The sequence below is a fragment of the Oryza glaberrima genome, chromosome 4 (assembly GCF_000147395.1).
Source record: "Oryza glaberrima chromosome 4, OglaRS2, whole genome shotgun sequence".
NCBI lineage: Eukaryota > Viridiplantae > Streptophyta > Magnoliopsida > Poales > Poaceae > Oryza > Oryza glaberrima.
The window spans coordinates 1,269,372-1,341,460 of NC_068329.1; the positions used below are offsets into that span (position 1 = coordinate 1,269,372).

At 40.0% G+C, this 72,089-nt stretch overlaps 4 protein-coding genes and 1 pseudogene across 4 annotated transcripts in view; all 5 read left to right on the forward strand.

Annotated features, from left to right (window-relative positions):
• LOC127770341 (subtilisin-like protease SBT3.9) overlaps positions 1-957 on the forward strand; it is a 9,525-nt gene extending 8,568 nt beyond the window's left edge. Inside the window, exon 10 of the mRNA XM_052296007.1 lies at positions 102-957. Within this exon, the coding sequence (XP_052151967.1) occupies positions 102-652 (551 nt within the window). The 3' untranslated portion in view covers positions 653-957. The remainder of the gene's footprint in view (positions 1-101) is intronic.
• Positions 958-6,843: 5,886 nt separating this feature from the next.
• Positions 6,844-8,644, forward strand: LOC127770346 (subtilisin-like protease SBT3.5). The gene is made up of 3 exons (XM_052296011.1): positions 6,844-6,957; positions 7,733-7,824; positions 8,539-8,644. The coding sequence occupies exons 1-3, from the start codon at positions 6,844-6,846 to the stop codon at positions 8,642-8,644; spliced, it is 312 nt and encodes a 103-aa protein (XP_052151971.1).
• A 289-nt stretch (positions 8,645-8,933) lies between these two features.
• LOC127770345 (subtilisin-like protease SBT3.9) lies at positions 8,934-16,906 on the forward strand (annotated as a pseudogene).
• A 13,279-nt stretch (positions 16,907-30,185) lies between these two features.
• LOC127770344 (subtilisin-like protease SBT3.9) lies at positions 30,186-39,498 on the forward strand. The gene is made up of 10 exons (XM_052296009.1): positions 30,186-30,398; positions 30,925-31,016; positions 31,898-31,995; positions 32,101-32,256; positions 35,456-36,069; positions 36,219-36,289; positions 36,383-36,625; positions 37,414-37,540; positions 38,140-38,332; positions 38,804-39,498. The coding sequence occupies exons 1-10, from the start codon at positions 30,291-30,293 to the stop codon at positions 39,355-39,357; spliced, it is 2,256 nt and encodes a 751-aa protein (XP_052151969.1). The 5' UTR covers positions 30,186-30,290; the 3' UTR covers positions 39,358-39,498.
• A 5,299-nt stretch (positions 39,499-44,797) lies between these two features.
• LOC127770343 (subtilisin-like protease SBT3.9) lies at positions 44,798-51,095 on the forward strand. The gene is made up of 10 exons (XM_052296008.1): positions 44,798-44,917; positions 45,180-45,271; positions 45,921-46,018; positions 46,117-46,272; positions 47,150-47,772; positions 47,897-47,964; positions 48,711-48,953; positions 49,247-49,382; positions 49,942-50,134; positions 50,270-51,095. The coding sequence occupies exons 1-10, from the start codon at positions 44,816-44,818 to the stop codon at positions 50,821-50,823; spliced, it is 2,265 nt and encodes a 754-aa protein (XP_052151968.1). The 5' UTR covers positions 44,798-44,815; the 3' UTR covers positions 50,824-51,095.
• Positions 51,096-72,089: the final 20,994 nt, after the last annotated feature.

A 72,089-nucleotide genomic window follows, 5' to 3' on the forward strand; every position in this document is an offset into this window, starting at 1 on the left:
TCCCCTGGTGGCCACTCGCCAAGAAAATATGTTCATTTGATGATGTATATATTGAGCTAATAACATTCTGAATTCTGATATTTATATTTCAAAACATGCAGCACTTACATATGACAACAACGGGATGCCAATACAAGCTAATGGAAGAGTTCAAAAGATTGCTGATCCTTTTGATTATGGAGCAGGGTTTGTTAATCCGGTCATGGCAGCTGATCCAGGCCTTATCTACGACATCACCGCATCTGATTACCTCAAATTCTTCAACTGCATGGGAGGATTAGGCTCAGGGGACAATTGCACCACAGCGAAAGGATCACTTACTGACCTGAACCTCCCATCCATTGCCATCCCTAACCTCAGGACATTCCAAGCTATGACACGCACTGTCACCAATGTTGGCCAAGTTAATGCCGTGTATAAGGCATTCTTCCAAGCTCCAGCTGGTGTCGAGATGGCCGTCGAGCCACCAGTGCTGGTGTTCAACAAGGACAGAAGAGTGCAGAGCTTCAGGGTGACCTTCAAGGCTACACGAAAGGTGCAGGGTGACTACAGGTTTGGAAGCTTGGCGTGGCATGATGGAGGCAGCCACTGGGTTCGGATCCCCATCGCCGTTCGCATCGTGATTGAGGAGATCTACTCCAAGATCTCCTAATTAATTGGATATTGGATATATATGCTAGCTACTAATGATGCTAGTTGATCAATGGTCGAATGGAATAAATGAAGGCGAATTCATATGCTCCAATATATAGCATGTTATATGTGTTTCTGGAATCTTGCTGCATCTTATTCCAAATCCAAGTGGCGTATATCTGTTAAAATTTATGGTTGAATAATATATCTAATCTTGTGTTAGATGTTTGTGCTACCATGTGATCAAAGGAATCATTAAAACTTGATTATTAATATGTACGGAAATAATCCCTGCAAAAAAAATATGTATGAAAATAAATAAAAAAGGGCATATATGTTTCGATACATTGTGTTTTCTCATTCTGAATTTTAGACTTTGATTCGAGGATTAGTTTTAAGGATTTTCTTAGCCACTTTCGTGATGGCTCTTTTTTTATGACCATTAATAAGTAAACAATCTATGTATAAATTAAATTTATTATTTATTAAAAGTCAAACTTTGAGAATTCAGAGTTGCTTTGGATTATAATAATCCAATACTGTGCCAGGGTTATAATAGCCCATGTAGGTAACCCACAGTCCAACCAATGGGACATCTCCTATTTGCCATGGCTCAATTTGGAGGACACCACAATCAATTGATCGAAGGGTCCTTAATCCCTTATTTGTTATGTCATCAAGATTGACAGTCTACCCTAAAGAGGCAGAAATCTGCATGTGAATTAGTACTACCACAGGCTGGGAGTACTGTTATTTTTGCCCATTTTGTTGGAAGCGAATGTATGTCCTACAATTACAGGCTTATCATGTGTGATGCCTGCCATGTGCAGGCTTATCATGTGCGATGGTTGCCATGCTTGGATAGATTGTACCTCTCTTTGGCATATATGGGTGGACCTGATTTAATTATGGACGTAACTACACAGCTAGTGGTAGCTGTTTTGTCTAAACCAGCTATCACTCCATCTATAAGAGGCACCATCCACCTATACTTCAAATACAATTTTCTCTTAAACTACTCATCCGATCTACGATCCGATTGCACCGTTGTGTTCGTAACAATTAAATCTTTAGAACAAGATCTCACATGATTATATTTTGATGAAAAATCACAAATTACTTTTATGATATGTCTAAATTACTTTTAGTTTTCACTAAGTTACTTCTTAGATATATAAAAGTAAATTTAGTAAAACCTAAAAGTAATTTACATATATTATAGAAGTAACTTAGAACAAAACCAAGGTAACTTTGGCATGTCATTTGAAGTAAATCCATTGTAGAGATAAAAACATGACTCTATCTATAAATTAAATTAATCAGTATAAATTATGGAATTAACTAAAATAATAATAAAAGTAATCACCTTAGAGCATTATGAATGTTCAATGAAAAAAATGCATTAATTAAAGTTACTTTCTTTTTTTTTTGTTATAAGTTACTTCTATTTTATATGTAAATTACTTTTAGGCTTTACTGAATTTACTTTTATATGTCTAAGAAGTAACTTAGTGAAATCTAAAAGTAATTTAGACATATCATAAAAGTAATATGTGATTTTTCATCAAAATATAATCATGTGAGATCTTGTTGTAAAGATTTAATTATTATGAACACAACGGTGTAATCGGATTGTAAATCGGATGAGTAATTTAAGAGAAATTTTTTTTTGAAGCATAGATGATAGAATATTTCCCCTACTTGCTCAATGGAGTAAGTACTAGCATGTGGGTGTCTCTGGTTAAGACTAATTGGAGAGGCCTCTCCAATTAGATTTACCGTTTAATTATGTTACCTTCCAACTTTACTTTTTTTTTTCTCTCCACGTTGTTGCCTTCCATCGAAGGTCCTTACCTACGCAAGGAGAGGTCTCTGCAAGTTTGGATTATTAAAATACTCATGTGCCTCCTTTTCTTGGAGATTTAATTATGGATATTTTTTTTAATAATGGAATTTATTTCGGCTTTTGTTTCAAAGAAGCTATAACCAATTATTACAGAGATTGCAAGTGAGATGATTGTGAAGTACATAACAAGAAAACTTCTTAAACTACCAGCCTAAAGACATTCATCCATAGTTGGCAAGAATATACATAACCGTTAGTTTATCTCAGCGACTTGCAAATTTTATGTAGTAATTGTCTTTCTCAAATCAGGAAACAAAATCTCCGAAATAACAGCCGATCATTAGTTATGCTGATTAAATTTCTCTCACATCACCGCTGATGAGAACCACAACAAAAGAAATATCAGAGAGTAAATTAGTCATTCTCCCAAATCTTGCCACTGCCATAACAATTGAAACCGATCCAGCAGGACAACGGCACCAAGAATGCCGCGCCAATGGGGGACCTCTAATACAATGCCTCCAAGGTCAATAACATCTAGGAGTCCCCATAGTTATTCCAAACATCGGGAATTAGGTCTTTTCTTTTCCACATAAAGGGTGAGGCCCATGCTGCTGCCTCTTAATTTGTCCATCTGTCCTAAAATATAACAATTATCAATCAAGATTCATCCCAAAATATATCACCTTCTTCATCAACATTCTCTTCCCAACCAATCACAATTCTTCACCATTCAATTTTTCCACCTACCTCTACTTCTAAACTAATCACAACCTTCCCCATTTAATTCTACCTACTTCATTATTATTCATGTCCAATCTTAAAGATGCTTATATTCTAGGACGGAGGTAGTACCTGATATGGAGGGCTAGTACTAGGTAGCATATCTATGGGCCAATAATTAATATCTTAGTCTGGAATTAGGAGTTATACTCCTACTTTGCGTATGACATTTTAGATATAAATAGAAAGGGAGGTTATGCCTTGAGGGTAAGGCAACACTACTGAAGAAGTGATCTTTGATGGGTCGGGCGATTTCCACAATAGTCCCGTTTCCAAAAGAACCGGGACTCTCTTTAGTCCCAGTTTATTACTCCAACAGGACTAAGGGATCTTTAGTCCAAGTTTGTAACACGAACCGGGAATAAAGATCATCTTTAGTCCCGGTTCGCCCCCTAACAGGGCATGTCAGACCCCTGTCGGGGGGCTAGGGAACTTTAGTCCCAGTTGGTAACAACAACCGGGACTAAAGATCTACAATGTCTTTAGTCCCGGTTGTTGGTAACTTACCAACCGAGACTAAAGTTTGGCAACTTTATATACCCCTTCTTCCTCCTCTAGCCCGAGCCATTGCTACAAAATGAAGCTTTGAGGGAGGGAGGTGCTGCCAAAATTTTTAGCGATTTTTTTTGTGTTAATATACAAATTTGAGGTCTCTAAAAGGTTACCAACCGGGACTAAAGATGTAGCTTTACTCCTGGGTATTTGAACCAGGACTAAAGACCGCCATCTTTAGTCCCGGATTCTCCCTCCCGGTTCGCTACCCAGGAGTAAAGGGGGTTGCGAACTGGGAGAGATGAGCAGTTCTCCAGTAGTGCAAGTTATAGCTATTTGTATTAGAGTTTCGTGAGAAACTTGTGAGAGGAGTGCTATTGCTGTACTTTGTAAATATAAATAGAAGCAATAAAGTTCAACATACTTTCAAGGGTACTTCGATTTGTGTTTAGTCAGGACCGGCGGTCATACCGGCGGCACCACTATGCTTAGACCGGCGACACAAAAAGCGGATAGACCAGCGCAAGACCTACAGTCAAACTAATCTCCATCGAATTCGAGGGTAACTTTTAATTCTGCTAAAAAGTTTTGGTTTTTGGTGTTCCAACCATTCACCCCTCTAGTCAGCTTAGTTCTTACTGTTCGATCCTACACTTGGGAGTGCTAGGACTCCTCTCACCTCAGGCTTGAGGTAGGGTTTGGCGCCGGGGTGCATGAGGGCTCATAGTCCTTATGCAAGGGTAACCGAAAAATCAGACTGTGACAAGTCTTATGTGTTGGGTGCGGCACATAGTGCGGGCTTCAAATGAATCTATTCGAACAGCCGTGCTCGTGGTTAATTGAGCGCCTGGACTTGTACTATTATTGATTTGCCTCATAAGTTCTAATCTTGCTTACAATAGGATTGGGAGGAAATGTGTGACCTTGCCCAACGTGCGGGAAGGTCGGAATGGTGGGAAATGCTTAAAACCGAATGATAGGGTAAACCGGACCAAGCGAGACTTGGGGAAGATGGATGAAATCTCTTTGATTAACAACAACTTCAACTTAACGTTGTTTTTAGTTAAAACTGCTAAGTCATAAGTTCATGAACTGAATTATGAAATCTAGATTTTATGCAAATAAGCCGAGCCATCCTTGAACCCATGTGTGCACTAAATGCATCCTGGAGTAGTGACTTACTAAGTACGGTTGGTACCTACCCTTGCTTAATTAACTCTTTTAGTAAAAGATATTGGAGTCGATTCGCACGTTTGCTATGTTGATGAGGAGGTGCCAAAGACGGTTAAGTAGGGACCTAGGTTCTCCAGTCGTTGCATGTGGAATAAGATGGACTGCCGTTGCTTCGCTTCCGCTACTTCTTTTGGTATTTGGTAATGTAATTGACCATACTTGGTCTATTTGGGTCCCACTCGGGCAACCCTTGTATTATTGATGTATTGTAAAACCTTTATAACGATGTCAGCTATGTGATATGTAACTTTGCCATGTGCATACCATCAACCGATTTAGGGAATGGTACTGTAAACACACGAGGTTTTCGGTGTACAAAACTGGGGCCGACACGCTGTCGCTCCACCTCATCGACGAGACGCTGCCGCTGCCCACTCCTCCTCGGAGCCACCACCGACATCCCTCCTCGTCGCTGAGACACCGCTCCCACCCCTGTTCCTTGGAGTTGCTGCTCCTCTGCTTGGAGCCGCCAACGCGTGAGAGAGAGAGAGGAGGAGGGGGAGGGGGAGGGAAATGGTGGTGGAGGAGAGGATAAGGATGGGACTTAGATGTTTCGTTTAGGCTGATCCACAGGCATGATTTCATAGGCAGCTTTGCAGGCGGACCACTTAAATCCTCCGCCTATGATAATTTATATATTTTCGTAGACGGATGTCTTAAGCAGTCCGTCTGTGAAGATTTATTTTGGCAGACAGATGATCATCCCATCCCTCACTTAGGACAATGGATGCTGTCATTTGGGGGTAAAATTTCGGTCTTCCTGTAAAATGACATGGGTCTCGTCAGCGAAAATCATTTTTCTAGTAGTGGTGATTGGTCACTTGCATGAGTTCCTGGTTTGCATGGTCGAAAACTTTTATCTTATGCTATTGTAGCCTACCACCAGTTACCATATAAATTTCTGCATTCAGTTCTGCCGGGTGCCAACCCTAGTAATCTATATCTAGTCCATTATTGCTTTGCTTCTTCCTTTTTTATCTTGATTTGGTGGTCCAGAAATCTGGATTATGTAGATGGAGGGCTGCTATAATTCTTGCAACCCGTGACAAATCATTCAACAGGTATGTGCGCGTCAACGTTCACAGCATTAACAAACTAGCGATTTACTGAGATGTCTAAACTAGAAACAAACGTATGACAATTCAACACGATGTAGCTAATCTTTCCCCAGAAAGCTAGTAAAAGCATTGTTTTTCATAGCCTGGAGAACATTGAAATTGATCGACCTTGTGCTGTGACGACGTCAATTTGAAAGATTATACGACGACGTCAAATCTCCGACCGAAAACAGGAGGAGAGGGGTAAATGGATGATCGACCTGCCCGTCAAAAAGTTAATAGTTTTCTGGGTCCTGTCATATATATTGCTGAATGACACACACACATATAAACAAAACCTACATCAGCAATTGAGGTTGAGGTAGATTCATGAATTAATTACTACTACTACTACCTAATACTTAAAAAATTCACTTGCCTTTGATCACGTTGCTGTATTATAATCAGGTAGATTCAACGGAGAGTGACAGGATTTCTTCAAGTTTTGCGAAGACAACCAAAAAGTTCAATTGAACACTGTACGACAGATGTGATACATATGATCGATCGACGAATGAGGCGATACGATGGAAGAAAATTGTAGTATTCAATTAAACTCTGTCGACGATTGACAAGTTGAGCTGTTAGTAGCTAGTAAATAACCCGCGGCAGATAACACCGAAAACGTGCATGGTTTTTCCTGGATCTCTTCTATCGATGGATGTATAAATAGCTCCTACCTTGGCAAGCTCTAACTATCATATCGCAGTTCATTTCACAACCGGTATATGAAACCATAGTTCATTTCAATCCTTCCATATGGCTCAAGCTGGTGTACATAGAGGAGGCTGTTGCCGACTCCTCTTCCTCCTTGTTACTGCTCTTTTGTTGCGAAGATCCTGTGTTGTTGGACAGCAAAGCCAATCCAAGAAGGTATACTGGTTTTATTATAAGTGAAATGTGCTTTTCTGTAATTTTGACCCCATATATATTTTTTAAAAAATGCCGTAACATCTTGAAAAAAAGGTAATTTCATTGAATCAATGTTTTCCACTGGAGTTTTCTTTATTGCCCATTAAGAAGTTATCGGAGGCACTATTAGAACTAGGATGGTAAAAAGGTCAATTTCATATTATAAGTCGCTTTGGATTTCTTATGTCAAATTTTTTGACCAAATATAGTAACATTTATAGCATTAAATTAGTTTTTATTAAATCTAACATTGGATGGTTTTTTTTGTTTTATGTTGAAAATATTGTTATACTTTTTTGTTTATAATTTTGGTCAAAACTAAATAAGTTTGACTTCGAAAAAGTTAATAATATGAAATGGAGGTAGTAGTCTATGTGCCTCCCGGTATCTAACTATAAAAATGCTCCCATATATACCATTGAGTCAATATATAGCTAGGACGTGTGCTGGTGGTAACTACTACTCTCTCCATTTTTAATGTACGACGATGCAAATTTGTTGAGATATGTTTGATCATTCGTCGTATTTAAAAAATATTTAATTATTATTTATTTTATTGTGATTTGGTTTATAAATGTTATTTAAGCATGATTTAAATATTTTTATATTTGCACAAAAAATTTAAATAAGACAAATGATCAAACGTTGATAAAAAATAAACATCGTTATACATTAATAAAATGGAGTTAGTATATGTGTATGCATGGCTGATTGACAAACTATACAATATTTGAAGATTTACATTGTCTACCTTGGGGAGAGACGACACGATGATGCTGATGTCGTCACTGGTTCCCACCATGACATGCTCGCCTCTGTTTTGGGAAGGTAAGAATGCACATCGTTACTCTGTCCATTTACAAATACTTGTCGTTTTTAAATATTAGTCGTACTACCTAACAACACATCGAGAGTTGGATCACTATCTGCTCACTGAAAGTGTGATGGATCTAAGTACAAATTTTATGTATTGCAAAATGTGATATGGAATGATATTTTTTAGAAAAATATATATAGTAGTCAAAATTGACAATGTTTGTTTACGATTAAAAATGGAGAACCTTATAGGCAACCGAGCAAACGAACGTTATGAAAGATACAAATATGTCCGTATATTATTAAGAAAATACAAAATCAAAATGATGCCCTTGATAATATAAAACCTTAAAATGAAAGGGTACACAAATACAACAACTGGTAGGCAAAGAAAGGAAAACAATGTTGCTTTAATGGAAACATGCATGGACTCTGATGTAGCGGGAATAAAATTAGATTGAAAAGGGCAAATGAGTGCATAATTAGTAAATTTGTGTATATGCGTGTGCGTTTTCCTGTGAGGAAGACAAATAGCCACACAAAACTTTTTAGCAAGTAATATGTGCAGAAGAACTGCATGCTAATGCGTCTATATGTTGATTGAAAAACAAACTGTAGAGTAAGATTTGAGATATCGTCACTAACAATGTTACTACGTGCATATCTACGGTGAACTAAAAATTATTTCGAGTATTATTAAAATAAAATATGGTTGCATCTTTGAAGCAAGGAGGTGGCTCTTGAGTCCATCGTGTACAGCTACAGACATAGTTTTTCTGGCTTTGCTGCAAGGCTCACAGAAGCACAAGCGAGCACGATACGAGGTAATTAATTAATCATTTTCTTTAGCGATAAAAAATTAAGAGGACACATATATATTCTAAAATTAATTGGGGCACCATGAATCATACTCCCTCCGTCCCCTAATATAAGGGATTTTAACATTTTGCTTGCACTGTTTGACCATTTATCTTATTCAAAAAATTTTGAAATTATTATTTATTTTATTTGAGACTTACTTTATTATCCAAAGTAATTTAAGTACACATTTTTGTTTTTTATATTTAAATAATTTTTTTAATAAGACGAGTGATTATGGGACGGAGGTAGTGTGTGTATGTATGTATGTGTATATTCTGACAATTTTAATTATATTTAATATTCTAGGGTTGCCAGATGTGATCAGCGTGAGAGAGAACCAAATCCACCGGTTGCATACGAGTCGAAGCTGGGATTTCCTTGGAATGGACTACAGACAGCCAAATGGCCTGCTAGCCAAAGCTAAATATGGGGAAGATATTATTATTGGGGTTATCGACACAGGTAAGTAAAACACTACATGCATATATAACCTGTTCAAATATTGTACCACGTGCAACGTACCAGATCTATACTACCTGCAACCAGATATTCCCTATGATAAAGCTACTCATAATATAGGACAATATATATTTTGGTCAAATTTTTATAACTTTAATGATTAATAATTCTCAAGTGTTTAGTTTAAAAGTAAGAAAGATATTATGCATAGATTTGCATTGAATAGAACTGGGGCGGAACTTCAAAATTTACAATAATAACAGACTAATTTTAAAAGCAGCCCTACACTAATTAATACTTTAAGTTTCTTATTCCAGCTCTGTCATTCATTATATAGTAGTTCTACTACATTAACATCGTAAATTATGATAAGTTTAGTTATGAGTGAATAGCTAATTTAGTCCATTAAGTTTTACCAAAGGCTCAATTTGGTCTTTCACGTTTCATTTTGTCCACATAGCTCCTCCAAATATTTGTTTTGGTTTAAAATCATCCTTGGACCCACTTAATATGCCATATGGCTATTTCTAGTCAGTATTTCTATTAAAAAAAGTCTTTTTTGCCCTTAATTTGTATACAACTATATACATATACTAGAAAAGAGTAAGTCAACATGAATAAAAAACGTTACAGATGTACTTCCCATTATTTCAAGATGTGTACATGAAACTTAAGCAATTGCTATCGTATACACTTGCTAGTATATAATTTATTTTCATTTTACATAATATACTATGTATTATCTATAAAAAATTCAAGCATGCAATTTTTCTCTTATATATGCGAATGATGAGGGGTATAAGTGTCATTTATGAAGAGTGTTGTTGGTTCAAGGATAAGTTTGAACTAAAATAAAAACTTGAAGGACTAATATGGATAGATTAAAACATTAAGGACTAAACTGAGCCTTAGATGAAACTTGAAGGACCACTTTGGCTATTCACCCTTAGAATACATTGATGATAATGTTTGAGCATCTTTTAGATTAGGGACAATTTCTTATTTGACTCCGTTTTGAATCCTAACTACTAATTTGACCCTACTTTTTAGAGTTTGCTTATTTGACTCTCCTTTTCAAAAAGAAGCTTCCGTATGACCCTGTTCTGTTAAGGGCATTTAACGGTGTTAACTGAAGCACAAAATGTTTCTTCTGTTCTTACTCATTTGACCCTATTACATGTGGGACCCACCCATCAGTTCTCTCTTCTTCTCTCCTCTCTTTTCTTCTCCTCTCCTCTCTTTCACGGATCGGCGGCGAATTGGCACCGATAGGGCAGCGACTTGCCGCGGCGGCGGCGCAATGAGGGGGCGGAGGGAGGGAGTGGCGGCGGCGGCGGCTGACGGAGGGGGCGAGTTGCGGCGGCGGCGCCCGGAGGGGGCGAGCGGCCGCGCCGACTCGTGGAGAGAGGGAGGAGCGGCCGCGGCGCAGGCGAGTGGAAGGAGGGAGGAGGCGGCGGGGCCGGCGCCGGCGCAAGCGCGTGGAAGGAGGAAGGAGGCGGTGGCGGCGGCGGCGCAAGATCCGCTGACGCCAGCTCGAGCCCCACCGCCCGGACTCACCGCCGCCACTCCTCGTCGCCGTCATCGTCACCAGGGCTGGCTCCGCCTCGATGTCTCGCTGCCTCTCCTGTGGTGGATCTGTGGAGGAGAGGAGAAGAACTCGCCGCCGCCACTTCTCGTCGTCGTCGTCGTCACCAGGGCCGGCGCCGGCTCGCCGTCTCGCCGCCTCTCCTGTGGTGGATCCGTGGAGGAGTGAAGAACTTGTCGTCGCCACTCCTCGTCTTCGTCGTCGTTACCAGGGCCGGCACCGGCTCACCGTCTCCGCCGCCCCATCAGCGCAGCCGCCGCAAGTCGCCGCGGTCGCCACAAGGAGAGAGAGAGAGAAATGTGGATATGGTTGGGTGGATGGATAGGGTTTCCTAAGGGTATTATGGGTATTATGAATATTAGTTGTATTTCTTTTTTATTTTAGATCAAAACTTAACGGACTAGTGGAAACAGGGTCGGATGGGAGCTTCGTTTTTGAAAAGGAGGGGTCAAATAAGCAAACTCTAAAAAGTAGGGTCAAATTGGTAGTTAGGGCTTAAAATTGGGTCAAATAAGTAATTGCCCATTTAGATTAAATGCATATTTATGACTGAAGGGAGTAATATTTATCTTGTGGCTACGTACACTTTTAGTAGCCACGTTACGCAAACACACATAGGCCCTAGTATAAAGTTACAGAGGATATAAAATTTATTCTCAATCCATATGTACTAGTTTATATCGTGAGTCTCTGTCTATTACTTTCTAGGTGAACTGGACAGGCAACCAAATGTATTGCTCGCCAAAGCTTAATATGGGGATGATATTATTATAAGGCAATTACGACCACTAGAACGGTCATTTAAGTGATATTCTTGTAAAATTGAAAAAACCAGTGACAAATTCGTAAGTGCCCATATTGTTATTGGTGTTATTGACAGAGGTAATAAGTAGTTAAGGTCTAAAACAGTACCACGTGCAACCAGAGACTCCCTACCGTAAAATATAGGACAACATATATTTTAGTCAAAATTTTATAATTCTAACCATTAATAATTCTTAAATGCTTATTTTAAAAATAAAAAGAAATAATATGCATAGATTTGCCTCGTATACTACTGGGCTGAAATTCTTGGAGAGTTGGAGGGTTAGCCCTCTTGAGGTTTTCAAAATTTTTGTGCAATAACAAAGTAATAATCTTAAAACAACCATACACTAATTAATACTCCTAGTTTTTCTTCGAGCTCCATCATTGAATTGTACCATAACATGATAAACTTGGTCCATAAGCTGTGTGTACGTATATTTAGTACCACCTTACTAGTTCAACATATAGGATCACACAAGATAAAACAAACCTATGAATGGTAGGAAAAACAAAAAACCCAAAAATCTTTTGTGGAATTAAAGATTAACCTTGAACAGAGTAGATGATGAAGCCCTGTCACCGCCGGTCGAACCGCCCGAACACCTATGGTCAGACCGCTGCTATCCCACCGGTCAGACCGCGCGCACACCTGCGGTTAGACCGTCGGGACCCAAAAACACCGGTAGATGGCAATCTCGAATATGTAGATTAGAACTTTTGACTTTATTACATCAACTAGTGTTTACAAAGTTCACCAACAACACTCCTCACCAAAATCTCGAACTAAACTCGAAACCCTAACTTTCTCTCAACTCAAGTCTCTCTAAAATCGATATCGGGAGGCCTCACCCTCCCTCTCGTTTTATACATGAGGTAGGCTGTGCAAAGCCCACGAATCTAACACAACTTAGGACTCCTAACCATGTAGGAAACTCTCTCTTCCAAGTATCCAACTCATCTCTTTCCTTATCTCAGTCAATCTTCCCGAATCCGGACTCCCTTCCAAATTCAACTCCTCTTTTCATACGTACACAATCCCTCTTGTATACCATATGAATTTCTTCATCACCACGTGCATTGTGATGAAAATATGAACAAATGGTTTGTGGTTCATAAGAGTTGTTCATACGAATTTCTTCGTCACCACCTTCACAAATCCCTCATTTGTGTAATTTATAAGAGTTGTTCGCACATGTTTAGTGCCACGTTACTAGTTTAATTAGCAAGAGTGAAACCAATTTATAAGATCTTGTCCCTCCAACTATATCACTCCCGAGTTAACCATTTTACAGAAAGCAAGGAAAAAAGTGTAAGTGATGTGGTATGTATAAATAGATCCGCCCGTTGGATGGACTGGGGCATGGCACAGGTAGACTCGGTGTGAGGCACATGGCACGGATGATTTGTCCTGTATGGCACATTAGAGTTGTGTGCACATGTTTAGTACCACATTGCTAGTTTAGTAAGGGTGGAACCAATTTATAAGATCTTGTCCTTCTAACTATACCACTTCCGGGTTAACCATTTTGCATGAAGCGACTCCCTGGTTCACCATCTTATACGGAGCGTGGACTTAAATGTAAGTGAAGTGGTATGTATAAGTGGGTCCTCCCGTAGGATGGATTGAGCTATGTGGTTCTGGAGTGCAAGCTATTACAACTGATTATCTAGTTTTAGCAAGTTTTATCTTAAATAATATTTATGTCTGAAGGGAGTAATTATATATATGTTGGATCTTGGATGGTTGAGTTGTCAGTTCTGACTCCATTCATTGTGTGGCTACAATTTTCGTACTCACTTTATGCAAACACAAATGGGTCCTAGTATAAAGTTAGAAGGTTAATAGATTTATCCACAAACCATATGTATTAGGGTATTATATCGATAGTCTATATCATTTTTATTACAGAGGACTCAATAGAAAAAACAGTAGTGGTGAAGTATAAGTAATTCCCAGCTCTACATCATCACCTTAATATTGCTTTTTGGTGAATTGGTTAGCATAAATAATTTAATAATTGTTTGTTATAAAATATCATTTAGATTTTCAATTATTTGCCATTATCATGTAGGTATCACACCTGAGTCACCAAGCTTCGCTGATGATGGATATGGACCCGCTCCATCCAAATGGAAAGGAGTTTGCCAAGTCGGCCCTTCGTTCAAAGCAAAAAGCTGCAACCGAAAACTTATCGGTGCACGGTGGTACATCGATGATGATACTTTAAGAAGCATGAGCAAGGATGAAATCCTATCTCCCAGGGATGTGGTTGGCCATGGAACACACACGGCTTCGACGGCCGGTGGTAACATCATCCACAATGCTAGCATTTTTGGGCTAGCAGCTGGGACAGTTCGGGGTGGCGCCCCTCGTGCACGAGTAGCCATGTACAAGACATGTTGGAATGGTGTTGGCTGCTCCGCCGCCGGTCAGTTGAAGGCCATAGATGACGCTATCCACGATGGCGTTGATATATTATCACTTTCTCTTGGTGGCCCTTTTGAAGATCCGGGCACCTTGCACGTTGTTGCTAAGGGTATCCCTGTTGTATACTCTGCTGGGAATGATGGACCCATTGCTCAGACAGTGGAGAACTCATCACCGTGGCTGCTTACAGTTGCTGCGGCCACTATGGATCGGTCATTCCCTGTTGTTATCACATTGGGAAATAATGACAAGTTTGTGGTATCTATATTTATTTACTGTGAAGTTTTCTATTTATGACACAATCTATTATGTGTTTAGTTTATTCGTTCCGACTTAAATTGATCGTTACCCGTGTGGTTATGCTTGCAGGCACAGTCCTTTGCCATCTCAGGGAAAACTTCAAGTCAGTTCGGTGAGATACAATTTTACGAGCGTGAGGAGTAAGTGTGGGAAATCAAATATCTAAAACTGATGGTAATTAATTCATGTTTTGCTTGATAGCTAGCAAGGTAATTAACATAATTAATTCCTGCAGCTGCAGTGCTGAGAATATCCACAACACAGTGAAGGGGAAGATCGTCTTCTGCTTCTTTGGAACGAAGTTCGATTCGGAGCCAGATTACTATAACATCACCAAGGCAACGAGTGAGAAAGGAGGAATAGGGGTGATCTTGCCTAAGTACAACACCGACACACTACTGGGGGACACCCTCCTCACTTTGCCTATTCCCTTGGTCGCAGTTGATTATGAGATCACCTACAGGATATACCAATATATCAAGTAGGTAACTTATTTATGAGCAGTTTATTGTACATACACATATATTATATCACTGTGAATGTCCATTTGAAAAGAGGTACTAATACCCATTTCTTTCCTTTAATCCGATGAACTGTATCTAGTTATAATATCAGCTCAACTACTATTAGTAATTTATTTTTTCTACTGATAGCTAGTGTGATTATGCTAAATTAGCGGTTGAGATTACCTTTGTATGATAATACTAGTAGTAGAATACTACAGTAGACAACACCAGAAAGATCCTCTTCCAAAATTAGAGAAAGAAACTTCTGATATTATTTTGCTCATTAAATTGATTATATCACCTTCTTCCAACTATATATTAGTTTAGTTTGTCACCTCAACAATTAATTTCCTTTACTTCCATCCATGCTCTAATTAACAGAGAAAACGATGGCACCCCAAAAGTGAAGATATCATTAACCCAAACAACTATTGGAAAAGTTTCTGCTCCCAAAGTAGCAGCTTTCTCGTCGAGGGGGCCCAGTTATATTTATCCTGGGGTTCTCAAGGTAAAGATTTTACCTTGACCGACAACAAGAGGTTCTACGTTCAAATTAAGACACATAAATGCACACTTGTTTTTCATGAATATCAAAATTGTCTGAATCATATACATTATGTTCATTTATAGCTAGCAATATTTAAGTTAGGAGAGAAGGCAAAATAATACAAAGGTGTAACATAGGCACCACATATCTTTGCTTATCAAAATAACTTTCTAAATTCTAACAACATTATATTATCTTGAAAAGTCTGGCTGCAGCAAGATCACTATTTGTAGTTCAGCTCAATTAATTAAAATATAAATAATGTAAAATAAGCTACAATTTTATTGCTCTTAGCAGCTATAATATATTTGCTAGGAATTGAATAAATAACGTAGTGTAGGTATCATAATCAGAACTATTATTTGTTATTTTGACCAAGTTGATTCTATCAATGTTTTATATGTTTTCCCACTAGTCAACTTAGCATTCCGTTATCATAACATGTCGTGATGTTCTCTCATATTGCAGCCCGACATTGCTGCACCAGGTGTTACGGTTTTGGCAGCTGCACCAAAGGCTTTTATGGATGCAGGAATCCTGTACCGTTTCGACTCTGGAACATCTATGTCTTGCCCCCATGTGAGTGGGATCATTGCGGTACTCAAGTCTTTGCATCCTCAATGGTCACCAGCTGCCCTCAAGTCTGCAATCATGACTACAGGTAACTATTTTTCTTTTCAGAGAAAGTAGGTTAAAACAAGTTTTACGCTTATACTTTGTTTCATATGAACCTTATTAATTATGGGCGTTATTTATTTTTGATGGGGTGGGGAACTTAATTTCATTGATATCAATACTAGAAAAAAAAAGCACATTTAGACTGCATTAACTTCATTACTGGTGAACTTTCCTAACCAAGCCTGAAGATGCTATCCAAGAGAGACCAACACATGCTAACGAGTTCACCACTAAGTTTTGCTCTCTAATTCTTTTTGCATTCGAACAGGCCACCCGTCAAGCAAATATCTGTATTTGATGTATAGATTGAGTTAGTAACGTTCTGATCTATATTACATTTCTTCACAAGCAGCACTTACCTATGACAATAACGGGATGCCGATACAAGCTAATGGAAAAGTTCCAAAGATTGCCGATCCTTTCGATTATGGAGCAGGGGTTGTTAATCCAAACATGGCAGCTGATCCAGGCCTCATATACGACATCGAACCATCAGATTACTTCAAGTTCTTCAACTGCATGGGAGGATTAGGCTCAGCAGACAATTGCACCACAGTGAAAGGATCACTTGCTGATTTGAACCTCCCGTCCATCGCCATCCCCAACCTCAGGACATTCCAGGCCACAACGCGCACCGTCACCAATGTTGGCCAGGCCAATGCCAGGTACAAGGCGTTCCTATACCCCCCTGCTGGTGTCGAGATGACCGTCGATCCGCCAGTGCTAGTGTTCAGCAAAGAGAAGAAGGTGCAGAGTTTCAAGGTGACCATCAAGGCGACAGGGAGGCCAATTCAGGGGGACTATAGCTTTGGAAGCTTGGTGTGGCACGATGGCGGCATACATTGGGTTCGGATCCCAATTGCAGTTCGCATCGTGATTGAAGAGATCTACTCCAAGATCTCCTAACTTGATTGAGATATGCTACTGCTACATATGACAATGCTAGTTGATTAATGATCGACTTGTACTGTATACATGAAGGGTGAACCCATATGCTATGGATGTACTACCATGTTATATGTATATGGAATGTAGCCCCAGGAAGTATTTCTTATGTAAAATTATGTTAGATGTTTGTTATGAATAACAGGGTTTCGACTTGTGACTAAAGACATGGCGACAACTTATTATTTAAATGTATGAGAAATATTAATAAAATATAAAAAAAATCATAAATGGCAATCCGCCCTATTGTTCTGTGCTGAATTTGGATATTTTTTATAATATAACTATTACTTTCGCTGCCTACACCATGTAGGATGTTTTTTTTAAATAATTTGAGTTGTTTTATTTCTACGTATGGGTATATATGAATCAAATTGTTACACCTAGGTATATAACTAGAGGTTGAAAATTTTCAAAAATTTGAGTGTGATTAGTTATTATCAAACCATGAAGTCTAGTCTCCATGAAGGGCCACGTGGCTGTTTTATATATAAATAATAAATATAGCAATAATAGTAATTGTTCTTGTAACGTATGGCCAGAGGCGGAGAAGGAAGAAAATATTTTTGTTCAAGGTTAAGGCAAGAACATGAGAGACCATAGGAGAAAGATTGAATCCAAGAGCAAACACTTGCAACTTCGTTCGGGGCAAGGAGAGCAATGGATAGGGGGGGGGGGGATAATATCAAAAAAATAGTGAAGGGGAAGATTGTCTTCTGCTTTGTTGGAAAGGATTTCAATCACTTTCGATGTTAGAAATGGCTTTAACGAAAGTCATCTTGCCATAGGTCAACACTGATCGATTGCTCCAAGATGACCCCATCATAACTGCTCTAGATATTTTCATTGTCCCTATTAACTATGAGATCGCCCAAAAGATTGTCAAATACACCAATTATTATTATTATTGTTGTTGTCGTCGTCGTCGTCGGTCATCATCATCAAGTTTTATGCAAGTATCCACACATCAAGTTTTTATGTCCACCGCCACCACCAAACTACCATGAGAGACATGTATCGTCTACACCAAATGTGGGTGTGTCTTATCACACATCTACACCAGAGATTAAGGCTCCTGTAGCGTGGCAACACACTTTGACCACTCCATGTGTTGAGGACTTGATACTGGATTGGCATGTTCTGTTGTAACGACCACAACTAATATGTATATTATATTTAGTTCACCAACTATACATATATGTTGGAGTCTTGGCCTTACACACACACACGCACACTATTCTAGCTATTCAGTTTTCACACTCCAAAAGTTGCCTTTCGTTACTTGCAACCCACATCTTACCAACCCTTTTTTCCAACACAACAACAGTGAAAGTGGTAGTTACGTCCCAAAAGCGAAGATATCCTTAACCCAATCTACAATTGAAGGTGAAATTTCTGCTCCAAAAGTCACAGCTTTCTCATTGTGGGGGTGTAGTTCTATTTATCCTGGTGTTGTCAAGGTAAGCTCAATTTTGCTATGATATGTACTATTTTTTTTCATATGGAAATTTTAAGCCATTATGGTATGAGAGCTTTTAGAGCAACCTACATTTAGTATAAAGAAAGAAAAAAAGACAGATTTTGAACAATCTTCAACTAGTTGATTTCAATCATTTATTGTTTGTTTTCCTTGGCCAACATTCAGATACCATAATATTAATCTTCCAAATTGGTAGACGGACATTGATGCACCACGGGTTTCAGTTATAGCCACTGCTCAGACTTCTTATGACAATGGTACCCCCTACCACATCAGTCCTGGAACATCCATGTCTTTCTCTCATGTATAAGTGGGATCATTGCTGTGCTCAAATCCCTGCATCCTCAATGGTCACCTGCCGCCCTCAAATCCACTATGATGATAACAGGTAACTTATTATTTTTGTAACATAAAACATGTGTCTGGAACATTGAGATTTTAGTGATGTTCATGCATTTATTGTTAGGCCTCCATCTTTTAAACTTGTACTATAAGAGGATGTAGATACAAATGTGTACGGTGAACGTGTGTCGATCTTTCATGTAATAAAAAAATTGGGGCCTTACTTGATCGATATCATTGGATGCATAGGATCGATAACAATCTTTTTCCTTATATTTCTCTGCATATAGCAACTACCTATGACAACAACAGGATGCCAGTACGAAACATCCCAAAGGTTGCCGACCCTTTCGATTATGGAGCAGGTTTTATTAATCCAAACATGGCAGCTGATCTAGGACTCATCTATGACATCGCTGCATCTAACTATCTCAAGTTCTTCAACTGCATCAGAGGATTAGCCACAGGGGACAACTGCACAACGGCGAAAAGATCACTTGCTGACCTAAACCTCCCGTCCATTGCCATCCCCAACCTCAAGACGTTCTAGACTGCAACCTGCATTCTCACCAATGTTGGCTAGGTGAAAATTGTGTACAAGGCATCGCTGCATCCGACTAATCTTACCTATAGTGTTTAAAGGTGTGGATTCTATATTTTTCCATCGCAAGGGAGGTGGGAAAAGCTCCATAGGTGCCGGTTTTAAATGAACTGGCACCTATATGCCGTTCCTATGAGGGTTTTTGTAGTAGTGCTAGCTACATATATAATGCCTTAATGTAGTTGTAACTTATCTCAACTCAAAGAAATAGTGTGTAATCCTCTGTTAGATGTTTGCTATGCATAATGGAGTTGCTTGTGGTAAAGATATCAGAAAATTTAATAATTTATATGTATGAAACTAATAATAAAAAAAAGTGGACGTGTCAATCCACTATGTTTTCCTACTATGAAATTTTAGACTTCGGTTTTTGGTGAGGGTGGACCTGCAGTGGGGCATGGGGGTACATTTGCAAACCCCAACCCCCCTACTCCTAATTTTATTTGTCAAGCAACATGTGGTCCAGTGGGTATAATATAATTATATACCATGTTGGGTGAAAACAAGCATTATCAAAGCCCAAAATCATCTTTCCTAATAGTACTATATTTTTTTCATATATTTTTTTATAATTTTCTGCTCAAATGACCTTTATTTGCAGTAGTAACAAAAAATAACATTTATTTTCACTCTTGGGATGCCTGGGGTAAAGTTTATCGCCTCTTGAAGGTAGCATTGACCTCAGCTACTCAGCCAGACAGTGCGGCAAGCTGCTAGCCTTAGAGCATACACTCTGCAAGTTTGGAGTGTCGGTGTTTGTCAGGGTTATGGATACCACATACCTAATAGTAGTTGATTAAATCTCGGCAAGACCCACTACATACCATGTCCTATACGGAAATAACCTGTGGATATAGGAGGAGTTCCGGATAAGGAAAGATAACCAGAGTTCTACATGAAAACGACAAGGACTACTCGGATTGTATCCATATTGGTTTCCCTAGTTCTACTTGGACAAGGGGACACCTATGGGTATAAATACAAGGCCCCCTAGGAGGAGAGGGGACACAATACACACCCACAATCAACATACACGGAACAACAGAAGCCAACATACGCCAAGACAAGACGCCGGATATCGACTTCAGAGATAGGCACGGCTAGTCCCCTACGGTGTCTCCGGATATTGTCAGGAGAGACGAAAGCGCTATCTCTGATCTCGCCGGGCACGAACTCGAGGAGGAAGACTACTCTGTTGTCGACTACAAGTCAGACCTTCAGACCGCCATGTCGACAACAGTTAGATAGGCTACCCCAAATATTGTACTGGTGTGATTATGGTGAATAAGAGCAATACCGGCTTCGGCCAACAGGATGTAGGGTTATTACTTGACAATTTAAGGGCCCGAACCTGTATAAAAATCCCTGTCTCCGTCTCTTTTACATCAGTCTCGCGTATACCCTAGTACTAACGATCCCCATACTATGCAAATACCAGAATCGCGACATCAAACGTCGACAGTGTTGTTAATTTGAAGGTAATCTCAATTTATTTGAAACAAATCACTTTTATATTCGGTGTAACCACTATTTCCTCCCGATCCAGGGATTCAATTTAATATTTTTTTCCCTAAAATTAAATACCAGGTTATGAGTTATAGTATTTGTTTACAATCTGATGACTCAATATAGAGCAATCGACAAACAAGGTGACAGATTTGAGAGGAAAACCTACAGTGTCAAGTAAGCAGTATACAATCCTTTCAATTCGAATAATTGGACTACGGTTTAATGTTCTCATTGTTCTGTAATGGAGTGTTCAAATAATTTGGAAAATTTGCAAGGGAATTTATAGAGATGTTTCTTAAAAGCAAAAGACCCACCCGGAGATAATGAGCCCCTGACGCTGATGCTCTATCTCAAGGTCATGAGACCCTCGATGGGAGCTGTCCTATTGGGGATGCAAATTTATGATGGCAAGCTGAAAATTAAGGGCATTTTTATCAAAGGTTATGGGACAATTTCAGAAGTTTGCTTGCCATCGACTTGCAGACAAGTCAAATTTCGACAACATGGTTTTTTAGAAATCCACTAAGCTGCACCATTGGCTTGGTCAACCATTCATCAAGAAACCCAAGTAAACTCATACAAAGCAGCAGCAGCAGCATCAACAATAATAGGAACAGGCATCGATCTGATGAGAATTGGCCACATTAGCAGCGTCCTCGGTTCCGAACTTGGAACATTGGAGATCTCCTTCCATATATAGCTCTCCTTTTTCTAGACCAAAGATCGATCCATGAATCCATTCAGCTTTATAAAAAAGCCCCAAAAACCAGGTCTTTAGAACAGATTACAGACTATAAACAGGAAAAATGACACTTCAGTACTAAGAGAAAGCAACAGATTAATGGGTACTACTGGGCTGATTGGGCTTGACCAGATTTACATTTTATATTGCGGCATGCGAGACAAACCTTTTCTTCACACCACTTAGAACCCTAGTGGAAGAACACCAGTTGGTCGCAGGCTCCTAATCTTCAGGATTAGCTACTCGATCAGGCCGTCCAAGTACCTCCATCCTTCCTCGTTCTGGAGTTTCTTCCACTACTGTTTCAAACCGATTATTTTGAAAAACAGTTGTGTTAGAGATTTCACCAAAATATTCTCAAAGACAAAATCAGTTCTTGTTGTCCACAAGGCCCAGCAGATAGCCGCCAGGATCACCACACTTAGGTTCAGTTTTTTTTATCCTTTTCTCTCTTCTGCACCAACTATAGCCCGTAAATCATCAAAGACTCCTGGTATTGTCTCCCAACCACAAACAACCCTAACAACCAACCAAGAGAACACTAGAACAGGGCAATTAAAATGATATGACCAGTGGTTTCCACACCCTTGCATTATTTACAGAATTTTGATCCCCCCATTTTCTTTTCCTCAACTGGACAGCACTTTGAATCCTGTCCCTAAAGGCCATATACAGAAAATGTTTTATTTTTAGAAGAAAATTTCTTTTCCGCATAATTATTGTTTTTATATATGTACATTGATATAACTGTGTACTCTACTCCCCCCTTTTTTTCCTTTATGCCGTATCATTTCATCTTTATATATTTTGTTAGTTCAGTCCTCCCAATCCTCCCTAAGAGCCTCTCTAGCTGCCCCCTATTTCTATCATCCAAGTGTCTCCTAAAATTTAGTTCCCACTTCCCCTGTATCCCCATCTCATTCACCAACTTAGCTCGTTGGGTACTAATGGAAAAAAAATAGGAAAGCTTTCAAAAAAGTGTGAACAACCCACACATCTTCCTGGAAAAGAGTACTCCCCCATTATTTAATTTCCTTGCACAAAACACACTAGTACAAATTTCATTTTTCCATGTGGCCAAAATCGATTTTCGCATGTAGACAGACGGCCGTATGTGTCCAAAGGTATGCGAAAATCGGATTTTTGGATGCGGCCAGTGCAACCGAATTCCCATGCGGGCGCTTAAGCCGTCCGCACCTGAAAAGGAAAATATGTAAAAATGAAAATCCCAAAATCCCAAAACCCTAACCCTAACCCTAGAAGTTGTCTGCCGCTGTCGCCGTCGCCATCATTGCTCGAAAGCCATTGTCGCCGGTGGATCAGCCACGGCCGGATCCGTGGCCGATGGATCCACCCCTCTGTGACTTCCCGCCACCACTCGAACTCGCTGCAGTCGTTGTCGTCACCTGCCGCTAGTGGATCCACCATGGCCGGATCAACAGCCAACGGATCCGCTGCTCTGTGACCTCTGGTTGCCAGGATCGAAGAGGATGATGGAGAGAGAGGAGAGACGGTGGGATCCGAGTGGTCGGAGGCCGAGCCCGCCGCCGCCCAAGCTCGCTGCAGCTACCGCTGTCTCCGTTGTTGGATCTGGACCTCCGGTCGTCGAGCCCGCCGCCACTCTCAAGCCTGCTGCAGTCGCTTGTGGCCGCTACCGCCCACAAGTGCTGCTCCCAAGCCAGCCGCCGCCGGCCCGAGCTCGTCGCCGTCTCTCTCGCCCGCCGGTGTTGCTCCTCGATCCAGCTGATGCCGGTCCCGACCGCTCCCAAGCCCACCGCCGCTCAGCTGTATGGATGAGGAAGAGATGAGGGAGTTGTCGAGAGGATAAGGAGAGAATGAGGGAGGAGTGGATAAGAATAAAGTAGAGTTAGACTTTTCGCAGGAGGGCCTCTTAACAAGCTCAAATGCGAAAATAGGTTATTTTCATATGTGGGCATGTTAAGATGCTCGTCTGCGAAAATATATTTTCGCTTACAACTCTTTTAAGGAGATGTATGCAAAAATAAAGGCCAATTTTTACAGGCGCGACTAGTTACAGTCCGCCTATACCTAGAGAAGCTCCCGTCAAGAAAAATCGTTTATGTAGTAGTGACATATTCACTCATTTTTTTAACTTCATGCACTCTGGCTACTGCTTTGGAAAAACCCATTCTCTCCTATGTACTTGTTTTTTCAGGACCTCTAAGCACACACTTGCTGCCTCACTTTCTAATTTCTAAATCCATTTAGTCAACAGGAAGCTATTAATAACTCTTGTGTTAATAAGCCCCATTCATCCATATTCCTTGGACTATTTGTAGGATTGCAAAGGGCCTTGTACATTAGGTCCCTTACCCTTCCACAACCAATGTGGGACTATTCAACAATCTCCCCCACAATCTCCCCTTCATATATTGGTGTCCCTCAGTCGTTCACCGCCCCTTCACCGTTTCCCCACGGTCCCTCATGTATACAGGCCCCGCAAGCACCCACGGTCCATCAGGCCTTCACACACTATGTCTCTCTGGCCTGGGATGTTGAACTAGCTAGGCTCTGATACTAATTGTAGGATCGTAAAGGGTTTTTCCCACCCCAAAAGCTAGCCATTGAGGTGAGGGGCTCTCCCACTTATATATTAGGTCCCTTGCCCTTCCACAACCAATGTGGGACTATTCAACCCTCCCAGGCTCATCCTGTGGTACGTCTTTTTTTTATTCTAATCCCTGCCAATAAAATCTCCCCCTTAGACTATCCATTTTATAAAAGCCCGTTGCATACATTGGCACACTTGACGGGCAAGAGTTAATCAATATCTCCCTTTCCCCATAAGTTAGATGTCCACTCTTGCAAGTGCCTAACCTTTTCTCCCCTTTTCTAGGCCACCTGCTGAAGATTTTTCCTCCCAATTTTATGTCAGGAGTTGTAGGTAAGCGGTATGTACTTGAAAAACTTATTTTCTTACAAGTTAGCATCCCATAAACATTATTCTCTTCTTGTTTGTTCAATCCCATTGTAAAAATCTAATTCTTCTGATACTTTTATTTTCATTGATGACATTTCAACAAAGTAGAACAGTAGAAATTTCAGGCTCAACACATTTTTTTAGAATACTTGATGAATAGGATGATACCATCAGCATATTGTAGGTGAGACAACCCCTTTCTAATAATTCTAGGAATCAACCCCGCCAAGACCCTTTTTTCCTGTGTTGTACTTAGGATTTTGGACAATGAATCCCTAACCAAATTAAAGAGGGTCTCCCTGCCTATAGGTTCTAGAAAAATGCCCTTCCTCCCCATTCACCTTAATGCTTACTTTTGCCATTTCCACAGCCTCTCTGATGCACCTTGTAAATTTGGGACTAAAATTGTCCCTCTCTAGCACCTCTATTAGAAAGGGCCATTGTGCCCTGTCATACATTTTCTCACCATCTATCTTGAAGATGATTCCCTTCTCTTTCTAAAGTTTCAGCTCATGCAACACCTCATGTAACACTACACACCCATCCAAGATGTTTCTCCCTGGTATAAAGGCATTTTGGAACTTGCTTATCACTTTCTTGGCCACTTTTGTCAGTCTTAGGGTAATTACTTTTGTGATAATCTTGTACACCACATTCAGCAAACATATTGGTCTATACTGTTCGATGACATTAGCTTCCTTGTACTTGGGTACTAAAGTCATTACTCCATATATTAACCAGTCCAAAGATAACCCCCTGAAAAAAAAATCATCCAACATCTCTTTGATCAATCCTTTAATCCGCAGCCACAGATTTTTATAGAAACCCGCTGGGAATCCATCTGGCGCTGGTGTTGTGTTAGTCTTGCTTTCTTTCAAAGCTTTCTCCAATTCCTCCATTGTGAAAGGTCTTACCAATCTTCCATTCTCTTTTTCATTCAAACCCCCTTCCCAAATAGCTCCTTATAGTATTCATATAAGTGTTCCTGGAAATCTTTAAAATCTGTCAAACTTTCCTCCCCCTTTTGCAGAGAAAAAAAATAATGCTCTTCCTCTGTCTCCCATTTGCTCTTCCATGGAAAAGGAAGTATTCGAATCCCCCTCTAGCAACCATTGTTCTCTACATTTCCTTTGCCACCTCATCTCTTCCTGTTCATAAATTATCTCACTTTGTTTCTCCAAGACATATTTCTCCCTCCATTCATGCTCAAACAAGTCCCTCTCTGCTGCCCTATTATCTATCTCTTCTACCTTTTTCTCACATCCTCTTCTTTTTTCCTGTTCGCTCTCCTCGTTTGCACACCACCCTCTTTTCTATCTCCTCAAGCCAAGCATCATGAAGTGCCAGTAATCCAAATTCTTATGCCGATATCTTCTTGGTATTTTTGCTTGTAGTAACTATTTAAATCCCTCTTTCTAAAACCATCTCATGTCTAATTTAAAACCCTTTGCCTTGATTTTATCCTCCTCCCTGGTGTCTACCAAGATAGGTGTATAGTCAAATCCCACCCTTAGCAGGAAGTTGACACAACACATGACATGGGCTATTTCCTCTCCCAGCTAGCTGACACTAATTATGTCCAGCACTCCTCTCACAGGGTTCAACTCCAGCTCCTCCAGCCTCCTTCCTTTAGTTTCTAGAGTTATATCTCCCTCTAGAGGTGTGAGTGGTACTGAATCTGTTATTGAATTGGGAGAAGAGTGTAGTCATTAACTTTGTTGATCTTGGCTTGAAGAATTCACAGTACTACAACCTTTGTTTCAAAAAAAAAAAGTGGAATCAGGGAGTGTTTCCTTGATTTTTGTTAGTTTAATGTTAATTCAATTTGTTCAAGCATATCACTCTGCTCAAAGTTACGTCTTCTTCAAACTGCAAATTAATGGAACAAGAATTACGTGAAACCTCGGGCTCATTGAGTTTACTGTTGGTACCAGCAGGAAATTTGATCAACTGATCAATGGCCTCATTGAATCTATATAAGGTTGGACTATTTTGTTGAGCAGATTAATCTAAGAGAGCTTTTTTATCATCCATCGTAACCGTTGCTACCTCCCGGTACCTATAACCGGAGCGATTCATTAAGCTAAATCCAACATGTGAGAATCCTCAGTACTGTTAGCAGGTACGAGAATCCTTTCGGTGGTACCTCCCCATTTGCCCACATGCACTCGACAAGTGGAAGGGCAAAGCTGGCACAGGAGACTGCAGCTCATGTGAGAGCTGCAACATTGTGGCATCGGTGTGTGGGACGAGGAGATTGTGGCATCAATACAAAGCAATTGTGTTGCACGTGTGTCAGACGCCTTCTCCGCCGTGGTTCAGTTCATTTCCAATCATGTGTCCCTGTTGATTCAATGGCTATATTTCATTTGCTATGGTTCTAGTACCTAGAGTTACCATACCATCTGACGGTATATAACAAACCTCTTAATCTTTTCATGCATATGTAGGAAATTATATATCCAAAACTACTTCTATGTAGTACTAATACATACACTATGTAGGAATACAAATAAATTATTAAAAAAGGGAATACCAATAAGGGCTTAAGTAACAAGTTTAAGAAAAATGGACTATTAAACATGTACAATCAAAATGGTAAATTGTTCATGTCATAACCTAAGCCTAACATGAACTATATGTTGTAGAGGACAAAATTAATTAGTGGGGTGGTATAAAGGCTACTCACTGCACAAAGGACTCTGCAAAGACTCAAAGAGCATATTTTGCTAGAATCTAGGGCAATCTCGATGAAGATTTGCTGCAGTGCAGCAGTGAGTACCTATATCTGAGTGTGAACATAAAGCAGCTACTACCTATTCGCAAGCAGGTATAATGATGAACAGTGACACCAAAAGAATAGTTTTTTTTGGCACAGAAATTCAAGGATTAAATTCCCTTGTATATTTTCTTTATATTGATGTTTTACCTTCCTGCACTTATTTTTCTAGAGAACAGGCCGCAAGAGCCCGGCTTTTACTGAAAGCCTCAAGGTTCGCCGTGTTTTCCTCACAATTTATCTCTTTACAAATCTAATTAACTACAATGAAGAAAACCTGTCCATACATCTAGATGTATCGAAGGGCGCCCTTATATATCCAGAGCTGGAATTTAATCATTATATGTAAAGCATGTGCCTTATGACAGAAGGCATAGACGTAAATCGCTTTCATTATCTTAAAAACTGCCCTTATATGGTGCAGGGTTTGAAATTTCAGTTCGAAATTTTGGACCCCACCGGCAAGCACAAATATCCCTGAAAATTTTCAGATTTTGTCAAATATTTATGAATTTGGTCAAAATTTATTCAAATTCAGTCAAAATATGTTAACATTTCAAATAATTGTGGTCAAGAACACTGAAATTCATGAAAATTTCCAAATTTCGGTGGTCACTGAAATTGCAAACCCTGATATGGCGTCAACATGCACAGTTGGCAACTGATAATGAATAATTACTCCACTAGTGATGATAGTATAGGTACATACATTCAGTGGAAAAGGTGCCTAAATAGCCAAGAGATAGAAATCTAACCCAACAAGGATATAACCATCCTAGAGTGACATCTAAGTATTAATATTACAGCACATTTTCATAGGAATGGATCACCACCCTACTATCACATTTTATCCACACAGGGAGCAATAGGCCTATAGCTAGAGAATATGCCAGTGTGAGGATCATGATCATGCTGGCCATGTTGTGCTGGCTTGTATATATATACCTCTCCTTGGACCTGATTTATGTCAACTTCAACCTTTAGCTTTTCCTCCATGTTTTTGCCGCCTTTCATTAAAGGGAAGAGGTGGATGGCTAGCCACTTACCTACTACATGAGGAGAGGTCATTGCAAGCCAACAACAAAAATAAGCTGGATATTATGGTGACATATATCTGTGGACCAGTATGTTAATTAGTGCTACACAGTCTATTTTGTGATGCTTTTCTCAAAAAATGAAAACCTGAGTGATTACGGCCGCATCTCCAAAATAAAAGAAAATGTTGAATATGGACTAAATCAGCTTTTAGTTAGATTTGAGAAGAGGATCAATTGTTTATTCAATCATGGATGCAGAATCTCTAATACTCCCTCCATTTTATTTTTAGATGTTGTTTCCCCACCTATAAATATTCTCTTATGTATTTTTTCTCTTTATAATATAAATTTTAACAGTAGGGGCCGACCCTAATAGCTTACGGAAAAAATGTGAAAAATGTTTAAGAAGATAAACATAGTAGAGAAATTAAGATGTATTTTTTATGTTAAATGTATGCATGAGTGCCACCATAGATCCTCCCTTGTAATACATTGACTACCAAACTAGATACAGCATTCTTAAATCGATTTTATTTTATTTTACATAATGTCTATGTATATATTAATAAACTGCTTTCTATTGATTTATAATATATATTTGTTTTCTGATGGAGAACTTGCTTTGTGTCTCTTTAACTAATTTGATGTAGATGACGATTGATCAATACATCATGCTGCGAGATGTGCAAGGTGCACTATCGACAAAAACTAGTGATACACAAAACTGGCTCCACATGAAACATTGCATCCTTAAAATGCTATATTCGTTCAGGGCATCAAATTGATAGATGAACAATGATATTGCATATATTCTTTGGAATAATGAGTGTTTGCTCCATAATTCCACATTCTATCCGTGCGTGAGTCTGTGAGAGGGAGAAGATTTCATTCTAATAATTGAGAGGAAGAGGGCCATTGCAATTATGGGTCAACAATAGCATAATATTCTTATATAAGTCGACGAGTTATTTAAATGCTCATGACATAATAGTGGCAGGCGCAGGATTTCCAGAATGGGGATGGTCAAACCATTGTCCTCTACGGAAACTGACAATCTGAAATATTGATATCTCATCCTACTCCACATGGTGCATTTTTTTTGGAAATTACGAATAATTAAAAAAAATCTTTTCTCCCCTTTGGAAACATATATTATGCGCTAGTCAGGACTATCTGTTTCCATTTTGTTCTATCCCACAGGAACTTGAACACTACCGCCTTCCGCATTTTTTTTAATTGCATTGATCCACGCCTTAAATTGAGTCACAAGCCCCTTAGGCATTGCTGCAAGATTAATGGAAATGGCTAGAGTCATTAAATTTAATATATATTTAAATTTAATGAATGGAGTTGGGAAGGGTTGAATATCTATTTTGAGCATAGATCAGTCATTTTCGCCAACAAATTAATGATAGGTGTGTCTATTATACATTGTATATACTGAAATTTTGGCATACTAGTGCTTTTGACTGTGCACATATCAATTATTGGACCTGTTCTACATCCACTCATTATGTTGCTATAAACAACAAGTGGTACAAATTTTGTATGAAGTCTAAACTTAATATGGCTATATGCATCCTTATTTGGTGCAGAGGCCAGTAATTATAGATTTCTTGTAAAAAAAATACCATATATATATAGAACAAAAGAAACTAGTCCCAATTTACTAACACACCTAAGAAAATGGAAACGAATGGTCTTTTTTTTTCATAAGTCTAAGCACTGACTTTTGGTTATTCATTTTCACATATGGTCCACTAGACCACTACGGCTCCATTAACACAACACCACACGCATATATATGCGCAATTCATCAATGTTTGTATTGAGATGGACATGCTGGTCCATTTAGTATAAATTAAAGGGAAGGCAGGCAGTTTGCATATATATCATCCATGTGTGCACAACTCAAAGATCAGTAGAGAGATATGTCGAGGCTCTCAAGGCAGTCTCTTTTTCTCTCCTTTCTTCTCCAGTTCTTGCTGCAACTGCCATGGTCATCGCATGCTCTTAAGCAGAGCGAACCACCCACGAAGGTATATATAGCAAGTCGCCATCTCCTTTTTCATGCGATCACCATGCATATCATGTTTCTATTTGGAGTTTTTTTATTGGTCGTTAAGAAGTTACCGGAGGCTACACTAGAATTAGAATAGTACTAAAAAGTTAGTACTAAAAAGCATGCATCTTGGTATCTCCTCAAACACTGTTAAAAATACTCTCATACATCATTGAGTTAATATATACTCCCTCCGTCCCACATTATAAGGGATTTTGAGTTTTTGATTACAACGTTTGACCACTCGTCTTATTCAATTTTTTTTTGCAAATATAAAAACGAAAAGTTGTGCTTAAAATACTGTAGATAATAAAGTAAGTCACAAATAAAATAAATAATAATTTTAAAAAATTTTGAATAAGACGAGTGGTTAAACGTTACAAGCAAAAACTCAAAATCCCTTATATTATGGGATGGAGGGAGTAGCTATGACTACGTTCTGGTAATTACTATTTATAGAGAGATGCTTGCATGATTAATGATGAATTATATTATATTTGAAGCTATACATTGTCTACCTTGGGGAGAGAAGACACGATGATGCTGATCTCGTCACTGATTCCCACCATGACATTCTTGCCTCTGTTTTGGGAAGGTAAGAATGCACATTCTCTGCCTGTCCTTTTGCAAATTCTTTTCATTTTTAACTGATGATACTACCTACTAGCAAGCAAGTTAATATTATCCATGTCCAAGTAACAGATCAACAGTTGGATCACTATCTGCTCCCTGCAAGCGGGATGCATGGATCTAATTACAAATTTGTGTATTGCAAAATGTGATAGTGGAATGATTTTTTCAATGATAATATATATAGTTGTCAAAAGTGACAACGTTTGTTTATGATTAAATGGATTGCCTGTTATATGCAAAAAGAGACAAATATGTACTATGTATATCATTAAGAAAAGATGCAAAAATAATGTCTTTGATGATAATATAAAACCTTAAATTGAAAACGTACACAAATGTAGCAACTAATAGACAAATAAGGGAAAACAACATTGCTTTAATGGAAACTTGGAGTGTGAAGTAGTAGTAAATTAGACTGAAAAGGGCAATTGAGTGCATAATTTCTCTGATAGTTGGTTGCATATACACATCAGTAAATTAGCGACCGTCTGGGGTATTCCAGTTTCTGGTAGTGTATGTGCGTGTGCCTCTTCATGTGATGAAAAAAATCACCACACAAAATGTTTAGCAGGTAATATGTGCAGGAGAACTACATGCTAATGTGTATATATGCGTTGATTGACAAAAGTATAGAGAGGAGGATTTGAGCTATCACTAAATACATTACTACGTACATATATCTAGGGATAAAAATGGTCGGAAAAAAGCCTGTGTAAAATTAGTAAAAATCAGGAACATAGTTGGTGGATCGATAATTACCACACAAACACCATTTTCACCCCTACTACTGTGAATTAATTAATTGGAGTAATAATAAAATAATACATGGTTACTTATTTGAAGCAAGGAGGCGGCTCTTGAGTCCATCGTATACAGCTATAGGTACAGTTTCTCTGGCTTTGCTGCAAGGCTCACAAAAGCACAAGCGAGCATCATACAAGGTAATTAATTAATTAATCTTTTCCTTTTAGAGATAAAAAAAGTAAGGACATGTGTGTGTATGTCTATATATACTCTGACAATTCTAATTGCAATTAATATTCTAGGGTTGCCTGATGTGGTCAGCGTGAGAGAGAACCATATCCATCAATTGCATACCAGTCGAAGCTGGGATTTCCTTGGAATGGACTACAGGCAACCAAATGGCCTGCTTGCCAAAGCTAAATACGGGGAAGATATTATTATTGGTGTTTTAGACACAGGTAATTAAAACATTACTACTTGCACGCCTAAATAACATGTTCCAGTTTGAACTCCAAGTTCAATATTATACCATGCAACCAGAGATACTCCCTACGGTGAATGTCACCCCCTGAAAATTTCCTAATTATAAATTGTTAAGGAAAAGAAATTTTTAGAAAGTATTTAATAATTAAAGAAAGTTCTTGAATAAAACCAATGAAAATTTGATAATTCTAAACTGCTTAGTTTAAAATAAAAAGAAATAATATTCATAGATTTGTCTTAATAATACTGGGGTCTGGGGTCGAAATTCTTGGAGACTAACACTGGTTAGCCCTCTGTAGCTTTTCGAAAATTATAATAATAGAATAATTTTAAAACAGCCCTACACTTATTAATGTTCCAAGTTTTTCTGCAAGCTCCGTCGTTGAACAGTACTACCATAAAATCATAAATACTCCCTCCGTATTTTAATGTATAACGCCATTGACTTTTTAAACAACATTTGACCATTCGTCTTATTCAAATTTTTTATGCAAATACAAAAATACTTATGTCACGCTTAAAGAACATTTGATGATAAATCAAGTCACAATACAATAAATAATAATTACATAAATTTTTTGAATAAGACGAAAGGTCAAACGTTTGTTAAAAAGTCAACGGGGTCATACATTAAAATACGGAGGGATTACTAGATTTGATAAGCTTAATAATTCTAATATGAGCAACTTTTATGTTAAACTAGAAAGCTATCCCATGCATTCACGCGAACATGTGCCGCACACTAAGTTTCAGACACTTACATCAACAAAATATTAATCGGAGAACATCTGGCACGATTTCTCCATAAATTGTTTTAGTTGGCATTAATTGCTTTTATAATTTTCTAATCTATAAGCTTTATAGTATATCATATTTAACTAATATCTATTAGTTATATTCTTCTTTATCATTTGAAACAAAGGTAGACTTATTTTCTTTAGAAAGCATGTCAACGAAAGTAAAAGTAAGGTGTTTTTCTTTTTTAATTGCATATATATTATCATAGTTTATTAAAGGATGAATTGGGTGGGACATGAAGCTCAATGTATGGGTTTATATAGACTAATATGATTGATGTAGTTTGGGAGACGATCCATCTATGAACATTTCATGTAGAGTAGGGGAGAGGCTCCACGAAGCGTAACATGAATACGATAACAATGAAATATAATTGTGCAGTAATATTTTTGAAATATGTTGTACCATGAGTACACGCTTATTTTTTTATATAAGTTACGAATAATGGTTCCACTGGTTTAAAAGGCATTAGAGTATTATAGAAATGTAGCTCAAAAACTATAGTTGTTTCAATATAAAAAATTATTGCGATGTGAGCGTACCTTAAATAGTTAGATTTCTCGTGGGGGAATCAGCCCACAGGTTCAAGTCCGAGACTTGACACGGGTGCTCGCATTTACAGCTAATTATTCTTTCAGTGATAGGCGACGTGTTTGTCGACAGCGAAACACCTGTGCTAACTTCGTTAATCTAAAAATATGTCAGTCTAGTCTTTCGGAGGAGCCCATAAGGGTGAGTGTGCGCGTGTTGTGAGCGCCTTTGTTTGCACTATGCTTCTAAAAAAATATCCAACATTATTGATTGTTTCTTTTTTAATTGAATAGCTAAAAAATAGGCAGGGGCCTGGCAGTGTTGTGTGCATGTGAGCGCGAGGAGGAGATTTTATTTTTTATTTTTTTCTAAATGATTTAAGTGAAAGCCGATGTTGAGGTGTTTCATTTCTCTAAGTATTTCTAAGAATCTTTCTTTTTTTTGGACGTGACAGATGGCGACTTAAGATTTTTCAAAAAATAGATTTAATAGTTAAAAATAATGGATATGCCAATTCAATTGATTTTATTTAGAATTTGAGGACATGATACACAGTGGCTTATGAGCACTCTAGAAGGTGTTTGGTTGATTTTTGTTATGCACAATTTTTTGGTATAACATAATACATATTTTCAATTAATTTTTCATTGTTATTTAGTTACCATGCAAACTATATGGTCTACGTTCAAATGATGTTTTCAAATTTTGTATAGTAAAATATAGCTAATGTGATCTTGATTTATTTATTTTAATATAAATAAAACAATAGCCATGACTGTTATTATATTATGTAACATAAAAAAGATAGAAGTGGAGATAATTGAATGGGAGAGGAGAGGATGGGAGAGTCAGAGAGGGAGGGTCAGAGGTATACATAAGGGCATCCACAATGTATGCCATAAGGAAGGTCTTAAGCCTCTAGGGTGTCTATTATACACTATGGGAGTAGTCCTTATATGAATACTTTGCTTAAGGTAGCCTTATGCATAAGGACCGGCCATAAGCACACCACAAGCAATAAAAAATCACACGCTCTCTCTCACTGCTACTTTCTCTCCGAATCTGTTTCATACCACCATGAGAGAGAAGGGAAGAAGAATGGAAGCCTTGACACAGAAAGGGGAAGAAAGCAGGGATCACATGCATGGAGTTGCGGTCGCCGCCACCACTGCCAGATCAACTGGGGACAACCGCCGCCCTCACCGGTTCTGCCCGCCAGGGCCACCGTGAGTGTTGTCGCCAAATCGGCCCCCGCCGATGAGCGCCACTGTCGGCGCTGAATCCACCTGCGACCGCCATCGTAACCGTCATCGCCAAAGCCGTGTCCGCTGGCGACCGCCTCCACCGCCGTTGCCTGCTCCTTTTGTGCGGAAGAGAATCGGAGGGGGATTTGAGGAGACGAGGAAAAAATTCACTGGAAGGGAAGGGAAGGGGGTAGTTGAGGAGTGGTACAAATGTTTTATTTAGGTGGGACCCACTCTAATGCCTTCTTTGTCACACATACACTACAGTAGATGCTATTATATCAAGGCTAGTCCCACATGGGCCAACCATATGATATAAGTGGGTCTTAAACATTGCTCATGCCCTAAGACTAGAGAATGGGTGGATGTTATTGTTTTTAAGATAGATCGAATGAGTCCTAGTTTTGAGTTATCTATTTTTATAAATACCTTTAATCTTAGATCTAATAGAAAATACTTTGGGTGTTGTATTAGTAATTCCCCACTCTACATCATCACTTTAACCTTACTTTTTCGGGTTAACTGGTTAGCAGAGGTAAATTAATAATATGCCTTGTAAAATAACATTTAGAATTTCAATCAATATGCTCTTATCCCGTAGGTATCACGCCTGAGTCACCAAGCTTCACTGATGATGGATATGGTCCCCCTCCATCCAAATGGAAAGGAATTTGCCAAGTCGGCCCCTCATTCGAGGCCAAAAGTTGCAACCGAAAACTTATCGGTGCACGGTGGTATATCGATGACGATACTCTAAGCAGCATGAGCAAGAATGAAATTCTATCTCCTAGGGACGTGGAAGGCCACGGCACGCACACGGCCTCGACAGCCGGTGGTAACATCGTCCACAATGCTAGCATTCTTGGTCTAGCTACTGGGACAGTTCGGGGTGGCGCGCCCCGTGCACGAGTAGCCATGTACAAGATTTGTTGGTCCGGCAGCGGTTGCTCCGCTGCCGTCCAGTTGAAAGCCTTGGACGATGCTGTCTACGACGGCGTCGATGTGTTATCACTTTCTCTTGGTAGTCCATTGGAAGATCTAGGCACCTTGCACGTCGTTGCCAAAGGAATCCCAGTTGTATACTCTGCTGGGAACGATGGACCCATTGCTCAGACAGTGGAGAACTCATCGCCATGGCTGTTAACGGTTGCTGCTGCCACCATGGATCGGTCCTTCCCTGTGGTTATCACCTTGGGCGATAATCATAAGTTTGTGGTATATATATATATATATATATATATATATATATATATATATATATATTATGTGCAGTTCATTCGTTCTGACTTAAATTGGATATATATCCGAGATGTGTGAACTCAATGATCTAATCTATTTTCACTAATTTGTGGTGATTCTTGCAGGCACAATCCTTTGTCCTTTCACGGCAAACGACAAGTCAGTTCAGTGAGATACAAGTTTTCGAGGGTGACGAGTAAGTGTAGTAAATCAAATAACTAAAATATAAAAAGCTAGTAAGGTAATTACTGATCAGTATAATTAGTGGTCATCTGCTGCTGGCCTGCAGCTGCAATGCCGACAATATCAACAGCACAGTGAAAGGGAAGACGGTCTTCTGCTTCGGGACAAAGTTGGATCCGGAGCCAGACATCAACAGCATCATCAAGGTGACGGGTGATAAAGGAGGAACAGGGGTGATCATGCCAAAGTACAACACCGACACGCTACTGCAGGACGGCCCCCTCACTTTGCCTATTCCCTTTGTCGTAGTTGACTACGAGATCGCCTACAGGATATACCAGTACACCAAGTAGGTGGTAACTTAATTAGAGAAAGAATTAAACTACATATATACTGAATATATTTTTGGATCATTAGATTGATTATACCACATTCTTCTTGAGAAAATATACTCCATGCCATCAAGTTTGCGCTAGTTCAATAATTTACCTTTGACTTTCTCTTTTTTATAATGTACCATTCAACTTATCAATTCCTTCTACAATATGCCATTAGACCATTTACTTTTTCAAAAATTACCCCAAATGCCCTTATGTATAAGGAACAATTGATTGACTGGATAGAAGTTTTAAAAAGATATGAAATTCTTTGTGTAGTCTCCTTACACGATATATAAGCAGATGTTTTACATTAAAAACACCAAACAAAAAATATTCTATGTAGCATGTAGCATATAAGTTATATTTTATAAAAACTGTAGTGCAAGAATCTTGGAATTTATGTACAAATTTTTATGTTGTGTAAGGAGGTTAAAAAAATTTTGAAATTTTCTAAATCTTCTAATGTGATAAATCAATTGCAATCTTATATATTTGTATTGGCATTTTTGAAAAATTAAGACTTGGCCCAATGGTATATTGTAGAATTATGGCTAAACTCAATGGTATATAATAGAAAGGTACAATATTAATGACATATCATTGAACCGATGCAAGCTTAATGGCATAAAGTTGACTTTCCTTCTTATAACTATTTAGTTTAGGTTGTGCACTTCAATAATTAATTGCCTTTACTTCTAGCCATGCTCTGATTAGCAATCATTCTTCTTTTTTTGCAACAAATACAATACAATAACAGTGAAAATGATGGCACCGCAAAAGTGAAGATATCATTAACCCAAACAACGATTGGAAAAGTAACTGCCCCTAAAGTAGCAGCTTTCTCATCGAGGGGGCCCAGTTCTATATATCCAGGGGTTATCAAGGTAAAATTAGCTACAGTGTGTACTGATAATTAATGAAGGTTCATATACAGAATTGCCTGTACTCAAGGCAATCGACAAATATTTTATCACAACATCTACGTTCATATTAAGACTCAAAAATGCATATTTGTTTTTCTTGAATCTGAAAATTAATTAATATTTGTCGGAATCATATATATTACGTTCATTTATAGCTCAGTATATATGGCTAAAGGCTTCGACGGACGTGTTAAAGAGAGCAGTCAAAACAATACAAATGTGTGCAAAATTAAGTTGCTGACAACATAGGCACATAACTTTGCTGATCAACATAGTTTTCTAAATTCTAACATCATTATCTTGGAAAGGCTGGCTGCTGCAAGATCACTATTTTTAGTTCAGCTCAATTAATTAAGACAGAAATAATGTAAAAGTAAGCCAGTTTTATTTCTCTTACCAGCTAATATTCACTAGGAATAAATAGCTGTAGGTATATATCCAAATCAGAACTATTATAATTGTTATTAAGAACAAGTTGATTATGTTATTGTTTGAACTGTTTTCCCATTGGTCACAATATTCTGTAATCATAACATGGATGACGTTCTCTCAAATTGCAGCCTGATATTGCTGCCGTAGGTGTTACGATTTTAGCGGCTGCACCAAAGGATTTTATTGATTTAGGTATCCCATACCATTTCGAGTCTGGAACATCGATGGCTTGCCCCCATGTGAGTGGTATCGTTGCTGTACTCAAATCACTGCATCCTGAATGGTCACCTGCTGCCCTCAAATCCGCAATCATGACTACAGGTAACTATTTTTCTTTTCATAAACAACAGATTTAGTTTGGAGAACACAACTTAATTTTGCGCTAATACTTCATCATTTCAAATGGACCTTATTTATTTTTGGCGGGGAGGAGAACTTTGATTGGTCAATACCCAAAAGAATAGTACATTCAAACTGCATTAATTGTTGAATAGTCCCACATTAGTTATGGAAGAACAAGGGACCTAATATATAAGTAGGGGAGCCCCTCAGCTCATTTGCTAGTTTTTGGTGAAAAGGTCTCTCTGCGATCCTACATTAACTTCATTACAAATGAACTTAAATGACCAAACCAGAAGCAATATGTTGCTTCCCAGAGCAACCAGCACATGCTAACGGGGTCAATACTACATTTTGTTTACTGAACCGTTAACCTTCTTGCAAGCAAATATATGCATTTGATGTACATATTGAGTCCGTAACGTTCTGGTCATTATATTTCTTCACATCCAGCACTTACCTATGACAACGATGGGATGCCGATACAAGCTAATGGAAGAGTTCAAAAGATTGCGGATCCTTTTGATTATGGAGCAGGGTTTATTAATCCGAACATGGCAGCTGATCCAGGGCTAATCTACGACATCTCTGCATCCGATTATCTCAAGTTCTTCAATTGCATGGGAGGACTGGGCTCAGGGGACAACTGCACCACAGTAAAAGGATCACTTGCTGACCTGAACCTCCCGTCCATTGCCATCCCCAACCTCAAGACATTCCAAGTCACGACACGCACCGTCACTAACGTTGGCCAGGCCAATGCCGTGTACAAGGCATTCCTCCAACCCCCCGTCGGCATCGAGATGGCTGTTGAACCGCCAGTGTTGGTGTTCTCTAAGGATAGAAAGGTGCAGAGCTTCAAGGTGACCTTTAAGGTGACGAGGAGGCCAATTCAAGGAGACTATAGGTTTGGAAGCTTGGCTTGGCACGATGGTGGTAACCATTGGGTTCGGATCCCCATTGCAGTTCGCATTGTGATTGAAGAGATCTACTCAAAGATCTCCTAATTAATGTGATCGAGATATGCTAGTAGCTACATATAATAATGCTAGTTGATCAATGTCGACTGATATGGTATAAATGAAGGACCAATCCATATGCTTCAGATGCAGATGTTATATATGTTTCTGCAATGTAGCTTCAAGAAGTATTTTACGCAATCTTATGTTATATGTTTGTTCTGATTAATAACAGAGTTTGTATTTTCTAGCTAAAGCCATAGTGAAAACTTATTTTTTATATGTTTGAAAATAATAAAAAATATAAAAATGACGTACATGCATGTCAACCCACTGTGTTTTTATATGCATGACTTTGGATTTGTTCTAATAATGGAACTATTGCTTTCATCCTCTGCACTGACCAGGGTGTACAAAACCATATTTGAGCATTTTTGAAGCCTGATGGGTAGACTTATGCACTGAAGAATCCACCACCACCATTAGTGCTCCCCCGATAATTTTTTTTGGATTGGTGTTTGGGATTAACTTCATCACTTTTGTTGCATAGATTTCTTTCCATAATTGTCAAGAGTGCAGTTGAAAAGCTATCTAAAATTAAGCTATATATGGATTACGAGCCAAAATAAATAAATTAAGTAACAAAAAAAAAGAAAAACTACCTAAATTGATATTAGGACAAGACATTTGTATTTCTACTCTTTTTGATCGAAAAATTAAGGTCTGGAAAATAGAAAGCAATGAAAGAACCTCTAAATAATTACTACAAAATTTAAATTTAAAATTCAAATTTGACCGTGTCTTGTATAGTTCTTAAAGCTTGTATAGCTGTTTGGTGATCTCTTCCCGCTCAAGAGCCGAAACACATTTGGACATATTGCTTAAAACTCAATTAATGAGGGAGTGTTTCCATGAATCTGGTGCACCACAAATTGAACATGTGCTGTGTTGCTATGTTCCTGTGATGGAGGACATCTTCAGTTGGAAGTTGGAAGAGAGTGTTGATGGAATTTAACATGCCATAATGCAGCCCAGTTGTCTTTCTCCTCAGCTTTCATATCCGATTTGCTAGTTCTCTCTCTCTTCAAGCCATGCTGTTTTTCACGTCCCGTTAATATACTACTCCCTCTGTTTTCAAGTTATAAAATGTTTTAACTTTAATAAAAGTCAAACTGCTTCAAGTTTTACTTAGTTTATAGACAAATCTAGTAATATTTATATTACCAAATTAGTTTTATTAAATTAATAATTAAACATATTTTTATAATAAATTTATCTTTGGTCGAAAATATTACTATTTTTTCTATAAACTTAATCAAGCTTGAAAAAATTTGACTTTGACCAAAGTCAAAACATATTATAACCTAAAACGGAGGGAGTAGCATTCGCCATCTAGTACGCCAAACGGACTGAGATGATCCCCTTTGTATCATAGTGCTAGGCCTAAAAAAGTCATCCTGTCTACGAGTACAGAGAGGTATATTGCAAATGACCAGAGTGAACAGCCCAGGAAGGAATAACAAGTTACCGTATCCTCTTTTTTTTCAAATAATGTTTCTAACAAGTTAGCAGGGGCGGTACACTAGAATTAGGAAAGTTAGTACTAAAAAGCATGGTTAATCGTATATATCTATACAATTCATCCCCAGTAACTACAATTAAAACTATTTTTCTTGCTTCTCAGTGAGCCACGTCACATCTATCAGTTTCAGCCCTTCGATTCAGCACACATCGATCTCAGACATTGATCTCATACTCTCATAATTACAGAGCTCAACAGCCACGTTGGCTTCCTTGCTTCAGTATGGTTCTATAGGTTCCTGCTATCATGTAACCGCTGGTGTGTATTAATCGCCAGTAGGCTGTAACAGCAAAGGTAGTGCACATTGTGAGTAGTTTTAATCATTCATCTTCCATACACATCACCTACTTGACGTCTTCCTTTGTGAGTATATCAGTATATGCATATGCTTGCCTTTCTCCCGCGGAAGCATAACACGTCGCCGGCAACCCGCATCATCCACCAAGGGCGGCCTGATGTGTCCAACGCCATAATACATACACATACGTGAGTTGTCATCCCGTCAAAAACTCTAATCCTCCGATAATCATACGTTGCAGTACTCATCTCATCCCGCTTACCTATGCTTCCTCCCGTTGAATAGTCTATGGATTTTATTTGGTCTGCCAACCAGCCACAGCTGAACGGCGATGATGGCACCTTTAATTTACATTGTTCATTTCTTTGTTTTCATTTTCCACTTCTACATGTTATTTAAATTTGAGATGATCAATTTCTGTCCATCTGCTCACCTGTCAATGTAATTGGGGATTGTTTGAAGAGGACAATATCAATGTCTTCTGTTTTTATTTTTCTTTTATTGTGATTGTGTTCTACTGTTCTCCCTAGCTTCATGCAGACTTGGCAAAAATTGGTGAGTCAGTGATCAGAAATAAAACTACTGATTTGGAAACAACTGTATAGGTCTGAATTTTTTTGTTTCACTTGCAGGTATCTGGGTTAAGCAATTGCAGGAGTTTAACGAGCAAGTTCACTTTGGTTCGTAGTTCGTGGAGTATTTATGTTCCTACGGAATCACACAATTTCTGCTGCGCAGTGAAGCTATTCGATGAGTTTCAGCCTATTGGTCTGCATCAAGACATTCAGGTAAGGCTGTATGTTAACGTAGTAACTTCGTTCAGCCTGAAAAAGTGCTAACTACATATTGGTGTCATGGTGTGCAAGATAACTGATTTAAAATTTGGTATGATCATAAAGTTTTGAATTTTAAAGGATCACTTTGAGAACATGATTTGCTACTCAACTAAGGCAAGAGAGTTAATTACTTCACTATTGCATTCTCAACACTAACAGAACTAGATTGAGCTGTAATTTTTTAAATTGTTCCACTGTAACGATAAAGAATCAAGGTAGGAGATGTGATGAGTTTGTTACTTTTGAGAATAAACTAATTTTGTTAGTTTTATTTCAGCATCTGTTTATTTAAAGCGAAGCATGTAATTTTGACAATATTGCCGACTGGTAATAACAATAATAAACCTTTTCATTATATAGCCTTCCCTTTCTTTCATTTGAAATTTGGACAATAAGCAATTTCATCCAAAAAGATGCATATTCAATTATATGTTTTTTAGCAATGCTAGCTACCAGATTATGTGAACACATTAGATAAGTGCATTGCATTATATGAGGGTAAAATACCTTTTTTATTTTCCGCATTGCACTTACAATAATCATTGAGTCCCGCAGCAGCGCGCGGGGTATTATCTAGTTATCATTATTTGGAGGTATATTCTCTGGGTGATTTGTGGGCTGCTGATGGTGACAGCTCAGTACGGGCGTCTCCCCCGCAGTTTATATCCTACATACAATTTCCTGGGGTTGGATACTCCTTCGTATCCCGCTTTGGTTGGATGGCTATGGCAGGTTGTCGTAAGGAACTCGGCAACCCGGGGTAGTCTTGCGATACATTGGAAAGGCATAGCTATGCTGCATTGTTAAAGGGGTTATACTACATAGTGTGTATTAGTTAGAATATATTAAGATGTTGTACACTAGAAGTACATGAATAAAACATATGTAAACTACTACCACTTAGCCATAATTAGGAGATGTAGGAGTTAGTTAAATTCTTAGTTGTGTGTCACTTTACCCTTAAGCTGAACTTACTCCTGCATAGACCTTGATGCATACAAGTAATATATAAACTATTTGCATAGTACTCTCTTATCATATCTTCCCTTAGAATAAAATAAATACGATACCTTGGAATACTTCCGGGTGAAATGTTACAATGGTATATCCATGCGCTTGCGGATCACATCTGTAACCATAATATACCAGGATTATTTCTAGTGCTATTGCTGGGAATTATATTTCCAGTAGTATCGCTAAGAAATACCAACACCCTCCCTCCGCGCACTCCGGCCGCTGCCCTTCGCGACCTGCCACGCGCCGGCTTACTCCACCACCGCCGCTGGCCGCCTCCCCTTCTGGATCCGGCGGAGGGGAGGCCACCGTCGCCGCCAGGCCGCCTCGCGCCGCCGCATGCGAGCCACGGCCCACCGGAAGGGAGGGGAAGAGGGGGAGGAGAGGGGAGGGGGAGAGAATGAGGGGGATCTGGAGGAGAGGGGTGAGATCTGTGTGGAGAGGAGGAGGAGAAGAGGATTTGTGGATGAGGGGAGAGGAGGGGAAGAGAAAGGAGATAAGGTTGGGGCGGAGGACGAGGCACGCATGTCAGATTTTTTTTCGCATTATTTTTCGCCGATTTATTTTCCTGGTTGTTTAAGAACCGAGATTAAAAATAGATCTTTAGTCCCGGTTGGTAATACTAAAGATAAAAGAGGGGTCTGACACAATCTGCTTTCTTTTAAACTGGTACTAAAAATGATTTTTAGTCCCGGTTGGTAACACCAACCAGGACTAAAGATCAAAAAGTGACGTCAGTTTTTTAAATCAGGACTAAAATATTCTTAAGTCCCGTTCCTATTTAAACCAAGACAATTGTGGATTTTGAGCAACCGACCAAAATTGGTTTCTCAGTAGTGTTATGACTTGTTTGAATTAGTGAAAATATTGGCTATTGCTCTTGAAGCAAAGGCTGGGATTTTATTCCATTATCTAAGAAAACTGATGTTAGCAAGAAAAGTCAGACATCGGATTCCAAGACATGCACGGATGCGCCCAAACAGAAAATTAAAATTGGATTTGAATTAGGTAAGTTGGTTCGAATAAAAATTGTACTAGCTAGGAATGGATGTGGAATTCAAGTGAATTAATTAAGTTCATGCTACTGGATGTACAGAAATGCTGATGGGAGGAATTTGAACGAAATGCTACTGTATGTCAGAATTAAGATGGTAGGTATATATATGAAAACGTCAAAGAGAACTGTTTGTCAAGACCAACAACTATCAGCACATGCGTTTAGATCTGAAAGTTGCAAGGTCAGTTTGACTACTTCATAAATTATTACTACATATTTCCTACTTTCTGTCAAAAAGTTTTATCAACTAATTTTAAATCAGTAATAAGAGTTTAGCTCTACTCATTTAGCATATTTAGTGACATCATATTGTGTACATGTAGCAGTTACCGACGAAAATAAAACTTCTATATATGCTAATTGTTTGCACGACTCCATGACTTCTATGCGTATTGTTAATTTGAATCAGAGTCTCCATTTACCTAATTAGATTATCATACCTCTAGTGCATATATATCATCTTGGAGCAAGAATAATTCAACCTAATTAATTAATGCAATCAGTACTTAACAGTCCTTAATATCCTTTTCACTGACGCAAGGTGCATGAAAATAGACAGGAAAAATTATCAGGTTGAACAAGTAATCTTGACCGCTTCACGAGTAATATCTGCACCATGCATATATTGAACTTTTTATCCAGTAACATGTATATATAGGCCAACATATGAGTGCTCTGCACTGTGAAACTAACTAAAAGATTTTGAGTGGCTAGCTGATATGGCAAGGTTCTCAAAGCTACAAGCTCTGTTTCTAGTATTGCTCTTTCAACTTAACTTGCAATCGCAATGGTCATATGGCCTTCAGAGAGATCAAAGCCGAGTAAGCCATTTCATGTCTAACATGTGCATATTTGTCTGTGTCTATATATGCCATTTCAAGGAATGAACTATTAAAAGGGGTTTATACGGATAGCGAGACTGCACTTACTTTCCTAAGAAATGTTTCTCAACAAAGTTCATCCTTAGGCTATGCTGATTAGCGCCCAAAACTGTTATATTTAGAATGTCTTTGAATTGTTTGTACTGCAATATTGTATATACATCAAGTTCTTAACTTATCCATGACTATGTTTTCTGATCAGCTATACATCGTTTACCTCGGTGAGAGGCAGCACGAAGATGCTGATCTTGTCACTGCATCACACCATGATATTCTCACCTCAATTCTTGGGAGGTAATTGCCAAAATCCATAATAGGATATTCGTCCCTTTTCAGTAGTAATAAAACATTTTGTTCAAGTACTCAAGAGTCAAGAGAGATATTTTTTTAAGGAAAACACACGTTACTTATTTTTTATATTACTAGAAAAAATACCCGTGCGTTGCAATGGGTGAATGCTATTTTAATCTTATTATATTTATATGGTTTAGCTAGAATAAAATTCATTATGAGAATTCGCTTGGGTATTTTTTAGAAAACCATGAGTTGTAGTTAGGAGTACGATTTTCATCTCAACTTAGCATGCGAATTCGGTTAAAGAAACTTTTTATACGACTCCTTTTGTATTTTCAAAAGTAAACGAAGTTAAAATCCAACTCAAACACGGATATGTATTTTCAAAAGCGAATGAACTTAAAAACCAACTCAAATACGGTTGACGTACCAAAATACCGGTAAAAACATTTTCAATTTTTATAATAATAGAGAAGCTTGGAAGGTTTCCAACCAGCTTACATGTAGAACTTTATGTACAGAAACAAGATATATATATATATATATATATATATATATATATATATATATATATATATTTGAGTTTTCCAATGATTTATATTGTCAATATATCAGAGACGTCTAATTAATTGATAACAATTTTCTGAAGCAAGGAGGAGACTCTTAGGTCGATTGTCTACAGCTACAGGCATGGTTTTTCTGGCTTTTCTGCTATGCTCACAAAAGCACAAGCCAGAAAGATAGCGGGTACTTAATCAATTAATAGTTTCTCTGGACATCGTATATTTGTTGTTTTGGAATGATACAAGCAAATACATGGATTGAATTTTGTTCCTTTCTGACAGGCCTGCCTGGGGTCCTCAGTGTAACTGAAAACCAAATATACAAAGCACATACAACTCGAAGCTGGGATTTTCTTGGACTTGACTACAAGCAAACAAATGGGCTGCTCGCAAAAGCTAGATATGGAGAAGACGTGATTATTGGTGTTGTTGACTCAGGTTAAATAATTTACAAAAAAGTTAACTTTTTTTAAAATCTAAAAATCAATGCTTCATGTCAAACCAAACATGCTATTACAAGTAGGCAAGAAAACGGAGCGGATACATATAGAGAACGCTAGCTTATACCATATTTGTTTTCATACTTTTAGCTGGATACAAAAATGAATATGAATAGCTAGGATTCAGAAAACAACTACGAATAATCTAGAATACAAATAAGTATTGAGTATGATTGGATACGAATACATAAATAAATAATTCTTAGAACACAAAATCCACCTGAACATCTAATTGAAACAAATACGATCACTCATAATTAACTCATTTTATATAAAAAGTTATATCATAGGCTAAACAATAGTACTAACTTCAACACATATAACATTACTAGAGTATAAATGCATTTATGACTAATATTATAACTTATAGCATAATTTGTAAAAAATAATTAAAATTTTAACTAATATTAATAGTGTGGGCTGGTATTGTGAGATGAGCTAGTATTAAAATCTAAAGAAGTCGGTTCAAGGTAGAGTTAGAAAGATATGAGGTATATTCCATGCAATTAGCGGACATCCGAATAACACTGTTCACCGGATATCCGTATCCATTGGAAGCTCTTATACTATATATATTTGTATTTGTATCCGAGAAAAAACATCTGTATTTGTATCCCTATGTAGATCATCGACTCCAAACTTTATCCATATTTGTTTTTCTTTGGAGCGAAGAAAACTATTTGTTCTGTTTTCATCTGTAATTATAAGTGAATTTCCTATTTCTCCGGGCTTAAATTTCTAGGTGAACCATATAGTGCAGCCAAGTCACTAAGAGGTTAGTTTAAATGCGAAGTAATTTGGTTTTTTTTTCTTAGGAATCACACCCGAGTCACCAAGCTTTGATGATGACGGATATGGCCCCCCTCCATCCAAGTGGAAGGGAATATGCCAAGTAGGTCCATCATTCGGTGCTAACAGTTGCAACCGGAAGATCATCGGTGCACGGTGGTATGCTTATGATGTCCCAAATGGCACGCTCAACACAGAGGTCCTATCTCCAAGGGATGTCCATGGGCATGGCACCCACACGGCCTCAACAGCTGGTGGCAATATCGTCCATAATGTTAGCCGTCTTGGGTTGGCGACTGGGACAGTACACGGTGGCGCGCCCCGAGCACGGTTAGCCATATATAAGGCTTGTTGGTCCACGCCTGACGGTACCGCTGGCTGTTCCGGTGCCGGGGTGTTGAAAGCCTTCGATGATGCCGTCCATGATGGCGTTGATATATTATCACTTTCTATTGGTGGTCTGCTGGAATATATTGGCACACTTTATGTTGTTGCTAATGGCATCTCAGTTATCTACTCTGCTGGGAATGATGGGCCCATTGCTCAGACGGTGGAGAACTCATCGCCGTGGTTACTCACTGTGGCTGCAGCCACCATGGATCGGTCTTTCCCTGTAGTTATCACCTTGGGAAATAACGATAAGTTCATGGTTTGTATATATTGTTATACTAATCCTTGTTTACTATTATTTTTTTGTTAAATACATGCAATTTATTTATCGCTCGTCTATTAATTGTCTAATTACCTCTATTGGTGACACTGCACTCTTGTAGGCACAATCATTCGTCACAACAAAAATTGCAAGTCAGTTCAGTGAGATACAATTATTGTTGGATGACAAGTAAGAGTACAAAAACAATTATTGTTGGATGACAAGTAAGAGTACAAAAACAATTAACTAACTCCTCCATCCGTCCCAAATTATAAGGACTTGTAGTGGTTTAAATTGGTCCCAAAAAATAAATACTATTATAGACTTGCTTGACCAACCATCTCTCATTTAATTTTTCCTCATTTACCATTAAAGGCTAGCTCAAACACACTTCCACTCCCAAATTACCTATCATCTAAGGAGAGGCATCACAGTCTTTAATTTTTCCTTCATCCATAATCTCTGCAGCAAAAAGCTAAAAGTACTTATAATTTGAGATGGATGGAGTAGATTATTCAATTTTACTTACGGTACCTCAATCCTCAATACATGCGAGACCAAAAAAAAAAACCATTTCATGTATCTTTTAGTGGCTTCAGAACATATTAAAATTCATAATAGGATATTCGTCCCTTTTCAGTAGTAATAAAACATTTTGTTCAAGTACTCAAGAGTCAAGAGAGATATTTTTTTAAGGAAAACACACGTTACTTATTTTTTATATTACTAGAAAAAATACCCGTGCGTTGCAATGGGTGAATGCTATTTTAATCTTATTATATTTATATGGTTTAGCTAGAATAAAATTCATTATAAGAATTCGCTTGGGTATTTTTTAGTGGCTCCAAAAATAATTTGCTCAGACGACATATATATCTGTTTCAAAAATATAAGTGCTCCAACCAGAGATGATCCATGATCCCCTCTTGCTGCAGCTGCGATGCTGACAAGATCGATAGCTCTGTGAAGGGGAAGATCGCTTTCTGCTTCATCAAGGCGTTCAACGTGGTACCAAGCTATGGTAGAATCATCAACGCAGTGTCCTCCAAAGGAGGTCGAGGAGTTATCTGGGCGCTGTATACAACTGACTTATTCCTCACGGAGGACTTGCTCACTTTGGATATTCCATTTGTCCCCGTGGACTATGAGATTTCTTACAGGATTTTCCAGTACATCAGGTAGGTCAACATCCCAAAAATATATAATCGTCAGTGTACTCCCCTCGTTCCAGCAAAAGACAACTTGTAATTACAAATCTACACACACAGGATGTATGTGATATGGATTATATCACGTTTATGTTGACCTATACACAGATACGCTGTGTGGATGACCACAGCAAGAACACAGACATACAAGAATTTTGTTTTCGCTGGTTCCAGAATTTTGAATTATTTGATTTTGTTACCTTGGTCTAAGTATTGTATTTACTTTATTCAATATTTTAGGAAACCAAATATTGTTTACACAGGAATAGTGAAAATGGTGACATCCCAAAGGCGAAGATATCGTTAACCCGGACGATGATCGGAAGTGAAAATTCTGCCCCCAAAGTAGCAGCTTTCTCATCAAGGGGCCCTAGTGCTATCTATCCTGGGGTTCTCAAGGTTAGATTGAAATTAGAAACAGTGTTTACACCATATGATGAAGCTCAATATATAGCTAAAGGCATCAACAGATGGACAAAATAATGTAACAATATCTAGCAACATGCTAGCTAGCTAAAAGAAAAGACAACTCTGAAAAATTTTCTAAATCAACAACATATATAGATTTACAGGTGATGAGCTCAACATACTTTTCTAATGTTTTAATTGACAGCAATATCTTGGAAAAGTTGTTGCAAGATCACTATTTATTGTTGAATGGAACTAATGAAGTAAAAAATATAGTAAAAAGAACGAGAGTATTTTATCTCTTATCAGTTAGTACAAAGGAAGTATCACTTTTAGCATTTGCACAAACAATACATATAACCATATTTGGACATCGGGATTTGAACCTTGGTGGGTTCAAATATAAGTGATTTTTTAACAGATGAAGTACTATATTCAGAAGCCTTAGCCATTTTAAACAATCATATAGTTGATTCGATCAATATTTTCATCCATTTTCACATTGGTCAATAGTCCATTGAAATAAGACAGCATTCTTCAAAACTTGTAGCCGGACATTGCTGCACCAGGTGTTGCGATTTTAGCTGCTTCACCAAATACTCCAGAGTTCAAAGGTGTCCCCTACCGTTTTGATTCTGGAACATCTATGGCTTGCCCACATGTATCTGGTATCGTTGCCGTGCTCAAGTCCCTACATCCTGAATGGTCACCCGCTGCCCTCAAATCCGCAATTATGACAACAGGTAACCGATTAATTTATTTTCAAAAGAACATGTTTGACCTCAAAATTTTGAGGTAATTGTGCATGTCAAATATGGGAAAGCTTGTTTGATGTATAGAGTTAAAAACATTTTAATCAATATTTTTCTTGCATGCAGCAACTACCTTTGACAACAACAGGATGCCGATCCAAGCCAATGGAAGAGTTCCAAAGATTGCAGATCCTTTCGATTATGGAGCAGGCTTTGTTAATCCGATAATGGCAGCTGATCCAGGCCTCATCTATGACATCAACCCATCGGATTACCTCAAGTTCTTCAACTGCATGGGAGGATTAGGATCACAAGACAACTGTACGACAGCAAAAGAATCCGTGATTGAGCTGAACCTGCCATCGATCGCCATTCCCAACCTCAGGACATCCCAAACTGCGGTGCGCACTGTCACCAATGTTGGCGACCATCAAGATGTTGTGTACAAAGCATTCCTCGAGCCTCCTGCAGGGGTCGAGATGGCCGTCGAGCCATCAGAGCTGGTGTTCAACAAGGATAAGAAGGCACAGAGCTTTAAGGTGACCTTCAAGGCGACACGGAAGGTGCAAGGGGACTACACGTTTGGAAGCTTGGCATGGCATGATGGAGGCAGCCACTGGGTTCGAATCCCCATAGCAGCTCGCATTGTGATTGAAGAGATCTACTCCAGGATTTCCTAGTTTAATATGCGTAATTCTAGTTGATCGGAGATCCACTAATACAAAATAAAGGTCAATTCGATCATATATATACTTCATATGTAGCATGTTATATGTGTTTCTGCAATCTAGCTACATTTTATTCCACCTCCAAGCAATCTATATTTATGTCCAAGGTTACATATTAAACAATATATGTAGTCTTAGATATTTGTTATGGATAGTGGACTTAATTATTATGTGGCTAAAGCCATCGTGAAAACATATTTGTGTTCTAAGGACAGTGGAGTGTGTAAGAGTAAAAATTACCTCAACTTGAAAACGAGTATATGCCTATTACAGAGTATTGACTAATCATTTCAACCATGTTTCGCAAATACATTGAAATTTTTACTGCGAATAGTATGTTATGATGAATATTGAATATTTGGTGAGAACTTGTTGAAATTACCACAAACAGATCAACTGCGAAAATTAGTGGAAAGCTGCTACTTATATATGGTTTTAATTCAGTTTGTGGAGTACTTTTTTGACTGTTACGAACCTTTTTACAGTATACTATATATATATATATATATATATATATACCCATATAGGACTCCATGGTGCCCGGGCTCCAAGGTATAAAACACATAAATTCTCTTAAATTTTTAAAAAATTTTAAATTGTGAGTATATACCTAGGTATATGAATTTAATTCATACAAATACCTAACAACAAAACAACTCAAACTCAACTTTATTTCATAATTCATTATTACATACCTAACGAATTATATGTTTGGATGTTATATACCTAGAACCAAAATCTAACCAAAAAAAAAGTTCAAACTCAGTTTAATGTTCATATCTAAACATTTAAAAAAATTTCATACTCATTCAAATTGGGTATATACTCAATTTGAATCTTGGAGCCCATACTCCATGTAGCACCAGTTAATTTACCTATATATATATATATATATATTATTTATGGGAACTAGTCAGCGTAAATATGAAAATTCACATCACCAGTTTAATTAACATACATGATGAGAACATATCAATCCAATACGATTTTTTTAATGCATGATAACACAGAAAACCATTTAATTAGACGTGCCATAAGATCCATACAAATTGTAAATACAGCTGATTCATGATCTACACCACTTGGCACTACCCTTAGCCTCCTGGTTGGGAACACTCCCCTCCGGCACAGAAAACAAAGTTGTCCATTAGTGCGTGATTAATTAAGTATTTGCTAATTTTTTTAAAACAATTTTGTATATAATTTTTTTAAAAAAAACACATTGTCTAGCAGTTTGAAAAAGCGTGCGCGCGGAAAACGAGAGAGATGAGTTGGGAAAAAGGGCATACGAACACAGTCTTAGGGTTGTTTGGATCAGGGATTAAAATTTTAGTCTCTATCACATTAGATATTTGAACACTAATTAAAAATATATTAAACGTATACTTATAATAAAACTAATTGTATAAATGAGATATAATTTTCGTTAAATCTGCAGATATACTTTAGATTGTTGATTTGTTGATGCTGCATGCCTGCAGCTCTGCTTGCGTCCGTCGGGCCGTCGGCGAGGAGAAGGAGCCGAATTTTGAGCAACCAGTCGGCTGCTTCCAGCCTCCACGCCACTAGCCTAATTTCGATAAGGCTTAATTACCCGGCCTGCTATCTATCTATCTTCTATCCATCTATCTATCTATCTATTTATATATTTATATACTAAAAGTCCATTAAACTTCTTACAAACGCTCCTAAATCATCACTTGGCGCTATAATAAATTAGAGAAATAAAAAAAATTCTGAAAAAAAAGCAAAACATCCTACCCTTGATTTTCATTTAATACGATGGACCCATAATTTACCATTAGATCAACATCAAAATATATATCCATAACCCCACCACCTCCTAGGCCTCCTCCTCTCCCCATCACATACGTACGTACGTAAGTATATCCATCTGTCCGTCCATCCCCTCCTCTGTCTCCTATCCTCTCTCCCTCTTTCCATCTTTTAATTTTCTACCTACCAAAATTTATGATGATTAAAAAAATCAAACATTATAACCGATAGATTATAATCTACCTATTAATATCCTAAAAATATATTAAACTTCCTACCAACGTTTCCAAGCCATCACGTTATACTATGTAAACGCTCCTACGTCACCACATAATGCTCTAATGAATTAGAGAAAATCGTAGATATTCAACGCTCCAAAGCCATCACGTGATACGCTACAAACCCTCCTACACCACCACATGATGCTCTAATGAATTAGAGGAAATTGTAGATATTCGGAGAAAAAAATAATATGTCATCTTTATTTTTACTTAAATCGATGGATCTATTATTTTAGATCATTAGATTAGATCTTACTTTTAGAAAAATTAAAATATAGTATTTCCATTCTAATCACCGTCCACGTACAAGAGAAAATGCGTACATTCATAAAGTTCACCAGGAAAAATGTACGTGAGAAAATACGTATGTACATCAAGTTCGCCACATACGTACAGTTCTCCGGGAAAAATGATACAGCCCAAAGCAAAAAACCTAAAACAAACATACTTATAGTATGATGGAAAAATATACTTTACAAATGTCAGGGTTACGGGTCAGGCATACCCTCTCCCCTTCGATATACATTACATATCGACATGGCATACCCACGCGCATGCGGATATTTCCTACATATTCTAAGGAAACCTTTCACGAAATCTACAGATGGGAAGAGTCCTTCTCGGACAGATCTGGGTCGTCGACGTATCGTATTGGGTCTGATATCTCCGAGTCCTACTTGGAGACCTCCAGATCTGTGATATAAAAGGGACCCCCGGGGAGGGCATAGAGGATCGAATCTCAGAGCCAACACAACCCACACAGCCTACGTAGCCGAAGTCTGCGAAGAGCCAAGTCATCGAGAGCTAGTCGAATCCACTCGACTACGATTTCACCGGATCCGACAAGTTCCATCGTTCCCTTTGTAACCTGTGTTTTCCACCATATAATCCCATATCAACTGGATTAGGGCTATTACCTATCAAGGGGCCTGAACCAGTATAATTCTTGTCTTTTGATTGCTCAATGTCGTACTACGTAGATCCTTGTACCAACGTACCCTAATACCCTTGATATCCAGTCTACGGGTATCACCCGTCGACAGTGGCGCGCCAGGTAGGGGGACTTGGTACTCAAGGTTCTACTACTATGTCATCCAGCTTTGTCGACAACAATGTCAACACCAGCCTCAGCCAAGCGCTCCCTGCTTCAACAATGCTGGTATGGACTTAAGTCGGTGAAATCGTCTTCCCGGTTTACACCACGACGCCGATCTCGACCGGTTCTCCAATGACCAGAAACGAGAACGCAGTGGCTAAAAACCAAGGCGACTCCATGTCGAAAAATCCACCCGTCGAAACGGAGAACGGATCATCGACGACATCCAAGCTCGGGAAGGATTCCGATACGGCCAAACCTTGTCCTTCCGACATGAACCACGAGCCGGCAAAGATGACTTCCGAAGCCACAAGGTCTTGGTGTCCTATCCACAAAACCAAGAAACACACCCTGCAAGATTGCTGGGTTTTCCTCAACGTCCGTGCTGAAATTCGCGCCTGCAAAGAACGTGGAATTCAGCGCACTTCTCCAACTCGGGATGTCTATTGTCCTATTCATAAGACAAAGAATCACGACCTCTCGAGCTGCAAAGTCTTCCTCGGCGCCATGAAAGCTCCGTCTCCTAAGTCATACGTCCCCGTCAGGGATAACGGCAAGGAACAAGGAGCGACTCCAGCCTCAGATCGATTCGTTGGGGTAATCGATATCGATCCTCATGAACCATCGGTCTTACATCATCTCGAAGACTATGGGTCATCGACAACGAGCACGCCGCGGGAGGTATTGGTTATCGATGACGTTGGCACGTCAGCGCAAGCCAACGCAGAAGCGGCGAATCAATCGACTACTGCAGCCCAACACATCAGGGTCGTTCAAGCTATACTGAGGGAAACTCCTTACGATCCCGTTTTGAACGATGACCTCGAGCGTTGGACAGAACGACTACGGGAATCGGTGACTAACCTTAGCAACGCGTTTGAAGAAGCCGCTACCGCAGCGCACCAAGATAAGCCGCCAACTAGCGACGCCAATGGTGAAGATCCGGAACGGAGGGAATCACCTCAACGATCCACTCCTCCACCTCGCGGCGCTAGCGATCTCCGAGATCAAATCAACGGCCGCCGAGAAGCACGACGCACACGAGACAATGTAAATCGCTCTCGGCATCATGTCTCTTCACGGCTCCATGATAGCGGAAACGAGGACCGGGATCACGACAACCACCACGATCGCAACGATCGCGAACGACGGGGGCCAAACAATACTGGTCATGGCCACCGCCGTAACGACGACGATAATGGAGATCGGCGCCGAGACAACAGCGGTAGACAACGACAGGATTCCCGAGATCCAGGCCGTCATCCTCGTAATCGTACGCCGGAACCAAGCGACCCATCGTCATCATCATCATCTGCGTCCTCCTCATCGTCAGACAGACATCCACGAAGGACACACGACCGCCGACAACCCACCGCCCCCAACGCTGGGTGTAGAGCTTTCGGTCGTTCCCTACGTGATGTCCGATGGCCTGAGAGATTCTGACCCGGAGCAATTGAAAAGTATGATGGGAGCACCGACCCAGAAGAATTCCTTCAAGTCTACTCCAAAGTACTCTATGCTGCCGGAGCAGACGACAACGCGCTAGCGAACTATTTACCAACCGCGTTGAAGGGTTCTGCACGTTCATGGCTGATGCATCTTCCTCCCTACTCAATCTCTTTGTGGGCAGACCTGTGGCAACAATTCGTCGCCAATTTCCAAGGAATGTACAAGCGCCACGCGATCGAAGACGACCTACACGCGTTGACACAGAACTCAGGTGAATCATTGAGGGAATATGTTCGACGCTTCAACGAGTGCAGAAACACAATTCCTGAAATCACCGACGCTTCTGTAATCCGCGCCTTCAAATCCGGTTTCAGAGATCGCTACACTACCTAGGAATTGGCGACAAGACGCATCACAACCACTCGGAGGTTATTCGAGATCGTTGAGCGATGCGCCCATGCGGACGATGCGCTAAGACGCAAGAACGACAAGCCGAAGACCGGCGGAGAGAAGAAATCAGCCACAGACGCACCTGAGTCAAGCAAGAAGAAAAATCGCAAAAATGGGAAAAGGAAAGCTCAAGCGGAAGTCCTCGCAGCAGAATACGCGAACCCTCCCAAGCGCCCAGACCCACAAGGCAGCGACACAAAGAAATCTTGGTGCCCCATACACAAGACGGACAGACATTCTCTAGAAGATTGCCTTGTTTTCAAAAAGTCGCTCGAGAAGCACATGGCGTTTGAAAAAGGCAAGCGAGTACGCGTTGTTGAGAAGAACGAAGAGACGGCTCCTCACGAATCGGACTCTGTGTATCCAGACTCCGACCTCCACGTCTCACACATTTTCGGCGGCTCCACAATGTACTCCTCCAAGCGAGAATACAAGAAAGTGGAACGTGAAGTCTGTTCGATATGGCGGGGGGCTGCACCTAACATGAAGTGGTCTGAGCAGAAATAGAGTTCTCGGAAAAAGATCACCCCAAGACCACCGTTATCCCAGGACGATATCCGATCGTGGTCGAACCCACTATTCGGAACGTCAAGGTAGCGTGAGTTCTCATCGACGGTGGTAGCTCGATCAATCTTCTTTTCTCCAGTACTCTGGACGCAATGGGAATTCCACAAAGTGAGTTGACACCAACTGATCAACCCTTCCATGGAATTACTCCCCAATCATCATCCAGACCTTTGGGCAAGATTATGTTGCCTGTGACTTTCGGCCAAGCCAACAACTTCCGAACAGAGCGGATCACCTTCGATGTCGCTGAATTCAATACAGCTTACAACGCCATCATCGGGAGAACTGCACTTGCGAATTTCATGGCCGCATCTCACTACGCGTATCAAGTGCTCAAGATGCCGGGACCGAAGGGAACAATCACTATTCGGAGGAACGCAAAGCTGGCGGTGCAATGCGACAAGCGGAGCCTCGACATGGTCGAGCAAATGCCCAGCCCACCCGCCACGACTGAGCCACCCAAGAAAGTGAGCAAGACAAATAAGACGCCAAAGCCGGACGACGTCATCAAGATCGTTCCACTCTCCAGTGCCAATCCCGACAAAACTGTCAAGATTGGGGCGACACTAAACGAGAAATAGGAACTCGCGCTCATCACCTTCCTCCGCGATAATGCCGACGTGTTCGCTTGGCAGCCGTCCGACATGCCGGGGGTCCCTAGGGAGGTGACTGAGCACAAACTAATGGTGCGACCCGATGCCAAGCCAGTAAAGTAAAGACTGCGGAGATTTGCACCAGACCGGAAACAAGCCATACGAGAAGAGCTCGACAAACTTCTCAAAGCTGGCTTCATCAGAGAAGTACTTCATCCAGAGTGGCTAGCCAATCCAGTCATGGTGCGGAAGGCCAACGGAAAATGGAGAATGTGTGTCGACTTCACTGACCTCAACAAAGCGTGTCCCAAGGATCACTTTCCTCTCCCTTGAATAGATCAATTGGTGGATTCAACAGCCGGTTGCGAGCTATTGAGCTTCCTCGACGCTTAGTCTGGCTACCACCAAATCAGCATGACAAAAGAGGACGAAGAGAAGACAGCATTCATCACGCCGTTCGGGGTATTTTGCTATGTTAAAATGCCGTTCGGACTGATAACCGCCGGGAATACTTTCCAGCGCACGGTCCAGGGCGCACTTAGCAACCAGCTTGGCAACAATGTCGAGGCTTACGTTGACGACATCGTTGTCAGAACCAAGACAAGCGATTCATTGATTGACGATTTGCGGGAAACGTTCGACAACCTCCGACGATATCGCCTCATGCTCAATCCTGAGAAATGCACGTTCGGAGTACCGTCGGGCAAGCTACTCGGATTCCTTGTCTCTGGCAGAGGAATAGAGGCAAATCCCGAGAAGATCAAAGCAATCGAGAACATGAAGTCGCCCACGAGACTCAAGGAGGTACAAAAGCTAACCGAATGCATGGCAGCACTAAGCAGATTCGTCGCTAGGATGGGAGAACGAGGACAACCTTTCTTCGCTCTATTGAAGAAACAAGACAAATTTTTATGGACACAGGAAGCCGAAGAGGCATTTATTACACTCAAGCGCTACCTATCAAATCCCCCTATACTTGTTGCTCCCCAACCTAATGAAGAATTATTCCTCTATATTGCCGCCACGCTATATTCCGTTAGCACTGTCATTGTTGTCGAGAGAGAGAAAGTACAGCGACCAGTTTATTACGTCAGCGAATCTCTCCATGACGCAAAGACAAGATACCCACAGATCCAAAAACTACTTTACGCAGTCATCATGACATCAAGGAAGCTGCGCCACTACTTTCAAGCTCACAGAGTCACAGTTGTATCCTCCTTCCCCCTCGGCGAAGTTGTGAGAAACAAAGACGTTGTCGGCCGCATTGCGAAATGGGTAGTCGAGCTAAGCCAATTTGATGTCCACTTTGTGCCGCGAACAGCCATCAAATCCCAGGTACTCGCCAACTTCATTGCCGATTGGACTATGCCAGACAACAAATCAGACAACCAAGGCGACAATGAAACATGGACAATGGCGTTTGATGGCGCACTCTACAGCCAAGGAGTAGGGGCAGGATTTATCTTGACGTCTCCCTCCGGAGATCAATTCAAGCACGCAATCCACCTCAACTTCAGGGCGACCAATAATACTGCAGAATACGAAGGACTACTCGCCGGGATACGAGCTGCAGCCGCACTTGGGGCCAAGCGACTAATCGTCAAAGGGGACTCCGAGCTAGTCGCGAACCAGGTGCACAAAGACTATAAATGCTCTAACCCTGAGTTATCCAAGTATCTCGCAGAAGTCAGGAAGCTAGAGAAGAGGTTCGATGGGATCGAGGTCCGACACGTCTATCGCAAGGACAACGTCGAGCCAGACGACCTAGCACGACGCGCGTCCAGACGAGAACCGCTCGAACCCGGCACCTTTCTCGATATCCTGACGAAGCCATCGGTGAAAGAAGTTAGCGGCGAAGTTAGCCCGAACACCCCCGACATCAGCTCGGAGGTCACCGAGGCAGAACGCGCCGTTGCTGACATCGAAACCGCAGACGACTGGCGCATCCCATTAATCAAATTCATCAGTAGCGAGGAGTTGCCCGTGGACAATACAGAGGCCGAGAAAATAACCCGTAAAGCAAAGATCTATTGTATGGTCGGTAACAATTTATACAAAAAAGCGCTAAACGGGGTACTTCTCAAATGCGTCTCTACTGACGACGGCAGACACCTCCTCCTCGACATACATGAAGGCATATGTGGGTCACACGCTGCCGGTCGGACATTGGTCGGCAAAGCTTTTCGACAAGGCTTTTTCTGGCCAACCGCCCTTAAAGATGCATGCGACATGGTCCAGCGATGTGAAGTCTGTCAATTCCACAGTAAACACACAAAGCTACCCGCGCAAGCGCTCCAGACTATCCCTCTGACTTCGCCGTTCTCGTGCTGGGGGCTAGATATACTTGGGCCATTCCCACAAGGACAGGGCGGCTACAGATTCCTATTCGTGGTGATCGATAAATTCACCAAATGGATAGAAGCAGTGCCCACAGGGAAAATCAGGGCCGACAACACCATCAAATTCATCAGAGGGATATTCTGCAGATACGGACTACCGCACCGCATCATAACCGACAACGGCTCCCAATTCATCAGCGCCGACTTCCAAGATTACTGCATCAGGTTGGGAGTCAAAATATGTTTCGCCTCGGTCTCTCACCCTCAAAGCAACGGACAAGTCGAAAGGGCAAACGGCATAGTACTACAAGGGATGAAAACCCGCGTCTATGACAGGCTCATGTCACAAGACAAAAAGTGGGTTGAAGAACTCCCATCAGTACTATGGGCCGTACGCACCACACCAACAACGTCCAATAAGGAAACACCCTTCTTCCTCGTGTACGGCTCTGAGGCCATGCTCCCCGACGAGCTACGACATCAGAGTACACGAGTACAGAAGTATTCCGACGAGAACCAGGAGGAACAGCGAGACATCGATGTAAATCTTCTCGAGGAGCATCGTGAGCGAGTTGTCGTCTGAGCAGCCAGCTATCAACGGTCCCTCCGCCGTTATCACGAGAAGCGCATCCGAGCACGCATACTTTCGATCGGCGACTATGTCCTCCGACGAGTTCAAACCCAAGCAGGGTGAAACAAACTCTCACCAAAATGGGAAGGACCTTACACAATCACACAAGTCTTGCGCCCAGGCGCATTCAAAATCGCAGACGGTGACAGTCGCGAATTAGCAAATTCTTAGAACATTGACCAACTACGTAAATTCTATGTATGAGTCAATACCACTGTGCCTGTAAGTACCCTTACAATATCAATAAAGCCTATTTCTAGGTCCCATATCACAATCAAAGTGTTTTCACCTGATGATCCCTTACTCCGATGACACCTAGCGTTGAAACCTGTCCTTATGTCCCATTACGCCGTCTCGACAAGGCCTCCGAGGAACCTAAGGGATCTTCAGCTGGGGACGTCCAGAGCCGATAAGGCCTTGTCAGATCCTGTAGAGATAAAAGACCATGTAAGATCTGGTCGTGTAAGAGTTCTCGCCGTGCGTATTAACCAAGCCGTGAAATCGGAAATCAACTTTCCAACCTCACGGCTGGGGGCTAGGATCAGAGCTTATTCAACTAAGGCAGGTCAAGGGTCTAAGAGCCTTATCCTCCGAAAAAATTCCTCCGACGACAAGGCTGGGGGCTAGGGAGAGTGTACGACTCAAACGGCTGACCAAAGTCGTTAACTAAGAACACACTCTTACACACGACCATCCAGAGTAAGATACATTTGTTTAAGGAATATTTCTTTATTCACAAAATAATTCTTACAGTTTTTACATAAATCTTCCACTACATTACATCTTTCTCTAAGATATCTGTGACAGGGCACAAGTACTACCAAGAAGGCCAACGCTAGTCCATAGACTGGAAGATCTTCTCGGCCAGCAGTGACATCGACCTCGCCAGATGGTCTACCTCCGCCGGAGTTCTTCGAGAACGAGCAAAACCTTCGCGGAGAAACTCGAGGTCCAGGCACGGGCGGTGATCTCGTAGGCAAGCCAGCACGTGTCCTCCGGCGTATCGGCTCGCTCGACGACACTCTTGCTTCAAGGCCTCATCGATATGCTTGCTGATGCCATCAAGTTGGGCACATGCCCCGTTTAGCCAAGAGATGTACCCGGCCGCCGACTCCTCGGGATAACCACGGAGTACTCGAAGTTCCCTGCATACTCTAGCCATGGAGGCGCAGCAACTCTTCAAGTAAGAATTAAACCACACCTCGCGACCTCGGAGCGTCTCCACAGCCTGCTCTTTCTTCACGGCCAGCATGGTTCTCTCAAGTTCCGCCACTTCAAATTTCGTCTTCCAGTATTGGATACGACGATCTTGATTTGCAAGGGCACCCTCGAGATCTGCTAAACGTGACGACCACTAAGACAAGCTGGATACCTCCTTTACAACATAAATAACCTAATCAGGAGGTCACTAAGAGGTGAAAAGGCTACTCACTTGAGTTGGCCGTTGCAATCCCGGCCTCCGCATCAAGAGTTTGATCCACATTGTCAGACGAAACATGTGGTTCAAAATCGAGTACCGGAATCATCGCCAGTGACTCAGGCTGCCCGCACTGCTGGACATCCTCGTCATCAACATCTCTACAATGGACAAAAACTCCCGAGATCAACATACAAAGTTGGACAAGGGTGGTAATCGCACGCACGAAGGCGGCCAGAGTTCAATATTTACACATATATAACAAATACAAGAAGTCATACTCTTCAAAAAGGGGGAGAACAGACTCCCCCAGATCACTGACTTCTTCCATCACCTCCTTACGCGTGTCGCTTGCCGCCCCCTGATCCAAGATCTCGCGCAGATCGAGCTCAGGACGCGACAACCTTACACACGCGAGGACGTGACACGCCCCCGGTGTAGATGCCGTTCGACGTCTCCTCCGCGATCCTGGCCGCATGCTTGGAGGGGATTTCCCCCATCGCCGTCGCCAGTTCCGCAAGAGAGGAAGTCAGCGAAAACTCGTCGGGATTCGCCGGGATCGTGGACTTGACGCCGCACTCCTCAGCGAGCTGATGGAGGCCAGTGTAGGTGACCCGCAACGAGCCACGGATCTCGGAGAGATTGTTCCCAAGTTCCGACATTCGGTCCTCGAGCCCCTTCTGTTGACGCTCGTTGCCGGCCACCAACTCCCTCATCTTCGTGAGTTCCTCACGGGCTTCAGCTAGCTCGCGCACCAATCTCTCAACACGCGCGTTCGCCGTCGCCGCTTCCGACCTCGCCTCCGAGATCTCGCGGCCGATGCCGCGAGCACCAGCTTCGAGAAGGCGCCCCATCTCGACTTGGAGCTCCTCCCAGGTGAGGATGGCCGCTGGCAGACCACGACCCACAACGGGATCGCTGACGGGGCGGCTAGGCGTCGCCTCCCGGCTCCCGGTCACGGGCACGACATCTGTCGAGGCCGTGGCAGGTGACGCGCTGGAAGCTTTGCCTGACTTGGCCCGTGCAGCCTTCGCCCGCGCCTCCCTACGGACAACCACGAATCAAACACCATTTGAACAAGAAGCACGAGAATCCAAGAATCTATTTACTTACTTCTCGCCGATCGTCACAATGCGCTGTCATCGTGGAGGTGGAGGGGACGTGTCTGAAGCCTGAAAGACAATCAATACAGAGTAAGAAGAAACCCTCCTTGCTGCACGATCTGACAACAAGATGAAATTACTGAGGGGGTCGCTGCCTTGCGGCGATGTCCGAGTACAGACGAGAATTTCCTCGCCTTGGTCGGGACTTTGCCACCACTAGTGGTGGCCGCATCAGATGCCTCCTTGACAACCTTCTCCTTTAGAGATGTCGCCACCTGATGGTCCGTGAGCGGCCCGATGATGTCAGTCAAAGGAAGGGTCTACACTTAATCAAGTCATAAGGTGATTTCGAAAGGAGAATACGGGATGCTTATCAAATACACTTACGTTGATGGCTTCATCGCGTTCCGCCGCCCCCTTTTCACAAAGGGGCACGGGGATGTTGCTAGCCGTGGTTGGACCGCTGATCATCACTTGACCGACGCGCCGCTCCACAGCTTCGCTGCTCAGACCTGTTAAACGGGAACCAACTTTTGATAAGTCAAGAGGAACACGAGTGCAAGCACGTCAAGATGAATATGAGAAAGATACCCTGAGGAGAAACCCGGTCGCATCATCCGGCCCGGAATAGCTATAGGCTTAATGGGCCCGAGCCTGGAGCGGCTGGATCCGCCTACTGACGAAGTCTGCAGCGACTTCATATCCCGACAAGCCCCGTTGTCGGAGATCATCGATGATGTCGATAAACGACTGAAGAGAGGTGTCAAAGGGGGCTTGGCGGTCCAGGCCGAAATCTTGCCCGGTTGATCCTCGGGAACAATGAAGACAGGGTTCGAGTCCTTGATCTAAAGATAGAACCACCTGTTCCGCCACTTACTGTGGGAAGAAGGACACTGGAAGGGGATATAACGCGACTTCATGCCATCACGAAGTCGGAACCCGACGCAACCAGACACCCTATTGGATTCCATCCAACGCAGTTCATAGTAGAAACGGAAGAGATCGAGAAAAGGCTCTACCCCAATGTAGGCCTCACAGAGATGAACAAAGATACTAAGAAAGGCGATGGAATTAGGATTCAAATGGAGAAGAGAAAGACCATAGAAATTCAACACCAGGAGAAGAAACTCGGAAGGTGGAGGAAGAAAACCGCAGAGAACGTAATCTTCGATCGCAACCATGCGACCCAAGAGGGGCTGAGGATCAGTACCTCCTGCTTCTCTCTCCATGTCTCCATGGCCGGGAAGGGCGCCGTCCTCCTGAAGGTTCTTCAACGTCGCGCCGGTGGAAGACGACTTGCCGAGATCCATTGCTGTTCCAGGATCGCCGGAAAACGAGCCTGAGTTGGCGAACTAGGGTTTCTTGCGGCGGCGGAGAAGGCAAGGAGCGCTGGCAGGCGGTGTGTGTTCAACAAGGTTGACAGACTTCAAAATGGGCTCCCAAAATTCCTTTAAATAAGCGCACTACCGATGGTGCGAATTCCAAGGAATGGAGAGAGATCCCCGCCGGAAATCTCTAGGCCCATTACGCGCGGCAGTTTTCTGGACTTCAGTTCAAAATTCACTCATGACCGTTGGGCTTCAAACGGCATGCTCGACTACGTTCTATCTCCGCGGTCCTCGCACCAGGAATGACAACGTTCTCGACACCCGAAGTCGTAAATGGTTGCACGAGTTCATTTTAAGCAGAAGTCGGGGGCTATTGTCAGGGTTACGGGTCAGGCATACCCTCTACCCTTCGATATACGTTACATATCGACATGGCATACCCACGCGCACGCGGATATTTCCTACATATTCTAAGGAAACCTTTCACGAAATCTACAGATAGGAAGAGTCCTTCTCGGACAGAACTGGGTCGTCGACGTATCGTATTGGGTCTGATATCTCCGAGTCCTACTTGGAGACCTCCAGATCTGTGATATAAAAGGGACCACCTGGGGAGGGCATAGAGGATCGAATCTCAGAGCCAACACAACCCACACAGCTACGAAGCCGAAGTCTGCGAGGAGCCAAGTCATCGAGAGCTAGTTGAATCCACTCGACTACGATCTCACCAGATCCGACAAGTTCCATCGTTCCGTTTGTAACCTGTGTTTTCCACCATATAATCCCAAATCAACTGGATTAGGGCTATTACCTATCAAGGGGCCTGAACCAGTATAATTCTTGTCTTTTGATTGCTCGATGTCGTACTACGTAGATCCTTATACCAACGTACCCCAATACCCTCTATATCCGGTCTACGGGTATCACCCGTCGACAACAAACTACATACGTAATTGAAACCTTAAAAACTGCCGATGCATCCGAAAATGAACGCATGAGATTTGTCCAAGTCACTACATATTTTCCTTAGTATGATTGGAAAAGAAAATTCAACTTTGAATTGGGATATTCCATGTTAGAGGAAGCTAAAATATATTACTTCCTCTTTATTTTCCTATAACGTTTGACCATCCATCTTATTAAAAAATTGTATAAATATGTAAAAATATAAATTGGGATTATAGATTTTTGATGATAAAACAAGTCATGATAAAACAAATATCATTTATATATTTTTTAATACAAATGGTCAAATGTGATATCAAAATTCAATAGTGTCATACATTCAAAATCATTCCGAGTACTTCACATACATTAAATTGGTAAACATATTATTTTAGGCCATTAAATATCCCTATCCTAATAGCCCATGTAGGTATGTAGAATTCAACAGAAAAAAGCTAAAAAAAATACATTCCAAGGGGAAAACGATACATACGCACATAGTATTATTTAGAAAAGTAAGTGGTCTTTAAAACTAGGATTTTCTATGATTTAAAGGTAATATTAGTCCATAATCAAACACAGTTGAACTATATCAAAGATAAATTATACTGAGTTAAACAACATCAAAGATAAAATATCAAATTAATAGCCTTTAAATGTCCTTACTTGAAATTATATATCACAAAATTTTTATCACTAAATGAACTGTGAACGGATTATAATGGTTATTTGTAGGGCTAAATACATCATAACACATGGTGTCGACATGTAATAATTATAGACACAATAACTTTTAAATAATTTTACATCATAATTTATGGTGCAAAATATCACCTAACAAATATACAACACTAATTTTGAACGTACGCATGTAAATAAAAACAGTAGAATTAATCATCTTTTTAAGTATATATAATTTAATTTTGTTTATTTTTCAAAACTATTTGATTGGTGTAGATATGAACTCAAAAGCATACATGGTCAAAAAACTAGAAGCATACATTCTATGTAGATATGAAAAATAATATCAAAAATATTTCTAGCCACTGTAATACAACCCCTTAATACATCACGATAATTATGGTCATATATGTAAATTTGTTTTCTTTGCCAAGACAGTATTGGCAACAAATGAACAATCCAGTAACATTGACATTAAAGTACTCATGATATATTTTCTAATAGTGGAGAAATTCTGACGTGGCTGTAAGTGCACTCCAATAATGAATAAGCTATAGTAAATAAGTTTCGGAAAATAAACAAAATTTTGAAATTTGTAAATTTGTCTGGAACAACAAGTGTTAAAGGTAAACCAGGGGTTAATCTTGGAGATTATTTGTGTGGTATCTCTCTTTAAATATATTTATCAGTAATATCCATTGATCAACCTCGGTCATTTTTTAAAAAGGATATTGTATCTATAGAATTAAAATTTGAGTAATATTAATGAACACAATAAACAAGCTATGTCTACTCTATACCATAAAACAACTCATAACATAAAAACAAATTATTTTCGTCACCTTCGTCTTCTCTTTGTACTTTTCTGAAGGGCACCATGCATGATAGTAGAGCATTCTACGCAATCATAAGTAAAGCATAGGCATACATATGGCGGGCTGAGGTAGTCCCAATAAGAGGATGCCTTTAGCAATAGAGCTCAACTTCCTATTTCAGGAGGCAATTCTCTATGAGGGCACCTATAATTAATTAGGCATTAAAATTATGCTCCACACTAGTCTAGAAGGGCATGGCTATGAGAAACCCATATTTTAAGGTAGCAGGGAAGAAAGCCTTGGTGCCCGCGGTCGGCTTCACCCAATACATGAATATGCTTATCTGATTTAACGTTGTTATCCTATTAATTGATAGAAAAGGTATTTTTAGAATATTTAGACATAGATTTGGAAATAAGCGAGAGATGGATACTCATCTAAATAATATAGATGATTTTTGTAGTTAACTAATAATGTATTAATCTTATTGTAATGGTATGATGTAGTTTGATCTATTATAGGCTCTTAGCTTTCAAAAACAATAATAATGATAATAAGTATCCACTAAAACAATATAATCATCATAAGAAGAGGTGACAATAGAAAAGTGATTTTTATTTTAAATTTAGGAAATACTCTTATCATTTAGTATTTTTGAGATAGTATAAATGTTTTTTATTATAAGATAATATATAGTACTCTACAATGGATATGGTAAGTTGACTTATTTTATTATTATTTTCATAAATAAATAAATAATATGCCAGCCTTCTTCGTAGACCAAAAGAAGCATTATAAATGATTTCTCGTAGGCATGAATTAAATACTAAATAATTTCAAGCTACCAAATAGTTTGAAAAAAATTACTGAGCGATGCTAATGAAGAAAAGTTATAAAGAAATAGTACTTTTGAAGCATGGCAAGTATCATCTGGTTTATATTCCAGTTATATAGGTTTCCGAATCATAACATGTTATACATGACCGCGCATTGCGCGGGCTACCTTCCTAGTTATTCATATAGTATATAATATAAACATTTATAGCTACTAATTTAGATAACTGTGTGTTTAGATTTATAGGCAAAGTTATTATATTTTGAGACGAAGATAGTAGTAAAGAAGAATGTCATGCTTTCTTTGATCGGTGTGTGCAAATGGAATGGTGTAATGATATTGTCTTGTTGCCAGAATATTAACTGAGCATGGCTTTTCCTTAAACTGAATCAAGGACTGGGTACCGTCGAGTACCAGTCTCTTTTTGCATACTCCATCTGTCCCGTCCCATAAAGATTTTATTTTTCAGTTTTTAGTTTTTAAAGAAAACGTTTCACTCTTCGTCTTATTTAAAAAAATTCTGTGAATAATATTATTATTATTGATAAATAGTACTTTATGCATGACTATTTTTTAAAAAAAATTTATAAAAAATTTAAATAAGATGGACGGTTAAATGTTAGATACATAAACCCAAAAATAAAGTCTTCGTAGGACGGAGGGAGTATGCTCCAAGCCTCCAATAGTGCTCACTCCACCTTAAAATAGTAACTTGCTATTGGATTACATATAAGATAATACTACCTCTGTCCAAAAATAAATACAATTCTACATTCAAATTTTGTCTCAAAATTGGAATACCCCGAGTTTCAAATTAGTGTATTTTAGGGTTATTAAAAAACGTACAAAGTTGAACTTTAAAACCATTGTTCGAATAGGTGATCAGGAACGGTGGATGTGTAGAGCTCATCGATTAGTGCGAAGTAGACCATAAGTTTATAATAATCGGAGTCTGAATGAAGTCCCGGGATTCAATCAATGTAGACGTTAGATCTCCTTTCTAGTCTCTTTCTATAACCAACAGATAAAAACAGAAAAAGAAAAAAGAGGGATCGATCCTGCAGCCCTAGCCACCACTGCTCGTGTGCCCTGTCACCGCCAGTGCCGCCTCTGCGCCACCGCCGTCGTCGTCCAACGCCACCAATTGTTTCCTCCTACTACTGCCAACCCTTGCTGCTACCACCGATCTGATCTGGTTCCATGATGCGGCTGCTGCTGCGGTTGGGCCAGGCCTAGCTACTGCTGCTCCTTGCTGCTATGCTGTGGGCTGCACATGGGCCGGCCTGCTGCTTTTGCTCTTTTTCTTTTTCTCTAATTATTTGTGGGGTGTTACAACCGGGCACCCGATTTTGGGGTGTTCTTTCCTGCTGCACTGCACTATTTACTCTGTCTGCGTGCTGCAAGATGCCAATTTTAGATTATAGAGGACCACACCACATGCAATACTAACTAATTATTAAGCTTTAAATGTTTGTTGGTATTTCTTAACGACATTACTAGAAATATAATTCCCAGCAATAGCGCAGAAATATTATTGGTATATTATGGTTACAGAATTTATCCGCAAGCGCACAGATATATAGTTGTAACATTTCACCCGAGAGTATTCCAAAGATATCGTATTTATTTAATCCCGTGGGAAGATCATGGTAGAGAGAACCTGACTAATAATTTATATGTTACTTGTATTGTAATAATCATAGTCTAGCAGGGGTTAAGATAATCGAAAGGTAGAATGACACACAAGCAGGGTGCTACTCATTCTTGTACTAAAATATCTAAGATAAGTGGAAAGAAAGGAGAAAGAGAATCGATTTCTATACCTCTAGTATACATAGTATACATACATCCTAGCTATCTGACATACTAGCTAATACCCTCTATCCGATGCCCTCAAGGTACTTCGAGAAGCCACCCTTGACTGCCAAGTTCCTTACGACAGTCCGTCATGACCATACAACCGGGGCTAAATACAGAGGAGTACCCTCCCTAGGAAATCAACTTAGGACTATATACACACGCAGAGGAATATCTGTACTGAGCTATCATCATCAGCGCTCACCTCTCATCCGTAGCATATAACCCCAAATAATGATATCCCGTAGTCATGACATAGAGTATTTGCATAAGCAAACATTATACCGACACCAAATTAAGCATCTCCCAGATAAGCTAGCCATATAATCAGTATAACATAAACATAATATAAAGTTGGCATTCATATACTCGAAAAGTATTCCAATACTATAAATGTATAAAAAAGAGTATTTTAATAATAGTACAAAGCTTACAAAAGAGAAGAGAAGAGCTACTAGAGCCATACTCGAACTCTTCCAAAGGCTTCCGAACTCCGATTTCTACTCTATTCCTATTCCACTAGCTTGATAACACTAAACTAAACTTGAGAGAATATGAGAGAGAGCTTTGGTTGAGGTGTGTGGAGGAAGTGCGGAGATGAAGCCCTTTTATAGGTGAACTATGACGGTTGGAATGGTCGGAATTACCCTCCAACCGTCATGGAGGCTTCATCTCAGCCGTCCAGCCAAAACCTGGATCCAACAGTGGCCATGTGGGTTCGGCCGAACCAACTGGTTCTGCCGAACCAGAGGCCAGCCCATCCAGCCCACAATTTGGCTGGAGGTCTCCTCTACTGCTCCTCTCCGCAGACTTATGAATTTTGGCCCAATTCATCGTGTTAATTATGAGTTCTTGGCCCATTCATGCATAAGTCCAATTCTCGACATCGTTCGATTGATTTATCATCTGACTTAATATTGATTCTCCTCCACTTTATGGTTATTCTCTACAAAAGGTTATCAAACCAAATACTAGTGGAATATTATTATTCTAACAGGGATATTCATTACAAGCATAACTAGTTCTCCTCTATTTTGATAATATTGACAGTCGAAACTGATCGCTAACGACCGTCAACAATGATGTTTTCTCGTAAATTACTTATCCAATCTATGATATGATTATACTGTGATATTCATTACAATTAAATATTTATAACAAGCTCTCACTCGATTATATGCTAATGAAAAATATGTGTCCCAAAAAATCGAGTGTTTTTATCATATATAGAAAATTTATTTGTCACTTGGTCAAATGCTTCAATTCACATTATCAAATGTTTTTGTCTCGCAACACTAAAAAATATTGATTACAGCAACAACAACTACACAAAACATTAAATCCCAAGGAAGGAAACACTAAAAAAATAATACGAAACACATGATATATTTGCACATACTTTATTTTGTCGAAACATTTTTATATCACGCAATAAACATTAAGTGTTAGTTGAGAAATATCACAAAATACTTGCTGGAATATTGAAAAGAACACCACGAGCAACATTTACAATAACCTAGTGAAATAACAGGAAATACTTATTGAAACATACAAATAAACATACAAATAAAACAGTGTGCAACTTTTAAAAATATTTACTGCAACAATAGAAACTAAAAAAATAAATATAATTATATGGAACCTTATTATAAATATTTTATTACAACGAATACAATAATACAATCGGACCATAGATTGGACAATTATAAATTATTTAAGAGAAAAAATCGTTCAAAATTCGTTAAAAGGTTGGTATACTTAAGATGAAAAACGAGCGGGAAAAAAAAGTGGGGCAGCCGATTCAGCTGCATGAAATCATCGGCTATATGGCCTAGGGCGTCCCAACTCATATATATTCAGTTGCTTAGTTTAGTTTGCCGCTATATGCCGTAGTTTTGCATTTGCCAACTCTGGTTTATGGGGCTCTAGCTAACTTCGAGTACTAATCATTTATCTGTAATTCATATTGTGTTATTCCTTGCTCTTGTGAGTTTCTTCGATTGCTTATAGGGATAAAACCTTCTATTGCTACGTGAGTGTGGTTGATAAGAACTAGACACGTGGATGTAGCTGTAGTGAGGTGACAATCGCTATTCAGAAGCCTCAAAACGCCAAATCAGACCTATCGAAAGATCAGACACCTAGGTGCATTAACTAATATAAGATGAAGACCTGCAAGAAGTAATTAAACCGCATTTATATAAGTTAGAGATTGCAAATCCAAGAAAATTAAAAAGGTTCTATTGTAACCCATCAAAATGAGACTAGCATCGATGTATATTGGCAATACTTATATTACAAAAGTCAAACACGAGACTGGCTGTACTCTTACGATGAGTTCGAATCTAGCCATTTGCATCTTCTACTCCTTTATTTTTCGTGCGCGCATGCAGTGCCAGCCCTGAGGCTGTGCAACAGAGGTGACCGACAGGGGCCCAGCATGCAGGGGGCCTACACCTGATAGCAGATAGCTAGCACATACGCATAGTCGCAGCAGGAGGGCCGGCTCTGGACACAGCTTTGTGGTGGAAGTGGAAATGCCACGACGGAGACAGAGAGTCAGAGACAGGAGATCAAATCAGATCAATCTAGCCATCGGGCGCCACCGTCCTCAATTCGACGTCCGCTCTGCTCTCAATTTCTCATCCGCTCGCTATGTGCTCTATCGAGAAGGATATCTTGGACACTATTGATTTTAATACTGTACTTGATGATTTTGCATCAAGAAATGCTCGAAGAAGTATATTTTCATGAGAAGCAATGGATGTGATGGAGTTCTTCGTTAAGGTAATCATATTGGTTCCAAGGGTACAAATATATTGTTATTTTGGTCGACTTTATTTCTTGATAATTATCAGATACTATGTTAAATTAAATATATCAATAGATTTGTATTCGTTTTGCAAGTAAAATTAGCGTCTATATATATCATAAAATTTTATATATAGTCTAGAGGACCTATCGCGATGAGTTCGCTCTGAGGCCCTCAAAATCATAGGACCGGGCTGTGCGTATGCTTGCCGAATTACTAAATGGTGCATTTCTTTTGACAAAA

Coding starts and splice junctions, on each gene's coding strand:
- LOC127770343 (XM_052296008.1), top strand. CDS start 44,816: ATGGCAAGGTTCTCAAAGCTACAAGCTCTGTTTCTAGTATTGCTCTTT. Junction 47,773..47,896: donor GAAATAACGATAAGTTCATG/GTTTGTATATAT, acceptor GCACTCTTGTAG/GCACAATCATTCGTCACAAC. Junction 48,954..49,246: donor AGGATTTTCCAGTACATCAG/GTAGGTCAACAT, acceptor TTGTTTACACAG/GAATAGTGAAAATGGTGACA.
- LOC127770346 (XM_052296011.1), top strand. CDS start 6,844: ATGGCTCAAGCTGGTGTACATAGAGGAGGCTGTTGCCGACTCCTCTTC. Junction 6,958..7,732: donor AGCAAAGCCAATCCAAGAAG/GTATACTGGTTT, acceptor CAATATTTGAAG/ATTTACATTGTCTACCTTGG. Junction 7,825..8,538: donor CTCGCCTCTGTTTTGGGAAG/GTAAGAATGCAC, acceptor GCATCTTTGAAG/CAAGGAGGTGGCTCTTGAGT.
- LOC127770344 (XM_052296009.1), top strand. CDS start 30,291: ATGTCGAGGCTCTCAAGGCAGTCTCTTTTTCTCTCCTTTCTTCTCCAG. Junction 31,017..31,897: donor CTTGCCTCTGTTTTGGGAAG/GTAAGAATGCAC, acceptor ACTTATTTGAAG/CAAGGAGGCGGCTCTTGAGT. Junction 36,626..37,413: donor AGGATATACCAGTACACCAA/GTAGGTGGTAAC, acceptor ATACAATAACAG/TGAAAATGATGGCACCGCAA.